The following is a 72089-nucleotide window of genomic DNA, read 5'->3' as shown; positions in this document are numbered from 1 at the left end:
TTTTTCTATTATATAATACTATACTTGATAAACCCTTTTGTCGAGATTACTAGTAGTTTAGGATTACGATAATATTAATGGCATCATTTCCAGACAACTGAAGCTGTGTAATTTGCTCCTTTATCGTGTTTGTAATCAGCATGAACAGCTCGTACAGCCCAAAGGCGTTCTGTAATACAATGTAAAAGAATGTATAGAGAAGAAGTCGGTTATTTAAGGATAATATCCGACGTTTTACCGCTACGACAGACAGACATTGCGTTTCCGGTGATTCGCAGCGACTTTTTTTCTGCGCCACAAGTGATGCATGCAATATGCCGCTCAAAAGATTAGCATACTCGGCGCTATAATCATGTTCTGGATTGTCAGTCTCATTCTCGACCTTTAAGGGGTTGTTTGGAATGACAGGTGAGTCAGGGGTCAAAAACAACATTTTTACCTTTTTGACCTCAGCACATGTGTATGTATGATCTGCCATACAAAAATTAAAAAAACAATACCTCAAAGTATCATTTTTAATGTTTTTTGTCATAATCACGCTTTTCTACAAATTTCATCTGTTTGTACCGGGGGCGTGTCTGTTGCCAGGTAGGCCTACATGACAGCATAGACACACGTTACAACCTTGAATAATAATACAGAATTGTGACGTTATATTCTTCTTAACCTATCTTAGAACTGCCTATTATTTCAATTGTTATACTGTTCTGGTTGGTTTATTGCATATACTGTATAGAAATTATGCAATATGACGTCGAGCATGACAGAGTCATCTTCATTCAAATAAAATTCAGGTACCCGTAAGGTACCACGGAGCAATTCGCACGATAATACAATAAAACAGATGAAAGGTATGAATGGTTGTGGAATCGAATTGCAGACCTGTCCCTCTGTCACCTTAGAACTGCATCTCGTAGGCAATGGTAGGTAATAAACCAGCCGGAACGGTATAACAATTGAAATAACAGCATGTCTTGGTCTCAATTCAAGATGTGCAATTTGGACACACCTACTCGTTGGCTGATTTATACTTCAACAGTTCCTCAAAGCAATATCAGAAAAGCCACTATCTCATTGTTCATTGGCCCGCAGTATGCGCTCGCCCCGTGGCACTCAACTTTAGAATTGATGGGTATATGTGCCTACAAGCGTCGCGAAGTAGGCGCATATCAGTACTAAAACGTTGGGTTTTTTAATAAAAAAGGGTCATTATGTACAATCAAAATGAAAAAGGGGTCATTGGGTATAATATTTTGAAAACTGAAGGTGCCTGGTCATCGGGTATAGTCGGCTTCAAAAGAGAGGCATATATTGACAGGCACATACCGTCACCTCTAAAGTTGATGCCCCCGGGTGCTCGCATTATATTTTGTTCATGGCTCGGCTTTTAAAACTCCCACACATCACAATAAGGCTATTGAAAAGTGTATAGAATAGCTAATGATAGACCGGTCCCTGCGATTAGTCGCGGACCCGAGCGACAATATAGTAAACACATCGAGTTTATAACACAAGTGACAGTAGTCGTGAATTATGGAGGGTTTCATTGAACTTCTACCAGCAAAATATGGAATAATACTAACACAAGACACCAATCGAGATGATGATACCAGCCATAATGGAAGGCTTGTATTTGACCTTCTTATGAATCCAATTTCGTGGCGAGAAGTTAAAAAAGGTAATGTATATTTCAAGAAATTTGGGTTCAAAAATTCCGTATCAGCTCGTATCATCAATTCCGTAAATATGGCGTATAGAGGCACAACTTGACAATAAACTGAACTATTTAAACGTAAAGGACGCACTGGATACACATAAATTTGTGTTTCCTTGCTGGCGGAATAGTTGCAAAACTCTTTTTGTCAAAAAGTTGGACAATTTATGAATTATGATTGGCAAAATAGCGAAAGGAAATAGACTTTTCCAACCATGTAAAACTACACTGGGTTGTTGACATGGTCGACATACATTAAGGCATACGCATGTTCCTAAAGTAGGAGGTAAGTACTATAATTAATTGTTTAAAGTGCTCAACATACCAGCAAAAATTCATAGGGTCATCAGAGTACAGGGACTTTGTGAAATACTGGGTTCAAAATAAAAGTGCGTCAGCCGATATGCAACATCAAATATAAAAGCCGATTTACATAATTTCCCATGACCTTACAGAAGTGATCGTGCTCAAATATAAAACTATAGAGTTTGGTCCTTGATATGCACCATCAATTGTGTACTTGTGATCAATATTGCTAGGCAAACAATCACAGCAAACATGCCAAAATCCTCCCATTTCTCCTCCATTAACACACATATAAACCCATCCCTTAAGGTCCGTTCATACTCCGCCGCAATTGCTTTGCGGTGCGGTGCGTTGCGTTGCCGATATATCGATATCCAAGTGCAAATGTAACTTTATTGTGATATTGCAATGCAGTATTTTGCAGTACGATGCAGCGTGGCAACGCACCGCACCGCAAAGCAATTGCGGCGTAGTATGAACGGACCTTTACTGCAGTGTATGATGCTGCGGTCATCTTTCAACGGCGGAAAACGCTACGCTGGAAAATTAGTAGTTGCGTCTGTCGCAATGGAAAAACGTGCGCAAGACGTCGAACTACTTATGGACTTTGCATAAATAATAAATTATCCGCAAATCCGACGAATGACACAAGTCCTTGTAGGTGCTGCGCAAGGATACGACGTAACGCGTAAAAAGAACGTTCATACTACGCCGAAATTGCTTGCACTGCATCGTACTGAGAACTTTTGTAGAAAACAGATTCTCGTGTGTAGAGTTTACCGGGGACACCGAGCCAAGGGGACAACATTTTCAAATCTTCCCGCTAACCTGCTACTAAAGTGACTTTTCTGGGACACGCGCGAAGTACGTGAAAACAAGTTGTAATTTTAACAACAAAGTGGGTCAAAATTCATTAGAACAATTATTGTTACCTAAAACCGGGCCAAGGAAAGATGCACAATACAACATTTGGTCAATTCTGTTAATCGATACCCGCTTTTGCAAAAACACCGTCGCTTTTGAGCGTTAAAAATCTTTCTAGTTTCAGCTATATGAGCGATATGGCTTGGATCTATTTTAATGTCAGTTAATACTATACCACAATTGCTTTGCGGTGCGGCATGTTGCTGCACTGCACTGCAAAATACTGCTTTGCGGTATTATACAATAAAGTTAAAATGCATGAACTTGGAGTTGCGTTGAGTTGCGGCAGAAAGGAATCGATATTATCGGGAACGCAACGCACCGCAACGCAAGTGCAACGTAGTATGAACGGACCTTTACATTTGCAAATTAATTTAATTTCCTCACTCATTAACTGAATTCTAATAATTCAATTTAACACACATCATAAAGATTTATTTTGAAAATCTCAGAGAGGTGTATCTAGAAGCTGTTGCGATTCATACGAATTATATTTAGAATCTGTTGCGAATTTTAAAAGTGCTCACGTAATCGCCTGTCTAAATCAGATGGTGTTGTAAAAAAATATAGAAACAATAATTACTGCTTTGCATAGCAAAAGCAGTGCCGAAAAATAACATTTTGATGATTATTAACTTACATTTTACTCATGTAGATAGTGCCTTTGTTGCTCAAGATGCAGCATACATTGCCTGGTGTTTAACGCTGTGAAAAGAAAATTCAAATTTTTTTTTAAACAATAAATGTTTAAAAGAAATAAGTACTTTCATTTATGTTATCAAAATACCTTGCGATTTGCAATGAAACAGTATAAAGAGTAATATATTGGGAGTGGGATATTATAAAATGGGGCCGTAAAGTTAGAGACAGCGAGGATAGATGGAGGGAAAGGGAGGAGAGGGGGAAGAAAGAAAAAATGGTGCTTTATTACCCTTTGTGTTGTCAAAATGGAAATCTGAAATTGACAGAGCTAACGCACATCGTCAACACTAGGTAAACGCACAATCAAGCACTAGTTTTTAACATCAAGCGCCCGATTACAAATAAACTGAATTAACAAAATAAAATTCACCTAGGGATGTCTTTCCCATTCCATTTATAGAGTCATAATCCTATTGATTACGAGGACAATTGAAGCTTGCACTCTCTCACTATGTCTATACAGCCTGTCTCAAAAAAAATTCTGCAAGTGAAAAGCGCCCTCTATGGCAATTAGAAAATACCGCTGTGACATGGTGCTTACATCAACGTCAAGGGCGCAGTCTTAGCTCTCAAGTTTGTTCTGTTCAATTTGCTTGTTTTAATCTCGAGATGTGTTTAGTTAACAACGAAAGGGTAAAATCACAATTGTGCCACTTTTACTAGGGAAGCGGGCTGCACTTGTAAATAAATGATAGCTGTTGATGCGTCTAATGCACTCCCCCTTCGGAGCTCGTGCATAAGACGCATCATAGTTTGATGATGATAAGATGCATTATTTTGTCAAATGTCTCTCTCAACAATTAATACGTGTTCATTAACCTAGTTTGCAATATTTGTTTGTCTTTTAACTTGTCTTGAGTGACAAAGAAAACAGTATTTACCATGATAAAATCATTGACATGCACTCGTATTTAATTTAACAGCAGAATGTGAAATATCTTTTTCTCTTTTAATCTGTTTTTAGTGGAAAAAGAGAATCATATAATTATTACCTGTATCATGATAAAATAATTGTTATATAATTGATGCATTCTTTTGATTTCACGAAGGAATTCTTGATAAACTTGATGCTATCATTGATTTACATGTAAAAAAAAGCGCAGTGATTTATAGTGCGCTACGCACAGGCACAATGCCTAGACATTGATCCACAAGCCTCAGCACACGTTACAGGTTGTCGCTGACCACTACGGCCCCACATCATTCCATAAACCATTTAACAACAAATCAGGGACTTTGCTGCTTCAAGAGCGCACACCCTAGACATTCCACAAATAACCATTGCAACCAGGATCAGCTCCCCGAGTTTCGTACGGGTTACAACGAGACAATTAACAGTAAGTTCCTTGTCCAGGGGAATTTCAAGCTAACTCAATTTTCCACGAGAGCATACTATAGGCACCGTCAGGGTTCGAACCCGCAACTTCTCGCACCATAGTCGAATGCCGTAACGATTGAGCTAACTTGACTTGATGTACCGTCCTCTTGATCTTCCCTGGTAAAAGTGGCACAATTGTGATTTTACCCCTTTCGTTGTTAACTAAACATATCTTGAGAGTAAAACAAACAAGCAAATTGAACAGAACAAACGGCATTTGAGAGCTAAGACTACGCCCCTGACGTTGATGTAAGCATTATGTCACAACGGTATTATCTAATTGCCTTAGAGGGCGCTTCTCACTTGCACAACTTTTTTTGAGACAGGCTGTAGAATTGACAGCTACAAACCACACATTCTTACAATTCGCCGTCAAAGTGATGTGATAATCGGATTGAGAATAACTACCATAGCAATTCAGCATCGAAGTGGTTACGTAATTCTCTTGGTTACCGGATCACGCTACTTTGGTATGCCTTCGAGTGCCATATACTTTATGTGGTGATCATTTCGATCGTGGTTCATTACTCTAGCGCGTGATCCCGTTGACATAGTAACATTACGTAACTTCGATACTGAATAGTTAAATACAATTTTTGAATATATCGACCTGCACTACAAGCAGGTTGTACTCATCACCTGTGTATGTCTCCAATCATAGAATGAATACAATCAGGAGGGTGAAAGTGCATAGGAACAATGCCGGAAACTACGTCACTCTATTGTTCGACTTAAACTACATCATTTTTAACGCATGCGTGTTCGTTAATACAGCTTTAGTCTCCTCCACCTTCTCAACATGGTACGTGGAATGTCTGGAATCACACTGACGGCGGAGGAGAATACTAGCTGGTCAGACAGTTTAATTTTATCAAGCATATATACCTAAACAATCACCGTCATTTGATCGATTTACTACAGAATATAATTGATTATTCAAAATATAATTTTAATATTGTAAACATGTTAACTTATATATTTGTGTACTAAAGTATAAGGACACATGAATAAAATCATGTCGAAGACAAAATGGCCGCTAATCCGCCTATTGTCTAGACTGAAACTACATTTTCCGGTTTGTTACGTAATACTAGGATGCCCATCCCTTTGTATCGATCCCTGATACAATACCGCTCTTTTCAAAGATACTAATCTTACCATGCTTACAGATGCGAGTGATCAGCATTTCTTTGACATCTATGGTTCGATGCATAAGAACCGCGTGAACGTTGTAGTGCATGGTTGTCTATTCAAAATTTGTATTCATCTATTGCTATGGCAGTTAATCCTGTTACATCATCACATCGACGGCGAATAGCCCACTAGACCAAGAAATTCAATCGATATATTTGAAGTTGCCGTGGAAGAAAATTGGAAGTAAATTTTCAAATTATATGGTACACGACTTGAAAATAAATGTAATAAACATGAAACTTACCTCGATAAATATTGCGAGCCTGTCCTTCCTGATCTATCTTTGGCTTTTTATTCACCTTTTGCACGAGATGAAAATGAACCGCTATGAGTGTGTCTTGAAGCACAAACTCACAAACAGTTGTTGAAAATGGTTACAAAAGGTGACAAGCTGCTTTTCGAAATCAAAACACACTGGTGTAATGAAGATAGCCAGCTGACGGCTGTGACGGTATCTTGAATGAATCTGAAGTATACGAGGCAAACCTCAAAAGTGACACTGCGATTGGTTTACAAATGGTTGAAAGACAGACTGTTTATGCGCACGTCAACTATGTAACTCAAAATAGTATTTCAGTGCAAGGAAATCAATATGTACAAGCGAAACGTTCCATTAACATTAGTGCATACTGCAGTTGAGAATAAATCATACTCTTTTTGTTCCGAGGTTCTTGTATTTGAATATGCCTTTGACTTAAGTGCCAAGGCGTGCCAAAAACCAATCAATCACAAAAGTTATCTTTAAATTGCAACCGAAAACTTCATCAAACCCATCCATATTGTCTCTTATATTTTCTCTGTGCTTTTGGTGATGCTTGAAATTTAAATATTTCTTACCAAGTGAATTAAATACCAAGGATGTCTTTTATATGATTTAGCTTTGTGGACCTAACACAGCCTGGGACTGAAATTCATTTCTATCGAGAATCGAATCCAGGACATCAGGTTTACGAGACATAAACATTTGGCTATAAAGTAGCTCAAATAAAGTTGCTAGTAACAGGGTGAGTTTGAAAGAACTGAAAAGATTTTGTCAAAAATGATAATGGGCCCCGGGAATGGGCCACTCAGCAAAATATTGCTTTCTTTGATTAAATCAGAAAACATTCTACATTCATTTCATTCTACAACCTTGTGCATATTGACAAAGTAGCAAGTAAGGTCCAATGCAGGCAACAAATTTCCCAAGGACAAATTTGCAATCATCCTTTAATATTTTGGTGTTTAAAAAATTAAAATGACTCGAATAAGTTGAACTAGCAGGAAAATATGTATGCAAAACCTTGGTACACCACCCTTCGTAGTACTAGGGTTAGATAATATCAGTTTAGGTTGTATGTGAAAAAGATCCACGATCCAATGCAGGCGACAAAATTCCCCAGGACAAATTAGCAATCATCTTTTAATATTTTGGTGGAGTTTAAAAAAAATTAAAATGACTCGGAATAAGTGGAACCTGAGACGAATATACCTGAGACGAATATACCTAGGTATATTCGTCTCAGGTGGAACTAGCAGGAAAATATCTATGCAAAATTGATTTTCGGCTAAATATTCTACGAACATACGATTTCCCCGAATTTTCTCCTAAATATGGCAGGCCTCACCTCCCTCACCCCCACATCTATGGTCATTTAATTGTGGTAAATATTTTATCACTAAAATGAGCGCAAAGGATGGATCAACGATTAGCTTAAGACGTTTGGGTGTAACCACAAGCGTGTTTTATGCCGCGTGAAAACCCCTGGTACACCACTCTTCGTCACGGTAGTATAGGTTAAATAATACTTAGGTTGTATATGAAAAAGATCCACGATATGTCAGGAATGAAGACAATTTACTGATAAAAAAAAGAAGAAGAAGACGATAACGACAGTGATTTAATGCTAATATTGGGCGGGATGAAATTCACCTATGTATTTAATAATATCTTTATAGAAAAAGATTCATCACCTGACTAGTTGATGATCAGATCATGTCGAATACAATCATAAGATAAGAATTGCCTTTTTTCGAAGTTAAAATTGAAACTTCTTCGTATACAGATGTAACATCGCGTCGTTTGATTGATTTACTACATGTAGTAACTATTTTTAAATCTTACTTGCATTCACTAATGTTAAGGAACGACGTAGCACTCTGACAGGTAGGAATATGCACACTTTAAAATGTCTAATTTACATATCAAATGGAATGTTGTAGTTTTAAAATAGCACATTACAAAAGATTTACTAAGAAGATAAATATAAGCTACTTTAACTTGGGGGACAGGTAAATGGCGAGTTAAAAATGGGCGAGTTAGATGAAAGCGAGTTAGAATGGCCCTGCAGAGATTAAAGCGTGACCCCTGCTGAGAATATACGACAAGTCCTGCTGGCGAGTTAAGGTTTTTACGGCAAGTCCTTCCGGCGAGTTACGGTTTTTACATCAAGTCCCGCCGGCGAGTTAAGATTTTTATGACAAGTCCTGCCGGCGAGTTACGACAAGTCTATCGGCGAGTTAAGATTTACAACAAGTCCCACCAGCGAGTTACGACAAGTCCCATAAGCGAGTTAAGATTTTTAGAGGACGTTACGATTTATAATATTCCAATAATAAGTCGTAACTCGCTTGTGAGACTTTATGGTGGTGCCGTAACTCGCCGGTGGGACTTGATGGCATTGCTGTAACTCGCTTGCAGGACTTGATGGTGTTGTTGTAACTCGCTTGCAGGACTTGATGGTGTTGTTGTAACTCGCTTGTGGAACTCGCCTTTAGCTTACTTCGTGGGGGTAATTGACAAAAAAAAACACCCTAATCTCTGTGGGGGTAACTTGCCTTTTTAACTCGTTTTTCTTTAACTCACCTTTTTTTTAACTCGCCTAGTTACTGCTCCCTTCAACTTGGCGTGGAATTAATGACTGAATTCTTGTAACTAAATTTGTATAGAAAAGTTTCAAGCGTATTATAATATGCAGAGACGCGAAACTTTTCTTGTGTTTATCGATTTACTTGCACAAAGTTAAGGGATGGGGTATGAACTTTTGGACAGTATTTATTGTGGGACATTAGAGCATCAGACATATCGAATTGCATTCTGAATACGAAGAATGTCCTTCTGATATCAAATAATTTTGATTTTTGAAATTCGCAATGTAATACACATTTTATGGCAAATGATTAAAAATTGATATTTTTTAATATTTAACAGTACTCGAAGTAAACTTTATAAATCTGATGATTTATACTTAAAGTGTATGTAAGTGGGATGAAAAGCTGACGATCAATTGAAGATATGGATTTTTTCCCCAAAACACCAAAAAAAATGAAGTCTTTTGGGGAAAAAATCCATATCTTCAATATGAAAGGTCAAAATTTTCAATTGATCGTCGGCTTTTCCTCCCAGCTACATACACTTTAAGAATATATCATTAGATTTATAAAATTTACTTCGAGGACTATTATATATCAAAAATGTGAACAATATCAAAGTTTAATACTTTGTCATAAAATTTGTATTATATCGTGAGTTTCAAAAAATCAAAATTATTTGATATCAGAAAGACATTCTTCGTATTCAGAATGCAATTTGATATGTCTGATGTGCTCTCATGTCCCACAAAAAATACTGTCGAAACGCTCAAAACGCTCATTCCAAAGTTCGCAATTGCTCCGATTGAAACTAAAATGGTCTCAAATTGTTCGTCTTGCAAAAAACAATTCAAACTAACAAATAGTTTGCACCATTTTATAGGATTTGTCTTTACAATGGTTACATTGCCAAATAGGTCAAGTTAAATACGGTTCAATCCCTCATTTCAAATATATAGTTTTGGTTTCTCTATTGTTCAGAAACCAAAAATCAAGGGATTAAAATGTGGAGATGAACTGGTATGTAATCATAACACTATTGTGCTGGGAGGACACAAGAGGGTATATATAATCAAAAGTATAATGGCCTATAACCATATGTATATGGCCTATTGTGCTAACATTTTCATTATCGATATCTATCAACGCGGACGACTTTATGTGGCACACTTCCATGACACCATAAAATTATGCATAGACATCATGTGCATATATTGAGGGGTGGGGGTGTTTTGTTTATTTGTCTGAAATATAAACGATGCATGATGATGTAGATGATTTGATTATTAATTAGATTATTCCCCGGAAAGCACAACCCATACCTCTTACCTATGTTCCCTCCGCCACCTATATATAACCTCCTCCTCCCCCTCCCCACACTCGATATCGACTCTTCCCTATTATTCCACTCCACTCTTGAGCCCCCTCTCCCCCTCCTTCCCTTCCCATGTCCAATGCTCTCTCCCCTCTGTTTCTCTTTCTCCCTTTCTCCCTCCCCCTCACACACACACCCCTACCCTCTTTCCCTGGCGATCTTTTCTATCTCTCTCTCTCTCTCTATTCTCCAATAAATAAATTGAATAAAAGTTAGTTTAAACCAGCTTTCTATGATATTGATCTTCCGTCATGCGACATGCACATAAATAGAGTTTTGTATAATAGTGTTTATAACACTGAAGTCATAATCTGTCAAGTGCCTATTATAATGTCTGTGGAAATATTTCGATGGTCTATATATTTTCACAGTGAAATCAGCTTAGGCTAATTCGTAGTCTCAAGTCAATGCTTTCAAACTAAATTAATGCTTTCAAATGTAGACTGCTTTGTTCGACTTCTCTGCTCGTGAATATTGCACTGCGAAATTTAAACATTTCTTTTGTATACTTAGAGTAGGTAACTTCAAATCAAATAATTTTACGATCCACACCACTTATAAGAAACTGAAACCAAAACCGAAACTGACTGACACAAATGTTCGGTTTTAAACAAAAGGTAGAAACAATGAGTTCGATATCTTATGATTCAAGTGGTTAGGCAGGACAATAGGAAACCACGTGACCAAAACCAAAACCAAAACTAAAACTATATATTTGAAATGAGGCAATGTGTATTTTGGTCCCATTTGGTTTAAATCACACAAAGGTATTTCTCTGCATTATCTATTATTATAAGAAAAAGGGTCAAAGAACATATCCTCTTACCCGGTTACCTATGTAACGAGACATCCTAAATGGTGAAAACTATTCCTTATTTTAATTGGTAAAAAAAAAGACCGTTTTATGAATATCGGAGGTTTTTTTAGGTGGGCGGTAAATAATTGTACATCGTCGGATTAAGTTTGCTTTTTTTGTGCTGAAACACACCTTTGGGATGTAAAGCAAAAGGTGCCACTTTCTCAAGTGGGCACTTTCTTTTGATAATGAAAGCAACCTGCCTGGTCAAGCGTAAATAACGCTGTCAGGTCAGCTACCAATTTAAAACTGGACCCATTTGTCCAAAACAAAAGGTACCACTTTATGAATAGCTTGTCGGCAAAATAAAACGGCATCAAAGGAATAATTCGTTACGTAATCTGTCTCTCTCTTGTTTATAACCTCCCTGGACCAACCATACCTTTTTTAATCATTATGATCATAGCAATATTTTGGCGTTATTTATAATCAAATCTGAGCCATTTTGAAATTTGACCCCTGTATGACATCAACTCTTTTCTGAGCATGTTGCCTTTTGCCACAGTTTTTCTTATTTTTTTTAGGTTAGTTAATGATCCTGGAACTTAATCATGTTAATCACAAACATTGCACGGGGTTTCATTTGGTTAATCTTACTAACAATCATATTGATCATCATTGGTAAAAACATTCAAGCATTGCTCAACCTTTGTATCGGGGCATGGGATAGGAATTTTCAGTTTCTTATCTCTCAACATAAGCGAAGAGCACACAATTTTAATTTTAATTTTGGGAGTGGCATTCTTTATTTTTTTCCCATTTCTTGCAATTTTGTTGCCATATGTATGATTGCTGTCTACCAAAAATGATGAATAATATTATCAGTTAATAATTTTCAGGAATACAGATTGTTGGATTGTATCAAACGTGGGGGATGTGATCAACATTTGAGCAGCAAAATTGTTGCCATATGTACGATTGTCGTCTACCAAAATGATGAATAATATATTCATTAATAATTTTCAGTAATACAGATTGTTGGATGGTAGCAAAAATGACCATAGATGTGGGGGTGGGAGAGTTGAGGCCCACCGTACTTTCTATAGTAAATCGAACACAATTACTAATCCCCGCTCAAATAACAGTCCTCCGCATCTCCAATTAGTTTGACAGACCACGTAGACCCTCTGCCTCATAACAATATGCTCTGATGATCCCCATGCACCCTTGAGACCAGCCCTATACCATTCAATTCCCCAGACCCCTCCTTTGGAAAATAGTTTGCAAAATACAGCATTTCTGTGAATTTTACTAACACTTGAGACGCAAGACAAATTAGACATTCTCAGGTTTTTGTTTGATTTTTATTAATAATATTTTATATACAAAATGCTGACACAATTGCCCCAAAACAAAAGTAATGATACAAGAGAATCTTGTATTTAAACAGAACAAAATAAGAACTGAAAAACAATAAAGTAAAGGAAATATAAGTTTGTTCCCAAAGCAGACGGTCTGATAATTAATAACAATAGTACGAAAGGCATAGCATCAGTACCTAGTACCTAACCCAAAACCAAACATATAACAGCATTGGACACTGAGTGAAATCATCCCTAAAATCCATGTCATTTTTGAACAGGTGTGTCTGAATAGAGTTGATTTGGCATCGTAAGTTTTGTTTTTGATAGATTTTATAGGCTTCTCAAGACAACCAATTAAAGTTTACTGGTCTTCTGGGCAATTCAATATACCAGTTCAAAGTTCATACATAAGCCAAAACTTGAAATAGGTTGCCTGTAAAGTAAAATCCATCAAAACAAAACAAAATGGCTGGCGGCCAAACTTTATAGCAATTAAAGAGACTATTAAAAGTTGCAGTTGTAATGAAACAACTCCAGTTGTTGGCAACCAGCAGCTGGTTTTCTAATAATTGGCTATTGACTGGAGTACAATTTCACCCAAATAAGCAAATAAATAAAGTTAATATATAAGACTTGCTCACTCAAACACAAATTATACAAATGAAACAATTCATTTAACTAACTGTGAAGATGCCCAATTAAGAGAAAACGGGTGTAGTATTAACAACCAAAATGAACAGATGAACAGTAACTTTCACAAAATAATAACTCAATAACTACATGATGGTTGATTGAGGAGTATTGTCTTGACTGATGACCAACTGCTGAAATCAGTAACTATTTTGGTCATATAAAATTTGGTCTCTTGTTTCTTGCTTGTTTGCTCCATCTCTTTGTTCTTTCAGTTATAGGTTGACAGTTCAAAGCGCCATTAGTCCGACCCCAAAAGAGTCACCAAAAGCATAATACTTCCCTAACTTCCCCCTAACCTATAACCTAAGCCCTAATCATAGCCCTAAACCTAACAATAACCCTATTCCTAAACATAACTGCGACTCTAATTCCAACTCTGACTCTAACCCTATCCCTAACACTAACCCCAATGTTAACATTAAATGCCCTAAAACATAACTTCACCTCTTTTCGGACTAATGACTCCTTGGACAAACAGCCTGTTTCTGTTTGTTCCCTTTATTTCTACATCAAAGTAAAGTTCCAGGTTATTTTTGTTCATATCGAGAAACTATTTTCTTCAGCAACAACAAATACAGATTCCTTGATAAAAAAGTATCCATTTTTACTTGAAATAAATTAGTTCAGGTTTTATTTTCAGGTTTCCAAGAACAATGAGACATACTTATACTGTCAAGTGTGGATAGTCATAAACTATTTCCAAACTATATTTTGTACATCTGCCATAAAGGTAACTTAAATATTTAGCACTAAAACTACATGTACAAATATTGCATAGCCATATCGAAGTTACTATTAATGTTAACTGCAAACTGAATATGGGTATCACCTTCTTGCTTCTGGAGTTTGAAATGCTTACACGCTAGCTTATGCATCCATATTTTATGCAATGCCCCAAAAAAATCAAACAGTTACAATTGAACAATGCTACTACACATATATGTACACACCATCTATGAAAAGATGGTTGTTTTTAGTGTCCGACCAGACAAACTATGCCACAAATACAATTTATACAGGACTATTAAATCAAAATTACACTGTGCCCATTCTAGGAATGTGCTTAGAAGTTAAACAAGGTGCAATTGGCTCATCCCCTGAAAGTTATTTTTGGCCTGGTGCGCTGAACTCTTTTAACAGCCCAAGTTATCCAATCTTGGTTGTGCAAACTGATCTTTTTGAGAAAATAGTAATATGTAAAAGGGACCCAGGCATTGAGAAAGGTAATGCTCATAAATTACAGTAGAAATCTTTCTAAGTCAAAATCTTTCTAAGTCTCATAATTTATCTACAAAGTGCAGATTTGGTAACCTTGATTAAGACCTAACTTAACAGAGTGCAATCATTTTTTCCCAATATTTTTGTAGTTTTCAAACAGTGGTTAAGCAAATTTACTAGTCTTTAAAATGTTGTTCTATAATAAACTGTTTAAACAATCTGGATTAGGCATGTTTCAGCATACATATCATAAAAATCTTTGTATATTAAATACTGATTCATTTCATCAGCAAAGTGAATGAATGCACATGTATATTGGGCTATTCCTGTTGAAATCCATACACCCCCTATGAAAGACATGACCTTAATCTTACACACAGGGAGTGTGAATTTCAAATGGGATTACCTGAATGGGTGACTCCATTTGAATCTACACCCCTGTATGGGAGCTTAAGGTCATGCCTACCATAAGGGGTGTATGGATTTCATCTGAAATAGCATATTGCTCCTTCAATCCTGTTTTATCCCATATATGAGATTAAAAGACACAACCATCTTCAGAACGCAACTGCTTCTGTGCTGTCCCTGTTCATCCTGAGTGAAGAGGGACAGTCACATTTATAACCAACAATTATTAACCACAGCAGATACTCATTTTTATTGATAGGGTACACAGGCAATAGGCACAGACGTAAAATGCACCATCAAATTTAGCTCATGAGTCTACTAACAGATGGCTACCATCTAAATATAGTCAAAATCATCCCTATTCAATCAATTTTATGGTATCTAATTCATACTTCAATAACAGATAACTCTATTTTTAATGATGGGGTAAACTGTTGCACCATTAAATTTGGCTCATGAGTCTACAAAAAGGAGGCTACAATCTAAATATGGTATCCATGTCATATTTCAAACAAAACAGATGACTGGTTTCATTTTAAATATCACAATAAATCAAAACAGTTTCAATGTTATACACTGATCTTTTTAATATGCATAAACTGGACATTATAGCTAATGTATGGTACTTCTTGTAAACTATTGTATGGGAAGTTGGTCATGAAATTAAATAAGATTAGACTAACTAAACATGACAAATTTCAAATAAAAGAAAGACATGGCAGGTTACATAACATATTAGGCTTATAAGTCATGAAAATACTACTAGGCTATATGATAAGTTTAAATTAAATCTTCAAATTAAGTTAATTAATAGAACACATCTGTGTTAAAATCAAACAAAAAAGGGCAAAGTGTTTCTGTTTCATCTTTATAATAGTAAATAAATATAATTCTATTCATATCTGTGTTGTATGAATATGCTGACCTGTACTGTCTTATACATGTATACATAAAGTGATTACATCAAACCAAGCCACATACCGTAAACGTTCGCCTAATGGCACTTTGGGCTCCCTTAACATAACTGGAATTTTAGACACAAACTAAAAGTGCCCTCCCATAAAAATCCCACCAGTAAATAAGGGCACGTACCCTTAATCTTGTTGGGATTTTTAGAGGAGGGAGCTCTCTGTTTGTACATGAAATTTACCCCAAGGCAAAGGAGCTCAGGTGCGCCATTAGGCGAACATTTACGGTAGTACAATAGTCTATATATATCTACCTCGAGTCACCGGCACTAGCTTTGAAGTTCAGCGTGCGCCATGTTGGCTTAGCGTGATTTCTTGTGCGTACATATTTTTACGCGGACACGATCAACGTGCTGCATATGTACACGCAAGAAACCACGCTAAGCCAATGCCGCACACGCTGAACTTCAAAGCTAGTGCCGGTGATTCGAGGTAGATATATAGACTATACATTATAGCCTGGCTATATCCTCTAAAAGTGCACATTTTCACTACATTATTTTTTGCACTTTGTTAATTTGGAACTGTTGAACTTGTTTTTAAATGTGCAATTCTAAGCTTTCTTACACTGGCCTGCGCACAGAATGAATATATTTGTACCTTGTCATTTTCAAGGTAGCTAGTTAGTGCTTTAGAATACTAAATTGGATTTGAGACCTGTTCTCACAAAATGAGCAGAAAGTGGCTGCAGACGAAAAGAGGATATGGTTCATTGTATATGTCAGAAAACAAAAGAATTCTTTACCGACATATTGACTTTTGAAGACCAAATTTGCAACTTTCTTCTCATTTTGTGGGAACAGGTCTCATTTCCACTTCCATAGTAATTACTATTAGGCTATTCCAGTTGCAATCCATACACCCCTTATGGAAGACATGACCTTAATCTATCACACAGGGGGTGTATGTTTCAAGTGGAGTCACCCATCTAGGTAACCCCATTTGAAATTCACACTACCGGTGTCAAAGATTAAGGTCATGTCTTCCATAGGTGTGTATAGATTAACTGGAATAACCCATTGTTTGATGGCCTCATTTAAACTCTTAAAACAATACAATGAAAATAGAGAAGAAACTAAAGAATTTACATGAACAAATATTATGAACAGAAATAGATATATACATTAGGCAAAAATTATATGCACCACAAATAACATATGAATACTGATATCGTAACTGAGTGCATATTCTGCATAAATAAACTGACTTGCATTAATACTATTTTGTGAGGTTACAAACACCATTTGAAAGTTCATATTTATCAAGATCAACTTGCTAAGTATTTTAGGAGGTGCTGTGAAACCTGTCAAAATGTTCAATTCTTAACATTGGGTTATGCCATTTCTATTTAACAGCTTTTGGGCACAGTATATTATTAAAAATGCACAATTTCCTATACCTGAAGCTCTGCTACTCCGACAGTGAAATGAGGCATGTTAAGAAGAACCTCAGGTATATGATATTGTGTTTTGGAGTAGCAGACTTTGGAATAACACACCTTTGAAATGGCAGATCTTTTGAATTACAGGTTGACCCCCAACTTTCACCCACCTTATTATTGACAATCTTTATCAAATCACTCGATTGACATCTTTTCTCCCATAATGGCGAGTATACAAAATATGCTGTACTAAAATTAAGTACCCTAGACAACAAAACATGGTTGTGACCAATCTGTGACTTTACAAAATTTTAGTACATCAACATCGTTACAATTTGAGGCATCCATTAAGCAATAAGGCAAAATATAACGGCAGTGCTTGAGCAAGGGTTTTACACTGAGGCATATCTATATTTTCTATTATCATGATAGGAGTCACTACTATATTACTCAAAAGAAGCTATCACTACAACTGGTTTGCCATCTGACAAGTCATTCATACTTGTCCGCCAGCAAGCCCAATTGGAAACCATTCTGTATTATAGATACTCATCTATCAAGTAATTAGTACTACTATCCAATGTGACATAATACAAGCGTATACATACTTATATCCCAAACCAATAGTGGTTCCCATCATGGTCACAGAAAAACAGATGAATAATCCTCTTGGAGGGAGTTGACAGTGGATGGATGAGACTCATCCTTAATTAGAGGCAGTGAACAGATTTTCTATTGTCTGAATGTGGTATAACTTAACTACACCCTATTTGGAGGAATAACTCTGTGTAAACATGGTACATGTTACGTGGACACAATTCTGTGTACTGATTGATTATTGCCCAAACACATATTGTTGCCTGCATAAATAACATTATATTGTAAAACTTAAGATCACAATGAACAACAACAATTGGTCATTCTAGTAGTTTTTCAAAGTGACCACCAACTTATATAGTATCTTTTGCATTTTTTTTTCTGTGCCATCTTGTTAAAATAAGCTCTACGTAACTTGGCACATATTTCACTATCATTATTTTTTTTACAAAAACGTTTTGAAATGGTGGAAAATAGTGTTATTTACAATCTACTATTCTATCTACATTGTGAAATGACAAATCTATCTATAAATCTGTGTTTCCTAAGTGTTTAACCCAATTGCAAAATAATTTCAACAAATATCAAAACACTTTGACAGACTGGACTTTTGTTTTATTTTCATTTTTTTCATCATCAAATTTCTTAATTTTGGTTGTTTGAAAGACAACTATAAAATATTAGAAAACTTTTCTAAGATTCAAGTAAGTACTGTTCAACATCAATTGAGGGTAGATAAATGTATTTCAAAACTTTAAAAAAGTATTTTTGGACAGTTAACACTTTTGAAATATTCTGATTTTTGAGTAAACCAAATACTATAACGTCCCAACTTTGATAAGCATTTGTTTGTCAACTATCACAATTCAATACTGTGAAACACATTTAAATGTGTTTGTGATTTAATACTAAGAATGAGATATTATCAGGCATTGAGTTTTGCAATGTGACAGGTGTGCTGTAAATCGCACGCCTGGATAACCCGAGGTGTGCTTTTAGGTGTGCTGCAAATCGCACACCTAAATAAACCAAGGTGTGCTTTTTTCAAAACTGGTGTATGACTATGATTTCATTTTCAGCTAAAACTTAGCAATTGTGACAACATATGTACTTTTTTTAAATGGCCATGGTAAAAGCTCTGGGGTAATGAATGGTGTATACTGCATAGATGTCCCTGGACTTTGGACTTATTGCTAGTGTCATTTGTAATTTTTTTTTTTTTAATTATTTTTTTTTTTGGATTTAGAATGTCCCTAGAATGTCCCTGGAACTTTAGAATGTCCCTGGAATTTTTTTTTAATTTAAAAAAAAAAAATTACAAAAAAGATTTAAAAATTATAAATTCTTGTTTAAAATAGGCAAATTTGTAAATTATGTTCACATAATAATCTATGAATGATTTTAAAATGCATTTGTTTTGTATGCTTCTTTACTTCATAAATAGGTTGTAATGTGAACATCAATTATAAATTTGCCTATTTTGAACATGAATTTATAATTTTTAAATCTTTTGTAATTTTTTTTTTTTCAAGTTTAAAAAAAAATTAAAAATATTTCCAGGGACATTTTTAAGTTCCAGGGACATTCTAAATAAAAATAAAAAACTTAAAAAACTTAAAAAAAAAAAAAAAAAAAAAAAATTTTTTTTTTTTTTTTTTTTTTAGGTGTGCGAAAATCGCACCCTCGGCGTATTTTCAGGCGTGCGGCGCGTGCGAATCGCACTCGCACGCCTTAAAACTCAATCCCTGATGATATTCCAGTTGAAATCCACACATCCCTACTGAAGACATAGACTGCTGCCCTCAGTCGTCAACCGTCTGGATTGACGACTGAGAAAACTATGTGGAAAAAAAGTGACGGATTTTGCAACAGGATTCCTGTGGCATAGAGCATGCGCAGTTGTGTCCAAATTGACCTTTTGACCGAGTTTGTTGTTTTTAGAAGTTCAGAGCGCGATCTTGTCCGGCGGCGCGGTACAGCGACGCTGGTCTTGTGGCGCCGCTAGTCAGTCGCGCTTCTGGCGCACAACTGAAGTCGCATTGAATAGTTTTCAGAAGTCCGTCATGATATTGGCTGTAAGATAATCAGTCGTCACTACGAAGCATACACAGTACATGCGAAGTGTAGACGGCTGATTGGAATTAGTCTACTGAAGACATGATCTTAATCTCCCACACAGGTGATGTCAAATAGAGTCACCCATTCAGGTAACCCCATTTGAAATTCCCACTCCCTGTGTGGAAGATAAAGCTCAACTGGTCCATCGGGGTGTATGGATTTCAACTGGAATAGCCCAATGCTTAATGTGAACTAAATCAGCAAAAAAGCACTGCTAAAACCTATCATGGTAAGCCACATTGAAGTTTATATTGTGTACAGCTTTTGTACAAAGGTCAAAGCAATGTATGCAAAAAATGCAAACTTATGTACATTTCAGTCCTGTGCACATTCTCAGCCTTTTGGATATTCATTTCCACCCAAAAACTCACCAAATTAGGATACAGTTAATGGACAATAGTCATTATAGTATGAAACTGACTGAGAAAATATTACGAATAAAAACAAACTTGGCTGTTACTGGATTATATATGTATAAAATCACAGACCCTCTCAAACCAACCACCAGTCAAGCTTTCTTACTCTTCAATAACACCATTGTGAAGCCTTTTTTTAACAATCAACACATTTTTGTTTCAACTAGAATACTACATAACAGTACAAGTTTATAATGATACAAAAATACTGGAAGATTGTGTGATAATCCCATGACATTGTATTGACCTGGACAGACAGTTTTACTGGATGGCCATGGCTGTAAAACAATTAGATAAGAATTCCCTCAAGGACAATTTTATATCATTATCACCATGTAACAACATTGTAAAAGCTTTTAGTTTTCATGGCACTTGCAAATGTCAGAATTTGTATTCTTTGTGTACAATTCCATGAAAATTGTAGATTCTTACTGACATTTTTAGTGACGTTTCACCACTTAACTAGTGGTTTCATCAGACTGGCCCCATCACACCTGACTTCTTCCTTTTATAGGCAACAGGAACTGTGATAGAGGGCGTGATGAGTTGGTCAAAGATATTTTTTAATGTGTAGGCTCCCTCCTCAGTAGTTCCTGTTGCCTATAAAATTTTAAAATAAACCTATCAATTTCTGTCCAAATTCACACAATGTAATGAGTTGATATGTATACAAAATAACCTTACAACCAGTTTTGAATAATTCACACTATGATTTCAACAACACTATTTTACGAATACATTCAAGGATTTAGCTCCTTACCAGCATACATTTCTTCTTGCACTGGCTTACTCAATTTATATTTTCTCTCTTGATAACTGCTCAAAATTTTGAATACAACACATTCTGTGGCTGAATGAATGACATCTATTTGACCACAGAATGAATGAAATATTTCAGATAAACATGTTGTTGCTCATTCCTTCTCTAATTATTTGTTCATCCTGGCCATAGATAGGCTTCAACATATGAAGTCTCATTTCTTTTCACTTGGTCAAATAGATTAACTTAGCTTCTGAATAAAGATGTAAAACATGATAACATAATGTTTCTGTGTGGGTGCAGATTTAATACCTATTTGATGTGCTGCAGTGATAGGTGATCAATATATCATTAAAATCTAGTGGAGAATGATATCACTGTTTATACAAAAATATACATGCTGTATATTTACATGTCATGAGGAAAGAAAACAGCTTTGAAACCAAGTAATTCAGGGGGCTGTTTTCATGTTCCAGTTTGCTTTAGATTTAGATTTGATACAGATCCATTTATACTATGTGAAAAGTCACAAGACAGTGACACCAACCTCATTTCATAAGTTATACCAGATAATCATGTACCTCATTGGGTCCTAAGTGCACAACATTTGTAAACTGCTCAGTTAGCAGGTAGGTAGTAAAGGTGTATACAGACTTCAAACGTGCAACATGGGTTCTTGCAATAGGGGATTTAACTCTCCCCTCTTTCAAATTCTGAATAAAACATTTGTAGTACTTGCTCTGAAATATTATAATCTTATCACACACACACACCCCCACACCATCCACAGCATTTACATACAATCTTACACACTTACAAAGATGCAAAATGAATTCCTACAAAAAAAGACAAAGAGAAAACCTTCCCTGATTTTTGGCCCATATATCATAGAAAATAGTACAGAAATAGAACTTCCTGTATCAAATATACCATTCTTTTTTCTTTTCAAATTTAGGTTGTTTTGTATCTGACATCATGACCGCAGTGTCTGCGTCCCTTGCGTTGTCGGCTCCTCGAGCTTCATTGGTTTTGTACACTCCTTTATGCTTGTACTTATACCGCCCAACGAATGCTATGAGTATCACCAAAGCAATTAATAGCAGCAGGATTACAACTGTGAAAATAAACAAAAAGAAAAAAAAAAATGTTAGAATAAATAAAATACTAATTTACAAAATGTGTCTATAATCGGCCAAGCCAAGATATGGCATACAATAAGATAGAAAGAGAAATAATCACAACAGAAATAATATGCCTAAGGGGGCAGCAAAAGTAGCTACAAACCTGGAAAAAGTGTTGATACACTTTGAATGTCTTTCTCTGCCACAGTTCCCCCAATTCAATGGTATATAAGACCTTCCAACATTGAAAGATGGGGAGTGGGGAAGGTTGGGATAGTCTCTACTTTAATTTCAAGACAGACTTGTATCACTGGCCTTCATACTATTGGTATGACATGCATTTTGTTTAGAGCAAATGTGTCAACTATTTTTGCACTGATAGATCAAACCAAAGCAATAAGACATATGGTAGGCATAGTGTCCACAATAGATTTCATTAAAGAATGCAATAGTTTGGCCACCTGATGACAATGCTGCCAAATCAACTGGTTCTGTAGTGCTACAACACTGGGCCAAAATCATTATGGGAAGTGTTTACATTATATACCATGAAACAATTATAAGCTTTGTTTTGATTATCATATGTTATTTATTAAGTATTGTAGATTTTGTAATTAAGTGCAAGGCCTTCTTGGAAATCAGTACAAGATACTGAAGAGGTTACCTTGGATAAAGAAAGAATAAATAAATAAATAAAACACACCAATATTGTATCCCAAAGGCCATCTCCTGGCAGAGTTGAACATTTCCGGTTCTTATGATATGAGTGATAAGTTTTGTAAGGCATATTTTGCATTGACAAATAAGGGAAAAAAGTTAGTGCATACATGTAGTGCATTACACATACTGGAATCTCCAACTTATTGTGCTCTGTATTGGTGAAATGTCAGCAAATGGGGCCGATAAAGAGCAATTAATAACCCACATCCCTCCCTGCTCCACAATAGTTCTACACACTGTTCATGCAAGTTTAATTACTGTATAATTGACAAAATGATATGAAGTGTTGTTCAAAAACTTCAAACAAATTCCTAAACCTTTCACCTGAAATTTGATTTGCTAAGTGATATACCATAAAACCTCGTCTACAAGCATATAGAGTGTTTTTGATGAAAACTAAATTAATACGAGGCAGCTGTAAATATGCCAATACAATAGACTAGTTTTACAATAGTACTTGTTTGTATATGCTTTTTGCGGTAATTTTATTGCTCAAACGCCATAATGTTATAATTTTGTCGAAAGATGGCGCCCGGATTAAGTTAGCTTTCATCAAAAGCACTCTATAGACGAGGTTTTATGGTATGAGATGAGACAATCCTTCTATATTTGCTCATTAAGTGACAATTCAGAAGGAATCACAAAAGTTTTTTGTAAGGAAAATCTTCTGCCTGAAATTTGTGTGGTGCATTATAACTTACTTGCAATAGCTGCTTTATCTCCCGGCCTATACCCTGTCTGTGGTGCGATAGCCACTTTAGTTGGTCCACTATCTGTTGTAGGTGGCATTGGCGCTGCTGTAGGCATTGCTTCTGTAGGCGGCCTTTCTGGCTCTACGCCGCACCGTGACTTAGTAACGGAGCCTGAACCTCTCATCGTAGCAGGACGATTCCCAAAATATAACTTGAGAGGTGCAATTTCGTTAAATTGAACTCTGGATATACATCCAATGAAAGATTTGTCACTGTCCGTACTGCCTACAACTATTTTGTTTGCACCACTCAGTGTGGTGTCAGCAATGTCTACTGATGAAATGAGAGGTGGGAAATCCCCAACCTGAAAAAGAAAAATAATGGATGATGCTGTTTAGTGTCATCCATTGTGGTGCGCTTGGAAAATGGTGTTATACTTTTCTTATTGCAATGAGTGTACACATTCTAATAGGATGTTCCATTACTGCTTTGCCTTCCCTATTAGGCAACTTTAAGTGGCATACATTCTGTCATGTAGAAACTGGAAACACTTTCCTGATGCCTGATTGAAAAAATTTAGTCATTGATCTATCACATTAGGTTTGAGCACTAAATTAAGTATTTTCAGTTAATGGTACTAATCACAAATTTCTGTATGTCATGATTATAATCATTGTCTGTTGAAAAAAATCATGCTGAGCACCCAAGGATACAAGACATTTGGGGCAACTAAATAAAAAGTTTAATTGGACATCATCAAATAAGTTACCTGTCATTAAATGGATGAAACCATCCAGTCTGGTCTGGCTATTAGTGCCTCTTTTGCAGGTTGCATATGTGCATGGTATAAATCTCTACTATATTGTATTGTAATTCAACTAAGTAGGATCAGGCATGCTGATCTGACTAGTGACTTGATTATGTAACTTGTTCTACTCACACAAATCCTGAATGGTTTTTTTTTGTTCTCTTACTTACCCTTAAAGTGAGCTCTTTTCCCATTCTTCTGATCTCTACTAAGTGATGTCTGCCATCAGCAAAATCATGATTACTAACTATCTTGGGAGGTTCCTCTGAACTATCAGCTAACTTAAAAGCATACTGTAAGTTACCTGTTGGACAATAACATTGTAAATGTTAAGTGGTATTCAGAATCCAAGTTGCCTTGTTTTGGGTCTTAACATAGGAATCATAATATTCTGAACTGTAAGTGCTGTATTTGAATTCCTTGACAGAGAACCACAATGATGTCCATAAAGAATTTTGATAAGAATTCTTCACTTTTGTTAGAACGAGGACCAAGTTGCTTTTTTTTTTTTGGCTGATGGATTTACTAGTCTCCGCTCACATGTTCCACTCATATGATTATGTTTCTTCAGGGCTTCACTTTTCATGACGTTTTGCTGCTAATCCAGACAAACACAGTGGCACAATTCCCACTGCATTTATCACAACAGCACAACACATGTAAAACATCAAACAATACAATACTGTGTCTTGCCTCAAATTGAGAGCTGTTGAGAGTGGCTCAGTGTGCCATCAATGTGCGATAAACAATTGTGTCACCAGCGTACGGACAAATCGCCCTTCAACATGTGTTTATACATCCCATAGGATTAGGTTGTAAAATCCAAGAAGGTGTTACTCCAACTTGAAATGAGACGGTGTAACACATTCTTCCAGGCCGTTGCAACTCATATACTAGCGCAATACAAAAAGGTGGCGACAGCGTCGGCTTTCCCTGTGTATTACTCTGCGCTTAAATGGCGTCCGATGGCGTCGCCAACAGGCACAAAATTGATTCATGGCGGCGCCATATTGGAAAAAAAAAAGAAAATGCTGCTGCCACCACGATAGTACTAAAAGCTACGTAAAAAAAATATGCGTAGTGCTGTGGAGACTTATGCTAATTAAAGAAAAATGCTGCTGCCATCTACGCCCACATGTTGCAAGCGTGACGATCGCTGACATCACATCGACGAACGGAGTTGCAATTCCATCGCACTTCGTGCTCTATTCTTCTTCCATGATTCTTCTTGAAGAGGTTCACTACATTTGTAGAGTTAATGCACTTTTTATCTTGTCAAAATCCTGAGTTTGTTACTGACCTGTATCATTACACCTCATAAATATTCATGAGCAAATCACACTACTATATTGGTCAATCGCAAATGACAAAGCCTATATCTTCATGTGATTTTCATTCCCATAGTCAAAGTTTGGTGAAATAAAACAAATACTACATGGTTTATATCAGGGTAAATAGTTTCCCTCTGTACTATCATGGGCCTATCACCCCTTACCCTCTGAGTTCATGGTGATAGGCTCTTAAGGTGGTATTGGATGCATTTTCTAGAAATTAGAAAATGCTTTGAGCATGTTTTAAACAGATAAATTGAGTAGGGTAAAAGTACACTGATCAATATGCCTTTTGTTTGAACAAATCGGACATACGGTTTCCATAATACATCAATTTATATTTTCTTTGTATCCTATTGTTTTTGTCAATAATCAATATAGTTAATGAGCTAAAAGGACTGGAAAGGCTCATTAATATGTAATTTTGCCAATATTTTGCTAAAATCAATGCATAAATGTTCAGGGTACTTTTATTTTGCATACTTTTGCCCTGAAACTTGGTCAAAGTGTTTCTAATATGTTCTAATGTATTATATAGTGAAGCCACCCTCTAATTTGCATATTTGCATAATTAATGAGCTAATTTGCATAAATGCTAATTAATTATGCAAATTAGGGGGCGGCTTCACTATATAATACATTAGAACATATTAGAAACACTTTGACCAAGTTTCAGGGCAAAATTATGCAAAATAAAAGTACCCTGAACATTTATGCATGGATTTTTAGCAAAATATTGGAAAAAATTATATGTTAATGAGCTTCTTCAGTCATTTTAGCTCATTAACTTTATTGATTATTGATAAAAACAATAAGATACAAAGAAAATATAAATTGATATATTTTGAAAACCGTATGTCCGATTGACTCCAAACAAAAGGCATATTGATCAGTGTACTTTGCTCTACTCAAGTAATCTGTTTAAAACATGCTTAGAGCACTTTTATAATGCCTCCATAACCACCTTAACCAGTACATCAGGGAAAGGTAGTTTGCCATATTTCCCCTCTAACCATGCAGTATTTCTTACAAGACCATAGAATATGTGAAAAGGGGAGACTTACCATTCGATAGAATAGACACTTCCTCATACTCGCCACTAGAACCATCATCTACTCTAAGTAAGATACCCTGTTTGCTTTTGGTAGTAAAGCCAAGAGTTATCACATCTTCACTGTAATCTTTGATATCACTTGTCTTCAGTGAATAAGATATCTCACTGCCACTTTCTAGCTTGGCACCAATTTCTGTAAATACAAAAAAAAAAGATGGAACAGAATGGTAAAACATTTCGCTGATGGGTATGAAGAGAAGGGAACCAACCTGGAAATTATCACCACTAACTCCACCCCTTATATCCCCCATTATGCTCATTTTAATCCCAAAATCTCTTAATCTTTACCATAATCTTAACCCTTACACTAGTCTTGGGGTGCAGTCCAATATTTTTAAGTCTTGCTGAAGAAGAACACAAACAGCAGTGAGATAATAGAGCTCTGATGACAATGGGGTATAAATGAATGTGAAAATTGCTGTATGTTGTCCTCTTCTCTTTTCTTCATTAATAAGATGATTAGCAGTATTCTCAGCATTGTTGCAATAAGTAGGATTTAAATTGAAAGATGATTTAAAACAATGATGTTTGTTTTTGTGATTTTTTAATAGAATAATTGTATTATAATATAATAAATCAGTAAGACAAATCTATTTTCTGTAAACTGAAACTCAACAATATACCTTAATATTTGCTACGTTCAAATTATTCTATAGGAACACATAAAATACACCTGTTTATCAAAACAACTTGCAATAACGTTGAACCCAAACCCACACCAAGAACAACCTGTGACCTAACTGAAAGGTCATATCACTCTTTCTCACTTTCAGACTCATAATGCACTTGATTTTATACACTTACCCTCACTGCAGAATTCTCCTTCAAATGGTGTGCCAGCACACTGACACATAAACCTATCATAGAACTCCTCGCATACACCACCATTGAAGCATTTATCTTCTGTGCATTTGCCTATGCATCCCATAATGACTCCCTGTGCAATCTTGGATGTCAGGTCTACAAATTCACCATTGATGAACAGAGAACGCATACAACCAACATATCCATCAGACTGTAGGGTTGAGGAACCTGGTGATCAAAGGTAACATTCATGGTGAGGTGTGCAAAAGAGAAAATGCACCTAAAATGGATCCCTGGCTAATTCTGTGAAACATTGTCTCCAGTTTCACAAGGATAACTAATTGTAAGGTAAAAATGTTTGATATCATTTACTCCTTATTCCTGATTTGTTCTCCTTTCTTTCTTTTTTGTTATAATTTAGATCTCATATTTTCATATCAAGCTTTGTTTGTAAACATGTGCTAAAAGGATGGCTATATATTGGCCTGACTAGTAATTTGGCCATCTCAGCCATAATATTCCACATCCAGTTATATTTTTTGCTGTTTTCTACATAAACTATAGATTGAAATGAAAATGTTGATATGATTGGTAATGATTGAGGGATTTAAGGGCTGGGGTATGGACGTTTGGACAGTATTTTTTGTGGGACATGAGAGCACATCAGGCATATCGAATTGCATTCTGAATACGAAGAATGTCCTTCTGATATCAAATAATTTGGGTTTTTTTTTAAATATTTAACAGTCCTCGAAGTAAACTTTATAAATCTAATAATATGAACTTAAAGTGTATGTAGCTGTTCCGTTGAAACACATTTGTCGGCCATACTTTTCTCTCAGTATGAATATAAATGAAGTGTAAAATTTCAGTTAAACCTATACAAAAATCTATACTGCTTCCATTTCCATACACACTGCAGTGTCTGATTTTGTGTTTGATGTGGGAGTATTATTTACATGAATAATAGAAAGATTATAAGTAAGCTAATAAATGTTAAGTATGGTTTTGTAAAAGGGGACGTTTTCACATGATTAATTATTCACACCATGCCAATTTTGGACTGTTTCACTTTTCTGTTTAAATTTGATGTTCTTAGCTTCCTTACATAAAAGGAATATAATTGTGCATTGATATTTTCACGGTAGGTGTTTAAGAGGCAGAAAGCATAAAATAAAATTTAAAAAATCAATTTTTACAGTACACTGCCCTTCCTAATTCCATCACAGGTTAATATCTGGTAATATCTCATTTCCTTTACATTTAGAGATGTTAGAAACATGACATTTATTTATCTCACAAATCCACTTACCAACAAACAAATCACTAGTAAGCTGCATATGTAAATTACCAGCAGCAGTTTTCTGAGGCAACTCTGTATCCACTTTGACAGAAATCTCTTGGCTGTTAAGAAGAGCCTGTATTCTATGCCACTCATTATTATTCAAATCATCACTGACAGTCGCCCTCACAGTCTTCACACCTGCACCAAAGTCGACTTGGAATAACACACTGGTGGGGTTTTCTAACTCTAATTGAATGAAACTATTGTCTACACCATCCGCTGAGAGAAGTACCACTCCTGTAGCAACCGTTTTGAATTCTACTGACACGTCGAGGGCGTTCTGCTGTGTGGTCGCTATGGGGAATCGTAGATGAGCTTCATCTGATTGGAAAGTGACTACTTTGTCTGAATATGCTGTAAACGGAAGGCAGAAAATATAAAGGAAAGTAAATTAATATCCTTTAGGTTGTGTAACACTATTGGTAGTGACTGTATTAAAACACCCATTTTATGTTTCTGGGAGTATATTCTCACAAGTTTATACTTTTAAATCATCCTAGAATTATGTTTGTGTAATATTCTCGAAATCCATGAATATCTCAAAACTAAACAGACATTAAATCAGCATATTCCATCATCCTACTAAGTTAATTGGTGATTGTGTATAGGCTGGAGGGTGGATTTTGCTTTTGCGCGACCAACCACCTACACCATAAAATATGTGAATTTCAATTTTAGAAGTTTGTGAGGCTTATTTATCAAATAAATTTAAACATACAGTCTAACCTCCAATATCCAGACCTCTTTTATACATATCTATCCTCTGTTATCTGGCCATGTGATGTTCATAGGAAAACATCTTTTTAATAATTATGCTCTGAAGAATTTAGAATGATACTTATCTTTAATTTTGATGCCCTAATTTTAGAACTTCAGATATCCAATACAGAATTATATACAATTCACATATCCAACTACAGCTTGGTCATCAAATTCAGTTGAAAGAAGTTGGACTGTACATAATTTGTTATAATTTAATATTCAACAAGTCAAGTTAACTCACCATCCCCTCTGCATCTGAGTTTACCCAGCTCATATGAGGAGGAGCTACTACTATCATCCCTGTCTCCAAATCTCAATTGTGTAACAGGTAGTGCTTCCTTATCCATCAGTAGGCCTTCATCAACCTGATCCTGGGTATCATCTGCATCACAGTTACAGTATTTGGAACTATCCACACAGCTAAGATCCATACCACATTTGCACTGCAAAATATATCATCAGGAAATACACAAATATTGTTCATATCTCAGTTTGTAATTATGCTTATGGTTGTAGTTAGGCTATAGGAATATTCTTTCAATATTTCTATTATATGAGACTAGTCTCAGCTTTTATATAGGCCTATAGAGGACTTAGAGCCAAAACTATCTATGTTCAAAAATGTTATTCTGAGACAAATAGTTTGAAAGTTTGGATTTGTTTGTGTAATATATAACATAAACACTATTGACATTGCTATGGTGCCTTTTTTCTTCACTATTGGACTTAGTCACTCCTATCAAAGAAAGAGTATCCATAAACATATCTAATAGCGGACTTAACTCATTTTGGCCATATGTGACTAAAGTTAATACAAACTTTACTATTATCAGTTCATAGGATGAGACAAAATGGAAGTACGGACTTGCTGAAATCAAGTTTTTTTCACATAATCTACCAAACTGTTTGAAACAACACAACTTTTCTACAACTGGATATGGCGGCATAAATTCATTGATAACCTTTGTATCTTACCTTTCCTGTATTAGGTGCAGCTCCTCCCCAGTAGTTCATTTTGTCATTGTGAACACTGACCCACCATCCAGATGGAGGACCATCTGAAAAACAAAACGCATCCAGTAAATTGGTACCCTAAAACTAACAAGGTCTAAAAGACAATGCCCTACTTGACATGTTCTACCAATACAAGCACTACAGAGTGGTGGAAGAGGAAGTGGAATGGGAGGGAGGGGGAGGCAGAGAGGAATGGGTTAGGTGGGGTTGGATGGATTGATGGGATAATTATTACTTCTATTGTTCCAGAGGACAGGTTAGACATGGCTGGCAGTAAGTATTTGGAAAATAATTAAGAGCATGGTGCAGCTGGATACGCACATTGGGTCAAATCAAAGCAAAAATGCCAGCAATTTTATTTTACTGCACACACACAGTATATACATCTTGTAGGCCCAATATTTATGAGAGTACAGATTACAATTATCTTTCAAACCTCAATGCAATGTGCAACTCCTTTATATCTTGGACATTCGGCAATAAAAACCAAAATAAATACATGAAAACAGTATCAAATCAGCTTCATTTTGTTAAATGACACATTTAAGGGAAGGTCACAATCAGATTACCATCATTTCAATCATGACTCTTACTTGGTGAGTTGAGAAGTTTAGCCCCAGAGCACTGGTACTTGATGTTCTGTTCACAGTACTCTGCTGCCTCTGTTAACATCTTGAGTTGACCGTTGCTTACTTCTTCACTACCACCATACATGACTTGTCGTATGTAGGAGCCAGGTTCGGCATTGCCATCAGGGACGGATTCTGATGACTCTGCATCATGACTTACAATAGTGTATAGTGTGCCATCTGAAATGAACCACAAAAATACTCAATTTTAATTAATCCATAACAGATTCTCTGTAGATACTGGAATTATCATGAGATGACAGGACATTTACAAGTTAATTTACATACCCAGCAAACACAAAAATGTTTAATACCGTTACAAACATGTTATTGTTTGGGTTAAACCGTTTTAATAAAACTGAAATGTCAAGTTATATAAAGGACATGAAAACATTTTATATTTCATATGAAAAAACACTATAACATCATTTTAAACATAGTTTTATGAATGGCTCTTTTCAGGGCCACTAAAACTTTTACATTAGCAGAGGTGTGCTTGTTTTCTGTTGACAAGAGGCAGTCTTCAATGAACGGATCTTTTCTTGATTTTCTTACTAAAGCTTAACAGTTCCAAACCTATCTGACGGTGAACTGGCTAAAAAACTTAGCAATTGCTATGAGCTCCCGTTGTAACAGCCTATCCCACAATTTTACACATGTTGTCAAAATGGTATTGCAAAATATTATTATATTATGTTAGAATAATTTTCATCAAGTTTTCAAAATGTTTTCCTTTCCTTAACCAATACATGAAAACTTATAAATAGAGGCCTTAAGTTCATAGCAAGTACTTACCATCATCCTCTTCACAATCAACATCAAATGGTGCTAATGGGCCGCTACCATCAACATCAATCTTAGTGGTTCCCCTTCTCTCACATGCTCTTGGTTTATCAGCTATTAGAAAATAAGAGGTGAAAGAAATGCAATGATGATGATCCAAGTTACTAATCAAACATTTTGGTTACAATTCAACTATGATATTTTAAATGTCAATAAAAAGAAAATGTAATTTAACATCAGATTGGTGGACACAATAATGTAATGAAAGGTCACATGTCACCTTTCCAAATTCCTTCAACTTATGAATATTACTGGCACTTGAAACTATATTACTACTACAGCATATTTTACAATATGCTATTTCCTGTTTTCAAATTCCAAAAACATAGATCTATCTCAAACACATTAGTATACCCCAGACAAAGAGGCTGATATAATACAAATCAATTTCAGCCAGCCTGTTAGATTAACTTACTGCTATGACAAGTTGCTCCAGCATAACCTGTGCCTCTACATGAGCAGATAAAAGTTTCCCAATCAGAAGAACACTGCCCATCATGCTCACACGGATTGGGTGTACACCTGAAATGAAAAGAAAAAGGAATGAAGCTACTGTTTTTGATACTAAAATATTACTTCACCTTGTTTTGCCTAATTTTCACCCAAACTTTTCCACTAATAACTAGTCACAATTCACTAACTATTTTCTCATGATGCCACGTTAGGGTTCTGCATCTGCATCTACTTCACAATGCAAAGTGAGTATTGAAGAAAGACAAGTAGAATAAAGGTTTACCTCTCATGCACATTACATCGCCAAATAACTAGAGTCATATCAATAGTGCCAACATTGTTTTGCTGATATCTTACTTAGGTGTGACAAAGGTAGGAAGCCAGGGCCTATTTGATAAAGACTTTACAACAAGTTTGATTCTTGATAATGGGGGCTAATACTTGATCGTAAGTCTACATGAAATAGACCATAGTCTGATATCATGATTTGTTTAAGATCCTTCTTTTCAATATTGCTTTACTTTTATATACAAACATTATTATGAAGGACACATCAAATTGCTTACCAGTCATGCAGTCCACATGTATCAACATCAACACCTTCATTAGTAACAGCCTCATTAGTTTCATCTTCTTGAATAGACAAGAAATCCACCATAGTATCTCCTAGATAGACATCTCGTAAGCAGCCACGGAAACCAGGCATGTTGCCTGTATCTTCCTCTGGTACAGCTAATCAAGGCAAAATGAAAATAGCAGCCATATTGGAATAACAAAATATCGAAACCGGATAATTTGACACTAGCCCTAATCTTAATCCATTAACCCTAAAACTTAGCCTTAACCTAAACCCTTATCTTAACCCTAAATTACAAATCTGCACGAAAGACACAATCAACAGTGGGATATATCTTGTGTAAGAGATTGATGTTTACATCTGTGATGTCATTTTTTTGTCAAAATTATTTGTTCTGAAAAATGATGAACATTTGCATTTTTCTTTCCATTACTGTCATATTGTGAAGTGTCAAATAGGGGAGGTGTAAGTTCTAAAACGTTAAGAAAATATACACAATGACAACATGTTAACATTAGCCAAATAAGCTGTATTTATGCTCAAAACCTTGGTATTGTGATTCATGATTATTTTGTCCGCTACTATGACCCCCTAGAGCTTACTGAATAAATACTGCTAACTGCACCTGGTTTTGCAAACTTTCCCTATCTCAATTTGAAATGGTCTATTCCAATTACAACATCAGTCACTTACTTGATCCGCCAATGAAGTAGTCTGCAGTAGTGCGTATGTTGAGGTTCTTCTGGGTAGGTTCTGTGTTACCATTTACCATCACCTTGACATAATTATTGGCTACTTCTGCTCTTACATCATGCCATCTACCATCAGCCAAACCAGAACCCTCTGTGAAGATATCAAGGAATGGATCTATTAGCACACTGTATGTGTGGTTATTTGCAGCAATGTATGTCAAAGCTGAGTACATTATTTACCTACAATAATTACTTTCCCTGTTATTTTTTATCTAGACTTCAAATTATAGAATAAATACTTGTGTGGCAGTGCTCAGCCAATTGCACACAACATAATATGTATTATTGTGGACAGTCTTTACTCCAAATCTGTAATGTAATGACAATTCTGAATTAAAAGACTGATACAATGGAAACTGGTTGAAATGTGTAACCATCAAGGTATTTATTTTCTAGTAGCTTGATGGTAAATGACTATTGGCTGTACTCTTATACACTAATCATACATATTAATCCATTCACAGCAAACATATGAGTAAAAATTCATTAACAGAATTAGTGATATGAAAAGCTGAAAAGAAGCACCCTATCTGGTAATTGATACATAGTTTTTAAATTGACCAAGTATGAAGATGCAATATTCTCTTATGACTTTAACCTTTATCTTATATACCTTATATATATTTTTTTTTAAAGAGGCTGCAATTGTTTTGCAAAATCATTCAGTCTTCTACATACAACTTTAAAAACAAAAATCTCTTCTTGTCAAAACAATATAAAACTTCCATTGTATCAAATATAACCAACTTTCCAACAGCAACAAAATATGGTAACCCAGGCGGCATGGCTTGCTGCTCATAAAATTGAAAATGAAGCTGATGTTTTGCAATGACGCATTTGATGAAAAGAAATGTTGAAATAGCCGCAAAACTGAAGCAAATTGGTCACTTGCATTTTGGCCCCTTTTGGCCCATGGTAAGACATACTGATGAAATTGATATTCTGATGATAAAAATGATGTGGCTTCACACCTGTAGCTATGATTGATGCATTGTTTTGGTCACATTAAATGTTTACAGGGCTTAACAATTTCTAATTATTTTGAAATCATTTGAGATCATTTCTATAATGGTATAGAAAGTTGTAAAACAAAAAAAGATCCGTTGTATAGTATATTTATGAGAGTATTAAACAAAAGATGGTAAAATTTTGCATATATACTATTTGTATAACAGTAAAGAAAATAGAGCAACAGAATTACAGCTTTGAATCTCAAGTTACTACACTGCACACTTCAGACCCATGATGTCTTCACAGCATAACCTGATGAATACTGAATTTTAGTTAACCTCAAGTTCAGTAGTGACTAGGTGCATATTTCACTTGTCTCAGTATCAAATTGTGCACATGATCAGTAACTCATGCAGAGTGTAACAGGTACACTTACGGTGCAACTACAAAAAAGCATTGATTTCAGTACCAAACTTGAGGAGAACCAAAGTATAAGAACTAAACACACTTCCATTCTCATGTCAGCCACATTGAGGCCAGCATTCTTGTGCAGTGACTGAGCTGATTTGTGAATTTGCTATCATAGTAAACATTTGTGTTCAAAAACTTGGTGTAATACACTACTTTTATCTAGCAAATGTGATGAGTTGATAGTGACAGCATATCATGTATATTCAAACTTATTGATAACCTGCAGATTAAGGCTACACATCTTGACATGATCTTATGTACTTTGAGGATTAACATAAGCGTTTTCATTTGCGATGCTACACAGCATCGAGGACCTCGAAATAGTTATCAATCAAATGTAAGTTATAGAGATCAGTTCCAGGCATATATCCTTAATCTGTGGACAATTTCAAGTCTTGACATTAAGGATGCAGAAAGTCTCACACTTTGCAGGATTCAATTTGATTAGTTTGCACCATATCTGATGTAATAAAGAAAGAAAAGAACATGCAAGTATCTTCACTGGGGAAAGAATGGTATAGGGAACCCATCCAAGTCTTCAACATTTTGCTATTTTGGGCCATTTTGTGAAAATCAATATAAAAATGTTCACTCAAATGTTTCTCTCTCTGCATCCTTGAGAAGAAAACAAGCTAGTTGGTTAGTCAGTGTTTGGTTATAGTCCAAACATCCATTAGTTTCTAGCACATGCCCTAGAATGCACGCTAAATCATATCTTGGTCTTAATGTATATTGCAGGCAATATGACATTAATGAAAAACAAAATATTATATACATTGGTTAAGTACAGATGAGAAATGAGATCAAGCAGCATACATTTGTATTTCTTGTAATGCTTCAATTAGCTTTGTATTTAAAAGTAGCTTTTGTTTTGATAAGCTAATTGAATCATATCATGAAATAGAGGTACTTCATTGGTTGCATGGCATCATGTGACCATTGTCTGGCAGGTTCAAACATCAAAGTGCCATAGACATGTATGCTGCTTAGGTTTGATCCAGAAATCTCTTGACTAAATACTAAATGCTTCTTAACCTCTTCTAAATCCTTTCAAAATTTCCAATGTTAATTTTGTTTGCAAAGAACCTTTCAATTCTGACTTTGACGGACAAAGCCTAGCAATGAAAATGCTAGATGCATCAAACAACTCGTAATAAATACCTAGATCATAGACACATTTGAACAATCAAGAGATTTCTGGTAGCTATAGTCCGTCAACTCAGAAGTACAAAGTAAATAGACCTCGGAAACTGGAGGTATGAGAATAATTATTATGCTTTATGCGCCGTGTTTTTAACACCCTGTGTGTGTGACGCAAAGCAATGACCCCTGATACCACAGATTTGGTTTGTACTTCTAGGTTGAAGCAGTATAGATAGCATCATGTGACTACAAGAAAACTGCAATTCACCTTTTCTGTAAATCTTGAACGCCTTTGAGAGTGAACACTAAATATGTCAAACATGGGATTTACCAAAAAAGTGAATAGGAAAAGTGTCATTTCCCATAATGCACTATGAAAGTTGTAAACATCCCACAGCAGCGTGTTACTTGTAGTCACATGCAACATTAGAAAACAACAAATAAATGCAAAGTGTGTATATGTGTGTGATTTTCAGCCAATATAACTCAGAATGTGTTAACTGTTTCTGATGTATTGTGAGCACTGATACAATGAAGATATGTCATCATGCTGTGTGAGTATTGATTGAATCGTCACAATACCAGGAGGACTGTTGGTTGCTGCCTTCTGTGTTGTGTTCTGTGATGGTTTCACTTTCAAGCTCAATGGCTTCCTCTCTAAAACAAATGGGTGCAAAATACAAAGCAACTAGAGTGTATGTTATCTCTCGTAATAGTTTACCTCTCCCTGGAGTGCTGTAGATGGTGCAAATATAATACCTACTATAGGGTATCAATAGGCTTAGAGAGAAAACGCAATCTCGCTTTTCTCGCTGTGAATCTCGCTTTTTAGTGCTTTTCTCGCTTTTAAAAGATTCATTTCTACCACAAAAATCTATTTCTGTGGCGAAAGGTTGCAGAATTCAACAACCATTGCAACTAAAAAAGCTTAAGTTTGACCTGATTTTCCAGCCTGAATGTACAAAAACGGTCCATTTTCTGGCACATTCAAGCAACAACACAAGTAATATTCTTTATTTACTACTCAAACCTTGCAGTATATTGACCTTTTAAGCTGATTTATGAGGACAAAATTTGTGCATTTCGGCAATTTCCATGCTTTGTTTTGGTATCACTCAGGGGTGATACTCACTCAATTTTTTTACCTTTTTTTTTATTTTCGCCAATTTTGGGCATAAATCTCGCTTTTTTCTCACATTTTGAAGTTGCCATCTCGCATTTTTGGTCAAAAAATTGTGTTTTTTCTCTAAGCCTAGGTATCAAGTACCACTTGGAAATTTACCTTTATCCACTTTTTATCGAAGACTGCGTCTTCACTTCTATGACAAACTGTGAAAATATCCAAATTCTTGCAAAAAAAATACAATTTTTTTGCATACAACTTTGAAAGTAATCCTGATTTATACTTTCCTTTAGCAAACTATATTTGAACTTGAACTCCTGCAGCTCTGAAATATGGTGCCAATACAAGTTTTAAGTGTTGTACATTCAGTGCTACTTGGAAATAATTATCAAGCCTTGAAATAAGCGGACTGAACCAGGAGCAATTTGTTTTTGAACATTGCTCTTGGTTCCCTTGGATTTTACAAGAACCAGGAGCAATTTTCAAATAGTAAATCCTTTTCTGCATATACAATATCAGCACTACTGCGACAAGTGCAAAACTAGAACCAGGAGCAATTTGTTTTAGAAAATTGCTCCTGGTTCATGTAAATTGAACAAAGACCAGGAGCAATTGGTGGCTTTACGAGGATAAATGTGATACAATCTGGTCCATGGAGACCAAAGAAGGCATTTTTGAAAATTGAGTTACTATACTTATTACCTTATACAAACAATAGGCTATCATATACTGAAAACACCAAAGCTCTAGCATACTAGTTTTGTGATATCTATTTTCTTATGTATTTTATTGTTTTTTACTGCATATTTTTGCCTTAATCTCAATTTCAAATTTGCTGCCTTTGGCCTCCATGGGCCAGATTGTGTCACAAATTTGCTCCCAGCATCTGCTTATTTCAAGGCTTGATAATGTCAATGTCTGGAGTGCAGTTGTACAATATACCTGAACTTTATCCAAGCAGCAGGTCTTGATACAATACTGTGTACCTATAGATCTTTTCCCAGTGAAATCACACTGGAATTGCAGTGTGATAACCCACTCAAACTATTGAGCATAGCAGCTAAATATTTTGATTAGGATTTAAGTACAGTTTAATCAGGGATGTCTGGGGAAAAGCTCTATAGTATCCTTTGTAAATAGGGTTATATAGTTATAGTGATTGCACCAACTGGCACCATTCAATGTGAATCGTGTTAATATTTCACGCATAATACCAGTGACAAACACCCAAACCCAATAAAGTAGGCCATAATAATTGAATACCCATTCTTTATCATTATTAATTCCTTAAAAACATTTTCAAAATTTTGAAACCATACCAATCATTTTTTCAGTCTGGATGCCTTTATAGGAAAAAATGTTATTTGAAAAAAGAATTGGTATTCTAAGAATTATGGACTATTATAGAAAAACAGTGCAAAACTGCAAGGGGTGGTGCAAAACTGTGAGGGTGGTGACTGGTGATATCACCTCACTTCAACCCATAATACAAAATCCCAGATAAAAAAGTCTTTCATCGGAATTGTGTTTATGTGCAAGTCAGTAAACAAACACTGTAACTCTCAGCAAGGTCACACTTTCATTTCTCACTTTATCCATTCATGATACAACTTCCTGTATCGTAATCAATCAGTGCACATTCTAACAATATTAAAATTGAATTTTGTCTTGTTTAATGTGTGGGAACTTAATCATGGGTGGTGTGTATGCACATTTGAAGTGAACAAGATTAGTCCTCTTTTAATTGTCACATGAATGTGCACTGATACTTCTGTTCATTTTAAATCTAGATTGAGTATACTCTTTGTCACATTAAACCTGGACAGAGTATACCTCTGTGGGAGGGACTGACTCACCTCCAGGTATTTCAATGAGTGGTGAACCAGGCACTTTGATAGCTATGCTGACAGTACCATCCTTTAATCCTATGGCTATGTAACCATCACCTGAACCTTTGTTGTAGATGATCAGGCCATCTCTGTTGAAGGTTCGAACTTGAATTTCACACTAAATATGGAAATAAAAACAAATGAATAAAAGGACAAAAATCAGTTATGAGCATGGATCATTTGAATAATATGATTGGTAACCTTATAAAAAATCATACTTTATTTACAATATGATGTTCCAAATTACAAATAAACTAAGGGCAGGATAGTATAAAAATATAATATTTAAATCCTGAAAACCCAAAATAAGTATTTCTTTATACTTGTGTAACAATATAACATACTTAAGGTGGTATCTGAAGCAATTTGGAAGTTTTCTATTCATGTTTTAAACAGACTAGGCAGTTACCTGTATTTGGTGGTTCTGGGTTGGGTAAGATTACCTGGCTGATGGTGACTGTACCCAAGTTTCATGCCCATCCGATAGGCTTACTAATTTAACCTCAGATGAACCCTGGTGACTCTAAAATAACCTTCCAAAAATTTGGCTCTAAATGTTGACTGTTATCCACCAAGTTTCATGCCCATAAATGGGCAGTTTTTACTAATCTGACCTCAGCTGACCCTTGGATGACCTCGGATGACCAGAAATGAGAGGGCTTTCCAATGTTAGTCAACAGCAGATTGAATAATTCAAATCTGTCAGCTCCGCTGTAATTCAGCTGTAACTACATGATGTCAATTTCCTACTGAAATGTACACAATTAAAGTACACACACTTATTAAAACATATTGATGTATTTGGAATCCAAGACAGAAACCTTAATACAAGGAATTAAACTTACGTGAAATTTGTTCCAGCACTCGGTCCTGGCCATTTTAAATATGAGTTTTGTGTTGGGAAAGTAGCAGCAGCTTGAGCACCACCTTTACACTCATAGGTCAACGACCCTTTTACACTGATGAGTGAATTTGACGCTTCCTTGGCTGCTTTGATGAAATACAACGCTATGGATAGACTGTCTTTACTTGTACTGATGCTATTGCTGAGGACGACACTCTGAAGACAACCCACAAAGTTCTCTTTTACTTGAAGACCTGGCATTGATGGACTTGAAGCACCTCCAATTGTCATCTAGTATTGGATTCAAAGTCAATGAGAGGGTGTTACTATCAGGTACCTGTAATGACTTAATAAGGCTACTAAACTGGGTCAATGAAGCACCTCCAACAGTCATCTAGTATTTGATTCAAAGTCAAGGTGACAATGAGAGGGTGTTATTATCAGATACCTGTAATGACTTAATCAGGCTACTAAACTAAATTGGGTCAATCATTAGACAAGAAAAAACTAGTATTACCCCTTTCCGACCAAACCAAAAGCATAAAATGTACAATAACATTTTTTTTCTTAGCTGAATTGTCATATTTTTGGAATAAAACTTGCAAAATGTTATTCCTGTTTATAATTCTTACCACATAAGTCTGCTATATAATGGGCCTGACAAACCATATAAATCGTTTACCATTGTATATTGGATTTTTTTTTATTGGAACTTTTTTTTTTAATCCACCGATCAACCTGATTTGGAGCTTTAATGGCAATACAACTGTTGTTTTTTGGCATTAGGTGCGGTTTTCTGAAGTACTTACTTTTTAGGTGTAATTTAGCTACACATCGCATCATTGATTGAAACTTATTTTAACATTTTTGTTTCAAGTAGATGGTACATTGAGTGTGGAGGGATGGGGTGGCAAACCAGAGTCATGAAATTGACAAATCAAGTAAATCATAAAATGCAGCTTTCTGAAGTACTAGTTGGCTGTATCATATAACTACACATTACATCATTGGATGAACCATTTTACAGCATTTATTTCAGATGACAATATAGAGGGAGAGGGAAATCCCATAATTGGCAACATTTTGACTTACCACTGTGTCTAGATCCAATCTCTTGAAGTAGCCATTGGTCGTCCCACTCACAGTTACACCATCTATTGTTAGACTAATGGTTTTGCCTTTGCGTTTATACTGCACAAAATGCCACTGATTGTCATCTAGAAGACTGCCAGCCTCCAGTAAAGTAGCTCCAGATTTACCATTACTGGTTCCTGAAGTTAACAAGAAGACAAAAATAGTTTATCATAAGACAACAAAAAACAAACCCTGTTCTACGGGCGGACGGACCTTTAAAGTAGGGTCGGTCGGTCAGGCTTTTTTTTTTTTTTTTTTTTTTTTTTTTGCAAATGACCCAAAAAAAATTTTTGTTCCTGATATATTCAAAATTTGGGTCGGCATTCATCTGTACATGAAAATTTTCCCCCAATTCTTGTCAAATTTGGGTCGGTCGGGCCTGTAGAACAGGGCTGTCTTTTTTCGTCGCCTTATATTAATGGGGCATTTTGTGATCCACAGCCTCACCCACCCCACTTTTCTCAAAAAAAGTTGAGATTTTTATACCACTGGAAACCTTTGGCTCTATGTTTATGTACAAACAGTTTCTTGCAAATTAATTCGTTTAGCAAATATATCGCCAAATTTGAATAATGTTCTGGTATACCATAATGTAATTCAGCACAGTGGCCTATGGAGGAGAGTAATACACATAATCATGCACAATTCACGAAATCGGAATCATCTGAAATTTTGGGAATAAGCATTTTTTGTGGATATCTACTGAAAAATGTCATACAAAGAGGATGCTAGGATCACAAAATACTCCAGGTCTCACATTTCAAAATTATCTCAAAGGGAATTGACAGATAGATCATTGCTTGTTTTTGTTTGAATTTCTTATTTTCAGGCCTTGAGATACAAACTTTTAAACTAATTATTTCTTCAAAACATTGGACATAACCAATTCTGGTTCCAAGCCCTCAAAATAATGGATCAGTTGCTGAATGTGCACTTTATCCAAATCTAAACTAATCAGTGCTACCCTGGTTTCAAATTGCACACTGCAGTGTAATTAAAAGTAATCTGATACAAGTGGCTGTCTGAATTCATAAAGACAAGAGATGGGCTATTCCAGTTGAAATCCATACACCCCCTATGGAAGACTTGATCTTCATCTCCCACACAGGGGGTTTAGATTTCAAATGGAGTCACCCATTCAGGTAACCCGATTTGTAATTCACACTCCATGTGTGGAAGATTAAAGACACATCTTCCATAGGGTGTACAGATTTCAATTGTAATAGCCCATTGGAGGAAATGTTCATCTTACCTAAATCTATACTAAGCACCACTTTGCCTTGTTTTAGCTGCAGTGTAATGTAATCAGTCTGAGTACCTACTGATGCAAGGATAATCCCATCAGGAGTTTCCGTCCTCATCTTGAACTGGATTAACTCCTCCTCTGTCTTGATGTAATCATTTGGATTACTCACGTCATATTTGATATACGAGCTGCCGTCAAATGTAGCCGTATTGTCTTCTTCTGTTGGATAATAATGAGTGATAATTGATAGGTATTACCATATAGGATTACAATTAGGTGAAGTGTAGCAGACATGTTTTCTATGAAAAAACTTATTTCACAGGTGTGATATTTCTGTAATCATATACAAATTATGAGGCAATTCAAGCAGTCAACCAGATTTAGTTGATTTTAATCCATTTTATAGCAGTTTGGATAGAATCACATAACTACTTTCATTGGATGCTTAGATATTTTTAAAGAGTAGTGTTATATTTTAATATGAGTGCCTTGTAGTCAATTCAAGTGCAAACAGGTAGGCATACATTAAGACTTAATTTTGCTTTACTTCAAAAACATTTCACATTTCAATTTAATGGTGACTTTGCAGAGGACATGGTGGGGTCATTTATTTGAAATAAATTTGAATAGGTTGTCACTGTCTTTCATGTTATTACCAATCATAATGACCTATGGTTGTAGCTTACTTACCTAAAGTCTTATTATTCTGATGTCCACTAAATGAAAACATACACAATTCACTTAGGCGATAGAAATCACTTAGGCAATAGAAACAAATTAGTTCGATCTTTCGATCGACCATCGATGCTTGGTTGATCCTTTGACCTTACTATTTATGAAATCAGTTAATTTACTATTGACTGTTAATTGTGATAAAATAGTAATATGTGCCTGCAGTGATATTGACAAATATAAATTTAGTGTTAATTCTGATTAATTAGTTGATAGTTAATAACAAGCATCGAAGCAGCATCGACGGCTGATCCAAAGATCTAATACATTTGTTTCTGCGGGTGTCTTACATGATAATCGTTTACTAAAAGTTGAATTGAATTGAATTGAATTTTTTGCTAGCATTCACACATTATTTACACTTTACCTGCCAGACATCCATAGAGTTCCAACCTCATCGAGGGCGCTACATTCCATTGTGTAGGATTGATGCGTACAAAGCGAGCTGTGAACGGACTGGATATATCATTTCTGTGTACCTTGTCGGCATTACTGTTTCCTGGAAACACCTAAAACAAACAAAAACAAATAAATAACACACATCATAAAAAAAATCAAATGTGATTCCACAATGGGGAAGGGACTGAATCACTTACAGTTGCTACCAGATACCTGTCACAGCGTCATCATCCCTATATCTTTGTGTCAAAAATTGCCATGATAGTACGGCGAATCCTCTCGTTTTTCAATAGCTACGCATGGCGATTTTCTTCGAGATAGGCCGAGCGACTCAGGCTAAGCATAGTACGACTATCATATGAGATACCACCAAGTTCTATTCTACACATTATTACGATTGCGCATGCTCTAGTATCCCATATGGTGTTGCTATTACAAGGAAATTCAATTTGTTTTCAGGTAAAACCCAGGTTTTGTTTTTAATACACTAACTTGAAATTAAATACACTAATTAGCGACCATTGTTGTTTGCTCTGGATACATTTTTACTGCATTTTTGGCGTAACGATTTTTAAATCGTGCAAGTTAAAATTGTGATATATTTAATTTTGAGAATTACAATTATATAAAGGAACCCATTTAGCCCATTCACCTAAGATCCAGGTGCTTGTAAAGAATATTCGATCACACGTGTAGTAGTATATATGACAATGCATATGTAAACTTTCTTTATCTATGTCAATAATAGAATATTGATTTCACCAACGGAGTATGGAGTTGTATGAAAAAAATATTTATAATATAGAGTGTTGACACTGTGCCTGTACTTTCAGCAGCCTTCCATAAACCCTAATCACTTACCCTTATCCTAACCTGAACCCTTACCACATAAAGATGTGAATGCTATTCTTAACTATAATGTCTTCAGCTCTTTATTACTAGGAGTAAGAGGTCACTAGTACCATTTCCTAATGTAAATATACAGCTTCTCCTATGCCGCTAGGTATGCCCTAAAGATGCATACACAACAGGGACAGCTGCACATTCTAAAATAGGTATAGAGTAGGACTGTCATGATGTTAGCACTTAAAAGGAGAGCATCCTCAAGTTGGTACATTTCTGATGTAAAAAATAACAAAATGTTGTTTTATTTAATGCATTCTCACCTTGCAACAAATTTCAACTTAATTCTTTTTCACACATACATAGTACAATGACAGTCCACACACACACATTAGGGGCTGTGCAATAATTATGAGCCCTGTGGGGACGGTAAAATGGGAGGGGGGCAAGAAAATTTTTGGCGAGCCAAAAGGAGGGGGCAAGCAATTTTTGGCAAGCTGAGAGGGGGGCAAGTGATTTTGGCACACATTCTTGGGGCGCCTTTTAAATAGAACACTCTAGGAAAACAGTACGGAAACGCTTAAATATGCAAATGTTCCTGCTCGCTGCACTCGCAACATGTATAGACCATTCAAGGTTTGCAAATTGGGATCCCAAAAATTTGGCATGTGCAAGGGGGGGGGGCAAAGAATTTTTGGCGGGCCGAGAGGGGGGCAAGCAATTTTTGGCGAGCCGTTTGGACATTTTCCCCCCCCCCCCCCGGGCTTCATAATTATTGCACAGCCCCTTATGTACTCCGATATTGTGATTTCTAATACCAAAACGTACTTCTATGCATACACCAATGAAATCAATTGCAAATCAGTCACAGTAGAGTGATTTTGACTTGATTCAACTAGTGAATGCATTTAAGTTAGCACTGGTATGAAAAATATATATAGCAATCTTTCAATTATCTTAATTTAGAGACCAAAGTTTTACAAAGGAATTTGCCTTTTGAGTTTTAGAAAACAGAAAATTTGGTCTCTATCTTAATTTGTCCACCAGCCTCATACCTTTTCCTTTCCATTTTCTGAGTATGTAGTCCAGCTATTGCCATTATTACTGTATTGTAGCTTATATTTGAGTGTGTACTCATCTGTCTCATATCTGCCTTGTGTGGCTACACCTGATATTCTTGTTGAGTCTATTAAATCTACTGTCAGATATTGGGCTGAAGATCTGGTTTCTGCTGTCCAGCCTCCATGACCTAAAACAGAAAATAAAATCATTACAGTTACCAATTAATTACGTTATTGTAATATTTTTGGTTATTTGGTATACTTCACAAAAACTACCAGAGCTCAGTGCAACTACAATTGATAATTTTTGCTGATATTGTGTTTCTGGCAAGGTAGAAAGGAATCTGTTGGTTTGTTGCCTATAAGGGCCAGTGTATTATCTCACTTTTTTCATTGTGACAATGGGTTTTGTCCCCTGACTGCAATTTTACCTTCAAAGGATTCATATTGTTTGGGTCCTTTTCCTCCCAATGTTTTGCAGCCATTTTGCTGAACTGTTTTTACAGCAAAATTCACACAAAATGTCAAACTACATAAATATATTGGCCCCTTACACACTGACTTTACCTAATAAAAATTCTTGATTTATTCTGAAAATATTAGAGATTTTTTTCCACCAAAACAACAGACTTGCCATCATCATACCACCTCTATAGCAAGTTGCAACCAATTCTAATCTGTAGCGGGCCATGTATGTGCATCTTACAGGAAATATATAAAAGAATTTTATCCACTTTTTCCACGTTTCAATCAACCCCAATACCTGTTGCACATTTGAATAAATTTAAATTTCTACAAGAAAGATCCACATGTAAATTTTCAGAAAGATCCTAAACACCTTTTGAAGACTTGGCATCATCTTAAGACCCCTCTCTATCTATAACAAATTACCGAGTAGTCCCAAACAGAAATGTTTGGTAGACTCATAACCGGTGCGATCTTACCTTTCCGATGTTGATTAAGATACTTCTTGCATCGATCCCGAGATCTTGGAAAACCAATAGTCATTTTGTCCCACATAAATGAATAAATAACAAAAAACCCGATCCCCGGTGGACTCACCCAAAAGGTGACGTCACACCATATGATAAATCCCTTATCCGACTTGGGATCCCCTACCGGACCAAACTTGTAGGGGTGGCGGGGTCGGGATAATCAACATCGGAAAGGTAAGATCGCACGGTTATGAGTCTACCAAACATTTCTGTTTGGGACTAGACTCAGTACACCGGTCGATCTTACCGTTTCGATGTTGATTAAGATACTTCTTGCATCAACATCTGAAAGATCGATCTAGCAAGTAACCGACGGATGGAGGTACAAGATTGGTCAGCATCTGATCAGGGATCGGGAGCGGGTAACGATGGTTTTCGCGAGGTCAGAAAATATTTTCCCCAACGGTCGCGAAACGATCACAGACATAAACCTCCTTACTTAATAAGTTTGGTGGTTAAGAATAGCGACACTGGTTCTTACCATGCTGAGTATTCTGTATAGTCTGAAAACCTGGTACCCGTACACCACCGTATTATGATCGCCGAACAATGTCCCGGTAAACCTCCGCCCGTCTCTGATTACTAACGAAGCGGAAGTATCGTAGGGAAGGGCGAAGGTGGCTTCCGGGACACCGCCTGTTAGATCTCCTCAAGGGACAACCGAACGGTATACCCAAGATGATGAGATAGCTCGTGTCGAGTGGGTCGTGGGACGCGAAACCTTCGCGATCCCCCGGACCCCACCAACACCTGGACCAGCCATTGCGACAGCGGCTGGACCGAAAGGCTCTGTAAGGGTGATGAATGCGGTCGTGAGTCCTCGCAAGGCTTGTGTTCGGAAGAAATAGTGCTGCAGCGCCTTATCGGACACCCCAGCCTATCTTTGGCTTCAGCGAACCTTGCCCAACCCTGGGGATTGGAGAGGGACGAATGTCGGTATGCACTGCGCGCGCCCGTTCAGTAGTCACGAGAACAGAGCGCCGAAACAGTGTCGCTCCAGTGTTTGTGAACACGGAAGCTAACCTCGAGACCGTGTGCAACTCAGCACCGCCGTCCGAAGCCAACGCCAAACCGGAAAGCCATCTTGAGAGTTACGTATTTAAGTGTCGCTTTTGACGGAAGGTCAAAAGGGTGACCCTTAAAGTAATCTAAGACTGTGTTGGGATCCCTTAGGAGGATCACTTTCCTTTTTGGTAGACACTCGTTGAACATACCGTCGAGGCGTGAGACTAATAAGGTAACCATCGGCTATGATAGTCGACCGTCTCGAAACCTCGGTGAATGGAGAGGACAGCTGACTTATAGCTGGCCCCAGTGGCCCGCTGAAGTCTTGCTTGGAACTTTTCTGTCAGAAACTCCGGAACTAGCAGCACAGAGGCTCTGAGCGGAGAGCTATTTGTCTCATTGCACCAAGCGTAGTATGGAGCCAGACTCTGGCTATACGCACGGAGGGTAGACTTCCGTCTAGCCCGGCGATGAGAAAAACAGCTTCTGATGAAAAGTATCCCTCCGCTGCGTGTTCCCTGGTAAGGGCCATGCAGCTAACTGCAGGTGCTCTAGTGATAGACTGGGTACCTCCGCTCCGGGCATCCGGAGTAGATCTGGTACCTCGGGGAGTGCCAGCGGCCTTGCCGCTAGCAGAATGACAATGCAGTCTTCCCCCCGATCTTGGCCACCACCCTCATGAGTAGTGAGATCGGAGGGACTGCATAAGCTGTCATCCCTCCCCAGTCTATGGACAGAGCGTCCACGGTGAATGCTTGGGGGTCCGCGACCCTTGAGCAGTACACCGGCAGTGGATGATTGCGATGAGATGCGAACAGATCTTTCGAGGGTGGTACATCCCTTGAAGATCGTCTGAGCGACCTGCGGAGCAAGGGACCATTCTGCTGGTCCCGACACCCTTCCTCGTGACAGATTGTGCGTGAGGATGCTGGTGACGCCCGCGATGTGTATCGCTCTCATCGTAATCTGCCTGAACTTGCCCCACCCTATCAGGTGTCGTGCATGCAGGCTCAATCGTGGTGGCCCGGAGTCCCCTTGTCTGTTGGGGTAGGCTACCACGGTTGTGTTATCCGTCAGGACAACGGTATGTGATTCCACGATCACCTCCTCGTAAGCGAGGGAGGTTGATGTGAAACTCTGTCTCTATGGCCCCATAGGCCCGAGACGGAGTCTCCGTGGATGTGGACCCCCAGCCCGTTTTGACGCTATGGTGCGTCACTCACGTGACATACCGGGGTGCAGGAAACCTGACACCCTGGGTCAAATTGGGCTGATGGGTCCACCACCAGAGTTCCTCTCGCGCGATCTCCGACAACGGAACCGCGAGGGGTATTGGGTGACGACTGGGCCTGCAAGCAGGCTAGAAGGTGTAGTTGGGTAAGCCTAACGTAGAAAGCGGCAGTACAGCACGAGGTCTACCATACTGGCCATTAGGCCTACCACCTTCATCCATGCCACAGCGGGTTTTGCCCGAGACTCGGCCAAGAGTCAGGCACACCGCACCATGTTAAATCACCCGCTCGGGTGAGAGCACGCGAACCCCTCCGTGAGGGTGATCTGGGCCCCTACAAATAGTGGTGTCTGCGTCGGGACCACGCTGGACTTTTTGAGCTGATCAAAAATCCAGGGTCCCGCACCCTACGGACTATCAACCCCATGAGACCCGTAGTCTTCAGTGGAGTGCGTCCGTATATGAGCCAAACGTCCAGGTAGCAACTGATGTTGACACCCTGTGCTTCAGGTACGCTGCCACCGCTCTGACCAAGAGTGTTAAACACCCTGGGAGAGATGGACAGGCGGATGGCGGTATCAAAACTGGTAATTTTGATCCTGTACCTAGAAGCGCAGATGCCTCCGATCTTGAGAGGCGATTGGTATATGCAGATAGGCGTCCGAGAGATCTAGCGATGCTGTTCCCATGCCCCTGATGGGGCAGGCTAGCACCGAGGCGAGAGTCCCCATTCTGAACCTCTTGGGCCTGAAGAACGTGTTCAACAGCCTGCGGTTCCGGATGGGGCTCCCGTCGCCGGTCTTCCTTGGAGCCAATGGCTCCAAGATCACACGTAGAACGGGGGGTAGACCGGGACAATCCCCCCTTCGTGAGAAGCTGTGTGATCCCTGTCAGTAGTGCCCGACGCTGGGGGCCGTCTGACGGCACTACTGTGGACCTCTGAAATGTGCAGACGAATGTGGGGAGACTGGGTTGCCAGTCTGTAACCCCCACTCACCACTGACCATACCCAGGCGCTCAAAGAGATGGTTTCCCACCTCTGGGTGAAAGCCATAAGCGGTCGTCCACTGGGAGAGCCCCCTGTGGAAAAACCGCTGAGCCCCCCCAGGAATGCTCTGCCTAGCTTCCCTTGGAAGAGCGCTTGCACTTCTTCGGGGCTTGCCAGCTGTTCCTGTGCTACCCTTGCGCCTCCCAGAAATGGGTGCTGCAGAGGTAGTGGGCTCGGGTACTGTTGGTGGTGCACGGCCTGCTGAAGTCGGAGCTCCTACCCATGGTAAGGGCAGTTTCCGACCTCTTCAGAGTGCTCCCGTTGGTAGCTTCTTTGCACGGTCCTCCACCGTAGCGCAGAAGCATCCAAAGAGAAAAAGGACCCTGCCTTTCCATCGCGTTGAGCGATTGGAGTGGCAGGCCCCTCCCCGGCGCTGAGTGGACACCCTATGGGCTAGGCCCATGGAGCTCTCGTTGAGGCTAGCTGTTAGCACCGCTAATAGGCTCACCTCGCGGAAGAGCTCAGATGTTGTCTGGCGTGATACGCTTGCGACATCTGGGTCCCTCTCGGATCCCCTCAGGTAGGTCCCGTGGTCCTCCCGCGTTACACGCAGAGGAAGCGTGCAAGCACGCGGCGCCATAGCTCTACTGAGCTCGACAGCCCCACGATATCTACCCGTGAGGTTTGCGGGAATGAGAGTGCAGGCGTCCCCTGTGAGGAAGCAGCAGCTGAGCATCCTGCTGAAAGGAGCCCCTGGTCCTCCTCCATGGACTCCCCCTTAGGGGGTGTCCGGAGGAAGATCAGTGCTGTTGCTCCCCTCGCGGGGCAGCGGGGAAGGAGATTGTAGTGATGTCACTACCGGACTCAGCTTCCGACTCCTTTCCCTCGCCCACAGTATCCGTATCATGCTCCGATGATGACGGTAACTGAGGACGGGCATCTGAAAGCGGGTAAGAAGGCATAACCACTGTGTGGCTCGCCGACTACCTGCCAGCAGAAGAGGGAGTACTCCGCAAGACCCTGAGGTATCCGCCATGGCACCACTGGGTCCGCATGCTCTCGCAGCCGTCGTCCTAGCGCTAGCAGCATGCGGGCCTACCCTGATCAAGATCTGGGTTAGCCCCATGCCGGCTGGCCTGGTCAACAGCTGATGTTGGTACTGCGTGGCCATCGCTGGCGACACTTGCCACGGTGCTAGGCCGTGGAAGAAACACCCTGCGGCGGGTACCACGGGGCATACCCAGCCGGCAGCTGACCCTGAAAGGATCCGCCACCAGGGTAACCCCCTGGTACTGCAGTACCAGCACCGCCTCCCCCCCTTGTTGCCACAGAGACTGTGGCGACTAAGGCGGGTGCTGCGGTACCGGTGCGGTATCAGCGTGGGTACCCGTGAGGGTTCCCAACTGTGGACCGCTGTACCCTCGCCACACTGCGTTCCCTGCTTGGGGGATCAAGCTGTGTGCTGGCGTGGTACCGGCGCGGTACTAGCATGGGTACCCGTGAGGGTTCCCGGTTGTGTACCGCTGTATGCGTGGTTCCAGCGTAGGTGCCCGTGAGGGCTCCCGGCTGTGTACCACTGTACCCATGCCTCACTGCGTTCCCCGCAAGGGGATCAAGCCGTGTGTATGGGTACCCCGCTATACCGGCTGTCCCTTGGCTAGAGGGAGCTTGCCTAGTACCACGGGTAGCTGAGCGTGTATACCCCCGATCAATCACCACGCCACCTGAATAGGCAGCGTCAATCAATGGAGCTATGCCCTGTTGATTTGACAGTGATCGATCAAGAGAGGGTAATTGACCCATTGACGGTAATGGATCACCCACGCTCCGCTGGCTCTCGAGGACATAAGTGGGTTGTTGATCAGCTAGGCTGTTCAAGCTACTTACTGTACCCTCTAGAGCTTCGCCCAAGGTCGCTGTGTGTGGCGGACCACTCACGGCAGCTATGGGCGGGTGCATAGCGGCTACCACTGTCAAGTCAAGCCGTAGCTCGTCTTTGTAGCTGCCACCGAATGCACCTGGGTCGCTGTCCCGTGAGAGACTGCGAGCCCAACCCCTGAATAATCGCCAGCCAGTCCCTGTGGACAGCCAGCAGCTATTCTAGGGCCCAGGGTATCACTCGGCGGTCCCGCCATGGAACGCTGCCGTGTGACAACCCCAGTTGGTTCTGCTAAGACTACACCCACAGCGTTAGCCGCGGTATCGTCTCTGCTGAACCCATGCATGCTAGGGTTCAACCCAGGCAAGCCCGGGTACCCTTGCATGCTGCCCGTCGCTGGCTACTACTGTGGCTGTTTGAGCCCGTAGATATGCCTGCAACAGACGGGTGTCCTCCTGCTAAAAACCCGTGAGGATTTTCGCTAGAGGACTGGTATCCTCCTGCTACAAAACCCGCTAGGGTTTTCGCTGGTGGTTACCGCTCTGCTGCCTGCTACTTTGCTCCGACGTATAGTCAGTGCTTTCGCTGGCTGCTGAGCCTTTGGACGCGCTTAGCAGTCCCGAAGGAACCGCCTGCTTGTCCGGGGACCGAGCCCCTTAAGCAGACCTGCCATGACCCATAGGGGCTGTCACAGCAGAATCTACCGTATCGACTGGTATCCTCCTGCTGCAAAACCCGCTAGGGTTTTCGCTGGTGGTTACCGCTCTGCTGCCTGCTACTTTGCTCCGGACGTATAGTCAGTGCTTTCGCTGGCTGCTGAGCCTTTGGACGCGCTTAGCAGTCCCGAAGGAACCGCCTGCTTGTCCGGGGACCGGAGCCCCCTTAAGCAGACCTGCCATGACCCATAGGGGCTGTCACAGCAGAATCCACCGTGTCGACCTTACCAGTGCCCTTGGTAGATTTCTTCTTCGTCTTATGGCGATGACGGAGCCTATCCCAATCGTCAAGCTGGAACTCGGAGAGTCCTAAGCAAAAGAAAGACATCTAGAAGATCGTGAGCACTCCCTGTGGGTGAAACAGAGCGGGTGTGGGGCCCGCTCCGTCACCAGGGAAGGGCAAGCGCGAACGGGCCGAGGCGAAGCGAGGAGAAAAGGGAGGGGGCACTACCCCCCCAACACGCGACTCAAGCCCAGTAAGCAAACCTGAGCACGGAGGCTGGTCGCTAACGTTAGTGGTAAAGTAAGGACTGGCTAACTTTATTACTAAAATGTCAGACGGGTCCCTACCAATCCCCACCGTATGAATATCTGATTAACTCGTCTTTATTGGACGGTAATGAAGACATAACGATAGAGTAATCACCCTAACATAGCAACAATAACCTACCGTACATGAAATACAATGTGTATGTACAAACATCTATTGTAACTTACAGGCTGCAATGGTTGTTTTACGTGGGAAACAAAATGAATGGCGCCAACGAAGCGGCCATTTTGAATTGCTCGTGTGTCCCGTGATACAAACGGAGGCACGATATGTAGCTAAGTTTTGGATCGTTTTTTGTCACTTTTTCGCCAGAAAATGCCGTCAAAACTATCCTCAGCCGAACAATACCGGTTTGGTTTTACCTAAGGTGTGAAACTACAACCGTATATCTCGCCTTGGTCGAGAAAATGATACACAGTGCTATGAACAATCGATAGGCACGTCTGTGTCAGTCGGAGACCAAGGAGGATAAGGACGATCATATGGTGTGACGTCACCTTTTGGGTGAGTCCACCGGGGATCGGGGTTTTGTTATTTATTCATTTATGTGGGACAAAATGACTATTGGTTTTTCCGCATCTCGGGATCGATGCAAGAAGTATCTTAATCAACATCGGAAACGGTAAGATCGACCGGTGTACTGAGTCTTACAAAACTTTTCGTGATAAAAACTCGAACGGTGGTGATGCAACTGCAAATTTCACTTTTGCAAACCTAATTATTCACCGAGTTACGCTGCATATTCACCTCAATTTTTTCAATCTTAGAGATTAAAGTCTAAAAATGAGCAAAAATACCTTTAAAAATATCCAGGGACCTCAAAATAGTGAGCATCAGTTACTATGTCCGCCTAACAACTACATCGCGTCAAACAAACAAAACATCTTGCGTCTTCGCGTATGGACACGCCGCTTCAAACAAAAAAGCGTATCATTTAGTTCGCGTTTTCTCGCGACATCTCGTATCAACACGCGTATCAACACGCTGCCTCTAAACAATCCGCGAAACTTTGCGAAAATGGCAAAAATACTAATTTCAAGCATAGGACCTACTTATAAAAATTGTACATTTTATGTTTCACATTCACAAATCTTTTAGCAGTCGACTTGGAAGAAGTACTAAAACCAGGGACAGATAAGAGGCAGAGCAGATAAGAGGGAGAAGAGGGATGTGAGCTAAAGGGGGAACAGTGGAAAGAATGTGAGGATAGGGGACAACACGGGGGGAGCAACAAAGAAGTTGATAAAAATTAATTAAATGAAACAACTGATTAATCGGCAATAAATTAGGGAATTGGTAAAATTGTTCACAATAAAAACTCGGAGGGTGGTGATTGGTGATGCATTTGTAAAATTGCATTTATAAAAATTGTACATCTTATTTTCACATTCACAAATATTTTTAGCAGTTGACTAGGAAGAAGTACTAAAATGATACTAGGGACAGATAAGAGGCAAAGCGGGTAAGAGGGAGAAGAGGGATGTGAGCGAAAGGGATGAATAGTGAAAAGAACGGGAGGATAGGAGACAACACGGGGGGCAAAGAAGAAGTTGATTAAAATGAATTAAATGAAATGACTGATCAATCGGCATGATCGGTATATAAATTGGGGAGTTGGTTAAATTGTTCGCAATAAAACCTCGGGAGGGTGGCGATGCAGTTGTAAAATTGCATTTATTTACGAACCGTGAAAGACGGGTGACCGCTAGTATAACAAGTTGCGATCAATTCTATATCTTGCATTGAACATTTTATTTTTATCTTCCATTCCCATCCATGTGAGACAATAGACTATAAATAAAGATCAGCCTTTGCTGTTTGACGACTTGCACTAACCAAGCACATGTCTGGTGTCATGGCAGCGGTCATTACCTTAGCTGCCAATCATGGCCCCAAGTGTGTCACCCGCCACACAATTACGAATCCGTAATAATTTCAAATCCCCTGCGGCAGTTGGAACTCCACCTGGCTATTGATGGAGTAAAACTTACACATGTAATACACAAACACCCTCAAGACAAATAACATATTGACTACTACTAGGAGACTCGCTCGCATATTAAAAAATCCAATGGCATATTAGAAGGACAAAAATAGTACAGAATTCGTTTAATACATACAAGGATTCATCTAGAGTTGATATTAAAAATGAAAAGGTCAAATGGATGTTTAGTGTGACTGGATCAAAGGAGCTAATAATGATGCTTTTGAGGCTGATGTGAAATCAATACAACAAGAAAGATGACACATATCATATCCGTAACTTTACAAATTTTATTACGGAAATGATGTCAGGAGTAAACAGTTTGATTATGGCACCTACAAGAAGTACATTATGCACTCCTGATAAATAAATTGTCTAATTCTGGAATCCCTTTTCCAACAACATGAATGCACATAACAAGTAATGGTAAGATCCACATGCCCGGGTACACACAGATCAGTGGAAAAAACCTCTATCAGATACATTTTGTACGCATACAACATATATCACAAAATCATCTCCCACAATTATAGCTCATCTACTTACTGTGGACTAAGCAACATGCATTTTTATCTCAATACATAAACCTGTTTCACAGGGTACAACTACATATGCTTAACACTTACTGTTCCCAAGATATATGACAATTTTCATGTAACTGCTAAGAATACAGACACTTTTCTGCTGTAGCTCAAAATAGATTTCCCAAACAACCTGACAAACTATAATCCCAAGGTAGTGTAAATTGATAAACCAACCAATTTTCTAAATGAAACGATCGACCAATAAGCATTTTAATTATTTCAATTTCAACATTGCTTTTTATTAAGTCACTGCTAATTTAAAATCAATTTCACTTCATCCAAGCTAGATTCCTTAATGGCACTACCAAACACCTACCGGTAAGTATTCAATGGAATTGTAACTGCTGAATGAACACCGCTGGTCTGACTTGAAAGCCATGGTTTAGGGTTATAGGGTAAGGATTAGGGTAGTCTTGAAATTAATCATCAGCTGTTTGTCTAATTCAGCGGTTGCTCCTTAAGGTTGGTCTTAACCCTGGAATAATGGAAACCTAAGTTGGGCTTTATAACTGTTAAATTGTTGGTCTAAAGTGTATATAAAAGTATACATATTTAGTATGCCAAAGACTTGGCAAATCTATCTGTGAGGTCAAATTTGGGCAAAAATGCTCAGTTTGGAAGAAAATTAAATTACCCAAGTTTTTTCAAGCAACACAACTTCTGATATCAAATAATTTTGATTTTTTGAAATTTGCAATGTAATACACATTTTTATGGCAAATGATTAAAAATTGATATTTTTGATATTTAACAGTTCTCGAAGTAAACTTTATAAATCTGATGATTTATACTAAAAAGTGTATGTAGGTGGGATGAAAAGCCGACGATCAATTGAAAAATTTGACCTTTATGAATATTGAAGATATCGATTTTTTTCCCAAAACACCAAAAAAATTAGGTCTTTTGGGGGAAAATAATCCATATCTTCAATATGAAAGGTCAAAATTTTCAATTGATTGTCGGCTTTTCCTCCCAGCTACATACACTTTAAGAATATATCATTAGATTTATAAAATTTACTTCGAGGACTGTAATATATCACAAATTTGAAAAATTTGAAATTTTAATAATTTGTCATAAAATTTGTATTATATCGTGAATTTCAAAAAAATGAAAATTCTTTGATATCAGAAAGACATTCTTTGTATTCAGAATGCAATTCGATATGTCTGATGTGCTCTCATGTCCCACAAAAAATACTGTCAAAACGCTCATTCCAGATCCCTTAATATCATTGAAATGATTGATCTTCTTCTTTAACTATTTTCGTAATTTACCAATGTAATAAAATAGTATGAATTCCCATCAAACATTAAAAAAATAAAAGTTTGCCTTTAAATTTGCCCGATACCTTCCACTTGCTCCAATTAACAATCTTTCATGCATGCATAAATCAATTTGTGTTTCTTCAATGCTGATAACTAGATTGAGCTATAGACACATTCAATTTGATGTGTACAAGATATTCCACATAATTAGTCATTGAAGTATGTTTGCTAAATAACATCAACTATGATCTTAATTTTTCATTTTATCCTGTCCTGTTGAAGATATTGTGGCTATCAATCAAAAAAAAATGTGTCATTTCAAATTGCTTTATACCACTCAGTTTGAACAAGATGGAAAATGAACTTTGATATTTTGGTCACGATGTATACTCAGCTAGTTTATATGTGAAAAAAGCTAATGTAGGCACGGGCAGTAGCAGAAGAAATACCTTTTATGAGGCCACTTGCTCCATGTTTAGCATATTAAATTAATTACCAAAATAGCTAAAAAATTTGATCTAAGAATTAAGCAAATTTACTTCTTCAGAAGCTGATTACAATTTAAAATTCAAAATCAAAATAATCAGCCACACCAAAGGAGTACTATAATACTACTAAAAATAATGAGACAGGCAGACAAACAGACAGGAGGGAAAAGGGGGAGAATACAGGGGAGACAGAGAGAATGGGCAGATGGAGATGTGAGATAAGAAGAGGGAGGGAGGATGTAAGAGAGGAGGGAGAGAGAGGGAGGAGGAAAGAGATGAGAGAGAGAGAGTGGGAAGGGAGAGTGAGGAGAGAGAGTGGGAAAGAGAAATGAAAGGGAGAGGGAGGGGGAAAAGGGGGGAAGAAAGAGAGATGGAGGTCTTCATCAGACCCACCTTGCCTTACCTACATACCTTGGTCTTCTTTGCATCTCAATGACTCTTCTCACAATAAAGAAAAGAATTTCCAGGTTATAAATTTCAATGTGAATAGGAATTGATTTCCACAAATATTCTCATTTAACAAGATTTGTCTGACTCATGAATCAAAGTTTACCTACCATCTCTTCGATGTAATCGGGCATATCTTGGACCCTGAAGAACGCTGACTTTGGTGGAGCTTGAGAGCTGTGAGTTCAGAATAGCACCAGATTCCAGGCCCAAAGCCAATTGGCAATTGGCATCTATAACAAAAACATAACAGAGATAAAAGAAGCTTAATTAAAGAACAGATCAACATTATTGCATCTTCACAGCAAGCATTGTTATAAATGCTCAGATTAGATTGTATGCCGTATGTCCAGCATGTGTGTGTGTACGGTGGATATATATGATTAAGGGCTGACCATTATAATTAGTAGTTTTAATGTGCCATATGGCTGTGTTGTGCATCACACACACACACACTGCTCTTGGGTTGCGTATGTTGGCAACATGTTGACAATTTCTAAATAATAATAATTAAGAAAATACAGGTCTGAATTTTGACCGATTCAAAGAGGGTAATGTAGATTTTATTTGTAGTGGCTGAGGCTCCATTCAAGGGGTCAGAGGCATATTTGCATTCCTTTTCGAGGGTACTTTTGAAAGTACTAGCGCAATATAATAGTTACACAATCTACATTATCCTACTACTTCTGACCGTAAATACTAAACCGCAGAGTCTGGAAGTACCTTGAGTTAACACAACACATCAATTTAGCATAGTGTGCATCTTGGGACCAATACTTCATAGTCAAATGTGCTTCCATCCATTCAGTGTGCCGCTAACCACATCTTGTCTTACTACTCCATTATGTGTCAATATACAATAACTTCCTCTTTTGTATCACTCAGACTCTTTTGCTTCCTTCCTTGGATGATAATACTGAATGTGTAGGGAATAAATATATCAAGCCACTTGAAAGCACAGGTAAACTGTGTATACGTCCAGGTTTTGCATTCTCTACACACACCCAATTTATTTATTTATTTATTTATTTATTTCTTATTTAACCTGGGGTGACCAATCAGTGCACTGGCACTGTTCTCCCTTGGTTCCCAGGTGAATTTATAGATTCAAGTTTAACTTTGCCAATGTTTCTAATTTGTAATGCATTTTTCACAGTTTCATTATAAAGAGAAAGCATCATCAGCTATTTTAGTAAAGTCCTGGCACAAAAATCTGTCCATAATTTCTCTTTCCGCCAGGGAAGTAATAATGGCTAATAATTTCCTGAACTACTTAGATGATAATAATTGTCATCTATCAGCATTGGGTATTAATTTGCTGATTTAATTTTGAATATCATTTTAGTAACAAGTAAAAGCAAAAGACAATTTTACTACACCAGTGTGTTGATATGCGTTCACTATAAAAACCAATGCCAATGGGTAAATGCAGTGATGGAGGGGGTGAAATCTTGACCCTCTCTATACAGTACTATTACCTTTTGGTTCTTAAGGGCTGGGGTATGAACGTTTGGACAGTATTTATTTTGGGACATTAGAGCACATCAGACATATCAAATTGCATTCTGAATACGAAGAATGTCATTCTGATATCAAATAATTTTGATTTTTTGAAATTCGCAATTTAATACACATTTTATGGCAAATCATTACAAATTGATATTTTTGATATTTAACTGTACTTGAAGTAAACTTTATACATCTGATGATTTATACTTATGGTGTATGTAGGTGGGATGAAAAGCCGACGATCAATTGAAAATTTTGACCTTTCGTATTGAAGATATGGATTTTTTTCCCCAAAACACCAAAAAAATTAGGTCTTTTGGGAAAAAATCCATATCTTCAATATGAAAGGTCAAAATTTTCAATTGACCGTCGGCTTTTCCCTCCTGCTACATACACTTTAAGAATATATCATTAGATTTATATAATTTACTTGAGGACTGTTATATATCAAAAATTGAAAAATATCAAATTTTTATAATTTGTCATAAAATTTGTATTATATTGTGATTTTCAAAAATGAAAATTATTTGATATCAGAAAGACATGCTTCAGTATTCAGAATGCAATTCGATAGGTCTGAGGTGCTCTCATGTCCCATAAAAAATACTGTCGAAAAGCAATAAACGCTCATTTTAGATCCCTTAAGGGATGGGCTCAAGTTTCCACCACACCCTACTACAAACCTGGTTTTTGCTAGACTAATAAACTGCTATCATCATGATAAAGCTATGGATATTATTACAATTAGCATCATGTGCTAACCCTACTATAGGGCCTTTTAATCACACTATACCCAAGAATCGCTATCAAGCCAGTGACCGCTCCACCCAGGGGAAGCGGTCACTGGGTTTAGTAGTTCTCTAGATATAGCACTTTTTTAAGGATTGCCATGATCAAAAGGCCCTATCGTGTGCTTGAAAAGGTATTGCATAGTATCTACATTTAATATGCATAATTTCTAAATAGCTTCAATACTGAAGAGCTCTTGAAGTTGTAGGTTAGTTCTTTCCAGGATCTGTGGTATGACCAACATACCAACAGAGCTTATGATAAATATCAATCAAGACTTGCAAAGTTTATAACAAATTTCAGAAAATAAAAGGGAAAGCCTTGGGCAAGGGGGTAACAAATATTAGTCCCAAACAAAAATGTTTGGTAGACTCATAACCGGTGCGATCTTACCTTTCCGATGTTGATTAAGATACTTCTTGCATCGATCCCGAGATGCGGAAAAAACCAATAGTCATTTTGTCCCACATAAATGAATAAATAACAAAACCCCCGATCCCCGAGTGGACTCACCCATCCGGTGACGCGTCACACGATAATCATCCCTTATCCGACTTGGGCAGCCCCTACTCGCCAAACTTGTAGGGGCGGTCGGGGTCGGGATAATCAACATCGGAAAGGTAAGATCGCACGGTTATGAGTCTACCAAACATTTTTGTTTGGGACTAGACTCAGTACACCGGTCGATCTTACCGCTTCGATGTTGATTAAGATACTTCTTGCATCAACATCTGAAAGATCGATCTAGCAAGTAACCGACGGATGGAGGTACAAGATTGGCCAGCATCTGATAAGGATCGGGAGTGGGTAGCATGGTAATCGCGAGGTCAAACTATTTCCCCCCCCCTCACGGCCGGGAAACAGAAAGACTACGTGAACAGACAAAAACCCCTGAACTGAAAGTGCAGTGGTTAAGAATAGAAACACTGGTTCTTACCATGTTGGAATTCTGACTGTCTGGAAAAACACCTGATACCCAACCACTATGTTATCTCCCAAGAACTGCCCTGGTGAACTTATCGCCTGGTCGTTTGGTTTACGTTTTTGTAGTAAACCGTGGAAAAGGACGACGGGTTCTTCCAGGACACAGCCTGACAAATCTCCTCAATGGGGCCCCCCCTACGGTAGGCCCACGATGATGAGATAGATCTGGTTGAGTGGGCCTTGGGGCGAAGCGTCTTTTGCCGCCTCGAGTCCACTAACACCTGGACCAGCCACCGTGCCAGAGTCTGCTTAGCGGCTGGACCGTGCGGTTCGGCGTGAGTGATAAATAAGCGGTCATGAGCCCCTCTTAAGGTTTGTGTTCGGCCAAGGTAGTGCTGTAGCGCCCTCACCGGGCACCACAACCTGTCTTCGGCTATTGACGAACCCTGCCCAATACTGGGTAGGAAGAGGGGCGAGTGTCGGAATGTACTTCACTCATTTTTTGCAAGGAAATCCGGCGAAGAAACAGCGTCGCTCCGTTGTTAGTAAACACGGAGGCTGACTTCGAGACTGCGTGCAACTCCGAAAGCAGCGCCGTCCAAGCCAACGCCAGAAGAAAGGCCGCCTTAAGAGTGGCGTATTTAAGGGTCGCTTTTGACAGGGGCTCAAAAGGGGACCCTTAATATACTCCAAGACTGTGTTGAGGTCCCATGGAGGGACCACCTTCCTTTCGGGCGGGCGCCGTTGAACATACCGTCGAGAAGAAGACTTAGGGACCCATCTGAATTGATAGTCGACCCGTCTTCAAATCCCGATGAATCGAGAGAATGGCTGACTTGTAGTTGGCTATCGTTGCCTGCTGAAGTCCTGACCTGAACTTTTCTGTCAGAAAATCTGCCACTAGAGGCACAGGGGCTCTAGTGGGAGATGTATTTCTCTCATCGCACCATGCGTAGTAGGGAGCCAAACGCTGACTATACGTACGGAGGGTAGACTCGCGTCTACCCCGGCGATGAGAGAAGCAGCTTCTGATGAAAAGCCTCCCTCCGCCGCAGACGTTCCTGATAAGGGCCATGCAGCTAACTGCAGGTGCTCTAGTGGTAGGCTTGGTACCTCTCCTCCGGCATCCGGAGTAGATTTGGTAACTCGGGGAGTACTCGCGGCTGTGCCGCTAGTAGATCCACCATCGGTCGAAACCACAGGTGTTTCGCCAGAACGGTGCTATCAGAATGACGTTGCAATCCTCCTCCCGATCTTGGTCACTACCCTTGCGAGCAGTGAGATCGGGGAAAGCGTAAGCAGTCATTCCTCCCCAGTCTCACGGACAGAGCGCCCACGGCGAATGCCTGTGGGTCTGCGACCCTCGAGCAGTACACGGCAGCTGATGATTTCGATGAGATGCGAACAAATCTATCGAGGGGTGGTATATCACCTCGAAGATCGCCTGGGCGACCTGCGGAGCAAGGGACCATTCTGTAGGTCCCGACACCTTTCCTCGTGACAGATCGTCCGCGAGGATGTTGGTGACTCCGCTATGTGCATCGCTCTCAACGTAATCTGCCTGGCCTTGCACCACCCTATCAGGCGTGAAAAGTGCGTGCAGGCACAACCGTGGTGACCTGGTGCCCCCTTGTCTGTTGAGGTAGGCCACCACGGTTGTGTTGTCTGTTTGGACAACGATATGAGATCCCACGATCACCTTCTCGAAATGCTGGAGAGTTCTCTCCACTGCCCAAAGTTCGAGAAGGTTGATATGGAACTCTGTCTCCGTGGCCGACCATAGGCCCGAGACCGAGTCCCCGTGGATGTGGCCCCCCCAGCCCAGCTTTGACGCGTCGGTCGTCACTACGTGACGCACCGCCGGTGCAGGAAACCTGACACCTTGAGTCAAATTGGGCTGATGGGTCCACCACCAGAGTTCCTCTCTCGCGATCTCCGACATCGGAACCGCGAGGGATATTGGGTGACGACTGGGCCTGTAAAAGGCTAGAAGGTGTAGTTGTATAGGCCTCATGTGAAAGCGGCAGTGCGGTGCGAGGTCTACCATACTGGCCATAAGGCCCAAAACCTTCATCCATGCCACAGCGGGTGCCCCCTCTGACTCGGCCAAGAGTCGGGCACACCTCGCCATGTTCGTCACCCTCTCGGGTGAGGGCGCCGCGATCCCCTCCTTGAGGTTGATCTGGGCCCCTAAGAATAGTGGTGTCTGCGTCGGGACCAAATTGGATTTCTTGATGTTGATCAGAAATCCCAGGTCCTGCACCGTACGGACTACTAACTCCACGAGACACTGTGTCTCCAGCGGGTGCGTCCGTAAATGAACCAATCGTCCAGGTAGCAACACATGTTGACTCCCCTGCGCTTCAGGTACGCTGCCACCGCCCTGACCAGGAGTGTGAACACTCTGGGGGAGGTGGACAAGCCGAATGGCAGGCATCGAAACTGGTAAGTTTGACCCTGTACCTTGAAGCGTAGAAACCTCTGATCTTGAGGTGCGATCTGAACATGCAGATATGCGTCCGAGAGATCTAGCGATGCCGCCCACATACCCTTGCTGGGGCCGGCTAGCACCGCAGCGAGGGTCTCCATTCTGAACCTCTTGGGCCTGATGAACTCGTTCAACGGCTTGAGGTTCAGAATGGGACCTCAGTCGCCGGTCTTCTTTGGAGCCAGAAAAATGTGCTCCAAAACCCCTTGGTGAAAGGGGGTAGACCGGGACAATCGCTTGCTTCGTGAGAAGCTGAGTGACCTCTGACAGTAGTGCCCGACGCTGGGGGCGTCTGGCGGCACTACCGTGGACCTCTGAATCGTGCAGGCGCACGAGGGGTGGCTGGTAAATTCCAGCCTGTAACCCCCACTGACCACTGACAATACCCAGGCGCCCGGTGAGATGGCATGCCATCTCTGGGCGTAATGCACAGCGGCCGCCCACAGGGGAATCCCTGTGGGAAGTCCAAGGCCTGCCGGCATGGACTGTCGACCGCCGTGCCCTCAGGACCGATCTGGTTTGCCACCCTTAGAAGAACGGTTCTTCTTAGGGGCTTGCCATACGATCCAGCACTACTCTTGCGCTTCCCAGTCTTTTTGGGAGGTGCTGGAGTAGCCTCGGCTCGGGTGTAGTCTGTGGTGCGGCGTCCTGCTGAAGCGGAGCTGGCGCTGAAGAACGCTTAGAAGACTTTTTCTTCTTGTGCTTCTTCTTAGCCTTACTGCCCTTCCCTTGGTCAGGGCAGCCTCTGACTTCTTCAGAGTGCTCTCATTGGTGGCCTTCTTTGCCCGGTCCTCTACCGTAGCGCAAAAGGCCTGTCCAAAGAGTAGCCCCTGTCCCTCCGAGTCTGACTTCTTCATTGCTTCAGCAAAGTCAGAGCCATAAGTTGACTGGAGGGACAGACAGGCATTCTCCCGGCGGCGAGATGACATCCTATGGGCTAGGCCCATAGAACTCTCGTTGAGGTTAGCTGTTAGCACCGCTAACAGATTAACCTCGTGGAAGAGTTCGACGTTGCCCGTGGTTGTTCGCTACCTTCCTACCGAGGTGCTCGGCAAGCGTGGTAGCGACGCTAGAGACTCTGATAAGCGAGCGTGCTCGCTTATCGATGAGCTTTAGCTCCTCCTCCCACTGGGGGAGAACGACCCGTCGCGCCTTAGCCGCCAGCGGCAGGCGCTGGCAACGTCTGGATCCATGTCAGGGACCCTGAGGTAGGTTTCAGTAGTCCTCCTGCGAAACACGCAGTGGAAGCGTGCAAGCACGCGGCGTCGAAGCTCCAGCGAGCCTGAGGTCCGCCGGGAATGCAAGCGCGGGCGACCCTTGTGAGGACGCGCTAGCTGGGCATCCTACTGAAAAGATGCCCTGGTCCTCCTGAATGGACTCCTCCTGAGAGAAAGCCAGGCCCAAACCTTGGGCCACACGGCTCATCACCTCAGCGGTGTCCGCAGGCAGACCATTGCTAGCAAGTTCCTCACGGGGAAGCGGGGAAGGATACCTGAAGCTACCTGCACAGCCTCATCAGACTGTGAGTCGCTACTGGTTTCATCTTCCGACTCCTTTCCCTCGCCTTCAGACTCTGACTCACTCTCTGATGAGGAAGAGATCTGACGACGGGCATCTGAAGGTGGACAAGGAGGTGTCGCCACCGTGTGGCTAGCCAACTGAACACCAGCAGAAGAGGGAGTACTCCGCCAGACCCCGAGATGCTAGCCATAGCACCCGGGATCCATGACGCTCTCGCTGCTGTCGCCCTAGCCATAGCAGCGCGCGGCCTACCCTGAGCTGTATCAGGGTTAGCCACCGCCGCCTAGCCTGGGTAACAGCTGGTGGTACTGCTTGCCCATCGCTAGGCGGCGCTTGCCACGGTGCTAGACCGTGGAAGAAACCACCCTGCGGCGGGTACCACGGGGCATACCCTGTCGGTAGCTGACCCTGAAAGGATCCGCCACCAGGAAACCCCATGGAACGGCAGTACCAGCACCGCCTCCCCCCCCCCTGTTGCCACAGAGACTGTGGCAACCAGGACGAGTACTGCGTTACCTGCGTGGTTGTAGCGTAGGTGCCCGGTAGGGCTCCCGGCTGCGTGCACCACTGTACCCATGCCTCACAGCGTTCCCCGCTAGAGGATCAAGCCGTGTGTATGGGTACCCCGCTATACTGGTTGTCCCTTGGCTAGAAGGAGCTTGCCTAGTATCACGGGTAGCTGAGCGTGTATACCCCCGATCAGTCACCTCGCTACCTGAATAGGCAGTATCAATCAATGGAGCCATGCTCCGCTGAATAGATAGTGATCGATCATAAGAGGGTAATTGACCCATTGACTGTAATGGATCACCCACGCTCTGCTGGCTCTCGAGGACATAAGTGGGTTGTTGATCAGCCAGGCTGTTCAAACTACCTACCCTAACCTCTTGAGCCTCGGCCAAGGTCGCTGTGTGTGGCGGACCACTCACGGCAGCTATGGGCGCGTGCATAGTGGCTACCACTGAAGTCGAGCCGTAGCTCGCCTCGGTAGCTGCCACCGTTTGCACTTGGGTCGCTGTCCCGTGAGAGACTGCGAGCCCTACCCCGGTATAGCCGCTAGCCAGTCCCGGAGGACAGCCGGCAGCCATTCCAAGGCCCAAGGTATCGCTTTCGGCGGTCCCGCCATGGAACGCTGCCGTGTGACAACCCCAGTTGGTTCTGCTAAGACTACACCCAAGCGTTAGCCCCGGTATCGTCTCTGCTAAACCCATGCACGCGTTTTCATTCGACCCTTGCGGGAACGAAGGCGTGCTGCGTGCGTGGATCAACCCAGGCAAGCCCGGGTTCCACTGGCACGCTGCGTGCTACAGACCGGCCGAGGCAAGCCCGGAGGTCCGTTCGCACGCTGTATGCTAGATTCAGCCCAGGCAAGCCGGGTACCCTTGGCATACTGTCCGCCGCCGGCTACTTCGCTGGTGCTAGACCCGCCGTTCGCCAGCAATAGACGGGTGTCCACCTGCAAGAAACTCGCTAGAGATCTCACTGGTAGACTGGTACTCGCCTGTTAGGGCAAGTACCGCCATGCTGCCTGCTACTAGCTTAGACGGTTTGTCAGTGCTTTCGCTGGCTGTTAGGCCTTCGGGCTCGCTAGCAGTCCCGGAGGGTCCGCCTGCTTGCCCGGGACCGGAGCCCCAGAGGTTACCTTAGCGTGGCCCTTGCCGGCTGCGCTAGTACCTACCATATCAACCTTACCTGTAGCCTTCTGTTTCTTGGTCTTCGTTTTCTGTCTGTGTCGAAGACCCAAAGCGAGCGCTTACTTTCTAAATCTTCAAGTGTATGTCCGATAAGCCTATGCAAAAAGAAGCACACTTATTAAATTTAGAGCAATCCCTGTGGGTGTAGCAGAGTGGATGCGGGTCCCACTCTGCCACAAGGGAAGGGCAGGATTGACAAGGCCTGGACATTGTAGTAATCGGGAGCGTATAGCACTACCCCCCGAACACAAGCTCAAGCCCAATAAGCAGACCCAGAGGAGGCTTAAAGGCATTCCTACAATGCACTATGATTGGGAAATTTGATCAATATAACCTAATTTTAAAGGCAAAGTCCCCATTGCCACACACACAAAATGGTAATTTTAAAACTGCAGCCAACGAGCTAATAGTTGAGACTTAGGACTGATATTTGATTTTCTTACAGGAAACATTCATATTGTCCCACTGCATTAATTTTATTCCTAAGTCTCGATGTTATGAATGTTAAATAATAGGATGAAAACGCCAGATATTTGCACACAGTTCCAATGCAAGGCATGATCAACTATACCACATGTGTACAAAAGCCAGACATACAAGGTCAGAAACCCCATTGGGTTGTGGGAATGTCTTTAAACATCCTCTGAAGCAGACCCACACGCACAGTGGCTGTCGCAGATGTAGTGGTATGATATAAAAATATATGTACAAAGGGATGAAAAACTGAAAACCTTTTGCTATAGATTTGTCAGGCTGGTCCTTCGAAACCCACGAACTCTTAGCAGTAACTCGTCATCAGACGCGTACTGAAAGATATAACGATAGAGCACACCATAAACATAGCGATAATCACTCACCATACATGTATACACAGTACTGTACAAACATCTATTGTAACTTACTAGTCTGCTATAGTTGTTTTACGTGAGAACAAAAATAAAATGGCGCCCTAAGGGCGGCCATTTTGAAAACGATGTGTCCCGTGATATCTGAACGGAAACACTCATACAAGCTAAGTTTTTGGATCGTTTTGTCACTTTTCTAGTCGAAAAATGTCGTCAAAACTATCTCCCTAGCGTATTATACTGGTTGGTTTTTACCTCAGGCGTAACAAACAAACTGTATATGACATGGTCTCAGATTTGAAGCAGGTTTCACTGCCAAAGTGTGTAAAAATTCACCCCAGAGTGAAAATAGCTATGTTTAATTTCAAAGGTGTCTTTTCTAGGGTAAAATTGTTTGTAGAACATGATTTTTTTTGTCAAAACGCTGCATCGTACATCGTTTTGCTACAAAATGTTGATTTGTGGCCGATTTTGCCCGAAAAAACGCACTTTTGGGTGACAAAATTTTCACATGCCAACTTTGTATACTCATAGAGTCTACAATATACATAGATATGGCCCTTTAAAATGTGAACATATCAGCTGAGGGTACTATTTGATGGATTCAGGTATTTGTTTTGGGATTGACTTAATCATTTGCGCGCAGAATCATTCAAATATGACATGCCTCGTGACAATTGACATGCCAAAATAAGCCGTTTTCGGCAAAAACATTTATTTGAAAAATCATAACTCTTGATAGGAAGGTGCTACAGTGATGGTTGACCTACCAGTCTATGCAGTATTGAATGGGCTTTCATTTGATACCTAACTTAGTTCATTTTAACTAAGGGAAAGACTTGCAAAATGTAAAAATGTTTCCCCTACCCCTTAAAATTTTGATTTGTGTAAAAATTCCTGCCATTTATAAAAATCGGGATTACAAGAAAACTACAAGAGCTATAGGCTTGAAAAACTAATCAGTTATGCACAGTATAAGTTCCTACTTGGGTATAACATTAATATCTTTCCATTCCTTCTCAATTTTCTTTTCTAATTTTTTTATCAATTTGTGACATCTGTAAATTACGTAAAATTTGGCATTTCGAAAAATCACACAAAAAAAAATATGAGGGCGACATGTTTAAAAAACTAATCAGTTATTCCCATGATACAGTACTACAGGGATATAGTACCAAACTTGTGCTAAAATGCATATTTTTTGAGTTCTAATTTTTTTATCAAATTGACTCGCCACCCCATTTTTGAGCAAAATCGGGAACAATTAGTACCTGTAATATTGCGCAATCATGTGACCTATATTCAATGTGTGTGCACCAATCAGATGTCAGACTTGCACTACAACATGATGTGAGCCTTGCAGAGCCATTATAAGTGTGCCAATAGAGTTCAAATATGTTGTGATGATGTTGTCACTTATGGATCTCATATTTTTATTTCAGTCAAAAGCATATGCCTCTACTGTAATGCTCATATCAGGAAAACAATGACAGATTTTGCATTTCTGACTTCAGACAAACTAATCAGTTATTCCCATGATACAGTACTACAGGGATATAGTATCAAACTTGTGCTAAAATGCATATTTTTTGAGTTCTAATTTTTTTATCAAATTGATTTCGCCACCCCATTTTTGAGCAAAATCGAACAATTAGTACCTGTAATATTGCGCAATCATGTGACCTATATTCAATGTGTGTGCACCAATCAGATGTCAGACTTGCACTACAACATGATGTGAGCCTTGCAGAGCCTTTATAAGTGTGCCAATAGAGTTCAAATATGTTGTGATGATGTTGTCACTTATGGATCTCATATTTTTATTTCCGTCAAAAGCATATGCCTCTACTGTAATGCTCATATCAGGAAAACAATGACAGATTGTGCATTTCTGACTTCAGAAATGAATTCTGCACAAAATTTCAGTCTAGAAAACATATTTAAAACAATATTTTTTGAAACTTTATATTTTGCCATTTTTGGCAGTCAAACCTGCTTCAAATCTGAAACCGTGTCATATCTCGTCCTTTGGTTCGTAATGATACTTAGCGTTGGCAAAGAAAAATCCACACGTCTATCTCATCTAGAAACCAAGGAGGATAAGGATGATTATCGTGTGTGACGTCACCGGATGGGTGAGTCCACTCGGGATCGGGGTTTTGTTATTTATTCATTTATGTGGGACAAAATGACTATTGGTTTTTCCGCATCTCGGGATCGATGCAAGAAGTATCTTAATCAACATCGGAAGCGGTAAGATCGACCGGTGTACTGAGTCTCCCAATTTTTCCTAAATTGGGAAGTTTTTATCCCCAAAGTAAACCTTTTCCATACTTGTTTCTGACTGGGGGAGGGGGAGAGATGGGGAAGAGGACAAAGCTCATGACTAGGGGTCTGAATTTCCAAAATATACCCTCCCACCACCACTACAGTCACTGAGGAAAGATATGTTATGTTTCTTGCCCGGGTTTCTTGTACTGTTTGTGTTCAAATAAATTTACTCAAGCAGTACTAGTACCTGATATGCTAGCTGAGTGTCAAACCATAGACAGTAGAGAGAACTAGTTAGCAGTACCTGGCATATATTCCCAGCACATAGCTTTCAGCTTCGGGTTAGGTTTCTACCTTCTTGCAAAAAAATGCCAAAAGCCAAATAACACACTTCTTTTTCATACATACACCCAACAGCCCAACATTGAAGCTCTATTGGTTTCTTGAACACAATACTTTTTTCAACTGCTCGTTTTTGTTTGTTTGTTTGTCTGTTATTGGGCACATCAATAGTACCAAGTTATGCTCAAACATGATTTCACACCACCAGCGTACGTCAGTCGCATAATATGTCAGGCAGGTGTACAATGCATGTTATACACCAAATTCAATTTCATATCAATGAGTTAGGAGTCTCCCTTTGATAATTAAAAGTTTTTACCAGTAGGCCAAGCCTATAGTACAGTAGTGCAGACTTGACTAAATAACACTCTTTGGTATATTGAAGTCTAGACCTATACATACTCGCTGTTACACAAAAGAAGCCCTTCACCATGGGGAAAATGTTTTTATTTTCCCTTTTTTAAAGAAACTTAAACAGTGATTTCAGTTATTATTCCTGAGGTATTATTATGCTAAACTGAAATCAGAGTAAACATTGTCTTTCCATTAAATGTGACCATTGTGTATATTGTCTCTTTACATCATGATATAGATCAAATTGATTTTTAACATGGTGTGTGGCATAGGACTAACATTGCAGGGCATTTTCAGTGGAATATTATAGGAAGGTCTTATCTTCAATAGCTACAATTGTGGATATTTGACAATTTCTGCATTCTATATTGCACACATTTAACACCTGGCATCTATTGCATATAATGGCCAGCGGTTCTCAAACTTTTTTTACAAGAGACCCAATTTTTGCCGGACTTACTTGTTGCGAACCACAAACTATTAAAAGTGGCATATATCCAGGGGTGGAGGACGGGTGGGACCAAAGTTTGAATAGTCCAGTTTACTTTTTGACCTGACGAAAATTGTTTGGATTTTGCCCTTCCATCTTTGGCTTGCCAAAAAAAATTCTTGTCCCTCCCCCCAATTTTACCCTACCTCAGGCCACATAACTGATTGCACAGCCCCTCAGATTATCTCAGTCAACAATTTCAGCGATATTTTACAAAATGACCTTTCAAAACTTGCACACCCTAGCTATCACACCTTAATATGACACTGTGCAGGGCATATCCATGGAGACAAATTGATCAAATTTCACCTCATCTACATCAGTGACAAAAAGGCTTGATTAAAATACATGTTTACATGCTTTAAAATGCACCTGCCAAACATTTCTAACATAAAAATATCAACATTTCAGTTACATGCAGTTCACCTGCAGCGCCACAATCTTAACATTTTCTCAAAATGATGAACAAGAACTGTCTTGAAAAAGATGTTCACAACCATATCAAGAGTGTACTGATTTTCATAACTTCTGTCCAGATATATCTAGGCAATCAAAACACACACACGTAGGCATATTCGATAAATTTATAATTGAAGTCCGTGGGACTAGATGCATTTGGACAGTACACACATGATTCGCAATGTGTCAAAAGCTCGTTAAATAAAAAATTTCTTTTTAAAAATTAATCAATTATTCATGAGTGCAATACTAGAACAGCTGAGGTTCACAATTCTGTATGTACAATGTAGCACAGATAATAAAGA

At 39.5% G+C, this 72089-nt stretch overlaps 2 protein-coding genes across 3 annotated transcripts; both read right to left on the bottom strand.

Annotated features, from left to right (window-relative positions):
• Positions 1 to 20455: 20455 nt before the first annotated feature.
• Positions 20456 to 40700, bottom strand: LOC140155720 (neurexin-4-like). Of its 2 annotated transcripts, XM_072178658.1 has the most exons (16): positions 40550 to 40700; positions 39672 to 39822; positions 37275 to 37349; positions 34069 to 34218; positions 33365 to 33530; positions 32761 to 32867; positions 32298 to 32399; positions 31467 to 31682; positions 30835 to 30917; positions 30101 to 30302; positions 29065 to 29451; positions 27753 to 27980; positions 26899 to 27081; positions 24674 to 24807; positions 23705 to 24059; positions 20456 to 22276 (listed from the first exon to the last, which is right to left on the bottom strand). In XM_072178658.1, exons 1-16 carry the CDS (start codon positions 40580 to 40582, stop codon positions 22083 to 22085), a joined length of 2766 nt encoding a protein of 921 aa, XP_072034759.1. In that variant the 5' UTR covers positions 40583 to 40700; the 3' UTR covers positions 20456 to 22082. The 2 variants fall into 2 exon arrangements, with proteins under 2 accessions (XP_072034759.1, XP_072034766.1); XM_072178665.1 differs by lacking the exon at positions 37275 to 37349.
• Positions 40701 to 40744: 44 nt separating this feature from the next.
• LOC140163892 (contactin-associated protein-like 2) lies at positions 40745 to 63909 on the bottom strand. Its single transcript, XM_072187206.1, has 7 exons — positions 63870 to 63909; positions 58209 to 58331; positions 45958 to 46151; positions 44028 to 44169; positions 42935 to 43147; positions 41641 to 41819; positions 40745 to 40942 (listed from the first exon to the last, which is right to left on the bottom strand). Exons 1-7 carry the CDS (start codon positions 63907 to 63909, stop codon positions 40745 to 40747), a joined length of 1089 nt encoding a protein of 362 aa, XP_072043307.1.
• Between the last annotated feature and the right edge of the window lie 8180 nt (positions 63910 to 72089).

Source organism: Amphiura filiformis, chromosome 1 (genome assembly GCF_039555335.1).
Source record: "Amphiura filiformis chromosome 1, Afil_fr2py, whole genome shotgun sequence".
Taxonomy (NCBI): Eukaryota; Metazoa; Echinodermata; class Ophiuroidea; order Amphilepidida; family Amphiuridae; genus Amphiura; species Amphiura filiformis.
Note: the sequence above shows the minus strand (reverse complement) of the source record. Positions and strands in the feature narration are given on the sequence as shown.

What these genes read in the sequence shown, in the direction of transcription:
- LOC140155720 (XM_072178658.1), bottom strand. Translation starts at nt 40,582, where the DNA reads ATGGCCAGGACCGAGTGCTGGAACAAATTTCAC. An exon ending in AGTGCTGGAACAAATTTCAC is followed by an intron (nt 39,823 to 40,549) that starts GTAAGTTTAATT and finishes TTCCATATTTAG; the next exon opens with TGTGAAATTCAAGTTCGAAC. An exon ending in ACATGTGGACTGCATGACTG is followed by an intron (nt 32,868 to 33,364) that starts GTAAGCAATTTG and finishes TTTTCATTTCAG; the next exon opens with GTGTACACCCAATCCGTGTG.
- LOC140163892 (XM_072187206.1), bottom strand. Translation starts at nt 63,909, where the DNA reads ATGGAGACCCTCGCTGCGGTGCTAGCCGGCCCCAGCAAGG. An exon ending in GCTAGCCGGCCCCAGCAAGG is followed by an intron (nt 58,332 to 63,869) that starts GTATGTGGGCGG and finishes TTTTTGTTATAG; the next exon opens with ATGCCAATTGCCAATTGGCT. An exon ending in ACTCTATGGATGTCTGGCAG is followed by an intron (nt 43,148 to 44,027) that starts GTAAAGTGTAAA and finishes ATTATCCAACAG; the next exon opens with AAGAAGACAATACGGCTACA.